This window comes from Bubalus kerabau, chromosome 3, assembly GCF_029407905.1.
Source record: "Bubalus kerabau isolate K-KA32 ecotype Philippines breed swamp buffalo chromosome 3, PCC_UOA_SB_1v2, whole genome shotgun sequence".
Classification (NCBI taxonomy): Eukaryota; Metazoa; Chordata; class Mammalia; order Artiodactyla; family Bovidae; genus Bubalus; species Bubalus kerabau.
In genome coordinates, this window is record NC_073626.1 from 17656940 (window position 1) to 17729028 (window position 72089).

At 39.4% G+C, this 72089-nt stretch overlaps 2 protein-coding genes, 1 non-coding gene and 1 pseudogene across 3 annotated transcripts in view; 2 read left to right on the plus strand and 2 right to left on the minus strand.

Annotated features, from left to right (window-relative positions):
• Positions 1 to 18785: 18785 nt before the first annotated feature.
• Positions 18786 to 18881, minus strand: LOC129648066 (uncharacterized; annotated as a pseudogene).
• Positions 18882 to 20887: 2006 nt separating this feature from the next.
• Positions 20888 to 26702, plus strand: LOC129647445 (placental prolactin-related protein 3-like). Its single transcript, XM_055574537.1, has 4 exons — positions 20888 to 21043; positions 23875 to 23982; positions 25725 to 25904; positions 26529 to 26702. The coding sequence occupies exons 1-4, from the start codon at positions 20888 to 20890 to the stop codon at positions 26700 to 26702; spliced, it is 618 nt and encodes a 205-aa protein (XP_055430512.1).
• Positions 26703 to 63055: 36353 nt separating this feature from the next.
• The window catches only part of LOC129647446 (placental prolactin-related protein 3-like), a 9343-nt gene continuing 309 nt past the window's right edge, over positions 63056 to 72089 (plus strand). The window contains exons 1-4 of the mRNA XM_055574538.1: positions 63056 to 63110; positions 67170 to 67351; positions 69536 to 69640; positions 71395 to 71574. Of these exons, the coding sequence (XP_055430513.1) occupies positions 63056 to 63110; positions 67170 to 67351; positions 69536 to 69640; positions 71395 to 71574 (522 nt within the window). The remainder of the gene's footprint in view (positions 63111 to 67169; positions 67352 to 69535; positions 69641 to 71394; positions 71575 to 72089) is intronic.
• LOC129648021 (U6 spliceosomal RNA) lies at positions 64789 to 64897 on the minus strand. Its single transcript, XR_008712627.1, has one exon. It is a non-coding gene; the product is annotated as a U6 spliceosomal RNA (small nuclear RNA).

The following is a 72089-nucleotide window of genomic DNA, read 5'->3' on the forward strand; positions in this document are numbered from 1 at the left end:
GCAAGTATCAAAGACATGCATGGGGTTACTAAGGTGAGTGAACAGATCCAAGGTACAGTATCCTTTTCCTCTTAGTATTCTCTTTGTACTCAACAGTAGCAATCATTCAGTCATGTGTTTACTCTTACCCCAGCGTGATGTTAAACCACACAGATCGACTGGACTTTTCTTGTCATTTCAGTGTCTAAAATGCAAGTAGTAGTCAATGTAGAGTGAAAAAATTACAAACTCCTTGAGGGCCTCCCTCCAGAATCTGCAGAGTCCCAACACTAAACTGTCTTAAAAGAATGGCCTAAACACTCTGGCTCAGAATGAAGTTCCAAATGTTTGCACAGCACAGAAGTACTTCTGAGAGCAATACAAAAATTCAGGGAGTAACCTAGTTCTCCAACCATCTATCTGTGCAAATATCATCATATACCTAAATTTACACAGAAGGCGCTCCTTCTTCCCCACCCCAGGTACTACAGCACCAACTCCTGCTCAGAGCAACAGGGAAAGAGAAGGCTTCCCTCCACAGGATGGATTTGATAACCTCAGGTGACTAGATCATCTCAGAATGGCTCATGTTTTTATTTAAACAGGGTCCTGCCTGCTGCTGCTGCTTGTCATGTCAACTCTACTCCTGTGCCAAGGCAACGCATGCCCGTCCTGCTTTCCTGACATGTTTGACATCCCCCTGACCTCCTTTACAGACCCGTTTCTCAAGGCCACCAGGCTGTCCTGCGACATTGTTGGCCTTTCCTGGATAATGTTCACTGAGTTTGTAAGTACTGTGGTGGTGATGGTTTAGTTGCTAAGTCGTGTCTGAGTTTTACAAACCCATGGACTGTAGCCCGCCAGGCTCCCAGATGGAACCTTCGTGTAAGTGACTGGGCTATACTGCCCTTTCAACAAGAAGGCTGCATCAGCCGGACTTCAAATAACACAGTCTCTAGGTCAAAGAAGCCGTCAGCTTATAAGATGTGGAAATCAAAGAAAGGATCAGTTTTGTGAAATCTCAAAGATTCCTAAGAAGTGCAATAACTTTTTCAATTTCCTTTCATTCATTTATTTTTGTCAATTTCCAAAGTAAATGATTTTGTATTTGTCAGCCAAGAATGCCATAAAAGAATAAAATAGACTCAGTGGAATAATCAACAGAAATTTCTTTCCTCACAATTCTGGGGTCTAGAAGTCTCAGATCAGGGTGCCAGCATGGTGAGGTCCTGGCAAGAACTCTTTCTTCCTAGGCTGGCTTCTCCGTGTGTCCTCACATAAGGTGGTGGGTGGGGAAGAGAGATAGAGGAAAAGACACAGAGACACTGAAAATTCTCTGGTGTGTCGCTTCATGAAGAAACTAAACCTATTGAATCAGTGTTCCACCCTAAGAGCTCATTTAACCTTAATGGGCTTTGCTGGTGGCTCAGATGGTAAAGAATCTGCCCACAATGTGAGAGACCGGGGTTCTATCCCTGGGTCTGCAAGATTCCCTGGAAAAGGGAATGGCAAGCCACTCCAGTATTCTTGCCTGAGAAATCCCATGGAGAGAGGAGTCTGGTGGGCTGCAGTCCATGGGGTCCCAAAGAGTCAAACCCTTTCCAAAACACAGTACTTTGGCAGTTAAGGCTTAACATTCAAATTTGAAGAAAACACTTTCAGTCCATAATACTACCTGACATAAAGCACTAAAGTGAAACAGGAGAGTGAAAAAGTTGTTTAAAGCTCAACATTCCAAAAACTAAGATCATGGCATCTGTTCTCATCACTTCATGGGGAATAGACGAGGAACAGTGGAAACAGTTTCAGACCTTATTTTTTGGGCTCCAAAATCACTGCAGATGGTGACTGCAGCCATGAAATTAAAAGACACTTACTCCTTGGAAGGAAAGTTACGACCAACATAGACAGCATATTAAAAAGCAGAGACATTACTTTGTCAACAAAGGTCCATCTAGTCAAGGCTACGGTTTTTCCTGTGGTCATGTATGGATGTGAGAGTTGGACTGTGGAGAAAGCTGAGTGCCGAAGAATTGATGCTTTTGAACTGTGGTGTTGGAGAAGACTCTTGAGAGTCCCTTTGACTGCAAGGAGATCAACCAATCCATTCTAAAGGAGATCAGCCCTGGGTGTTCTTTGGAAGGACCAATGCTAAAGCTGAAACTCCAATACTTTGGCCACTTCATGCGAAGAGTTGTCTCATTGGAAAAGACTCTTATGCTGGGAGGGATTGGGAGCAGTAGGAGAAGGGGATGACAGAGGATGAGATGGCTGGATGGCATCACCGACTCGATGGACGTGAGGTTGAGTGAACTCTGGGTTTGGTGATGGTTAGGGGGACCTGAAGTGCTGTGAATCATGGGGTCGCAAAGTGTCAGACACAACTGAGCGACTGAACTGAACTGAATTGGGGAAAGGGAAGCATGTTGATTTTCTGGTCCTTCAGTGTCTCTCTGGGCTTTCTTCTCCAGGCGCAGAGTAAATAGCCAATAAATGAGAACTGCTCTGCAGTGAACTGGGTGGATGGAACATGTTAAACAAAGCTGAATCCTGGTCACAAAAGCGAATACTGGTGGTTTTTTTCATGCTACAAGTTATTGTTTTATGATTTTCAGTGAATAGATTTAGAGCTACAGTAGAATGGGAGTTTAGAACTGGAAACAATTATTCTCTTTCTGAGGAAGGTATTTGAAAGTTGTATGTTAATTCTTTTAGGTCAATCAAGGAGCACACAGTAGAGCAGACAGCTAATAAAAAGCAGTGCTAAAGGTTTCTATTAAATTCACATTGTTGTTTTTGCTCACTAGTTTTTGTTTCATCCTCCATTTTTGACTACCCATTTTTTCCGTATCTTCCAAGTAATCTCTTGAAATCTTCATAACTTTCGCTAAAGATTAGTTTTCCTCTATCAATGCATTAGCTAGATTTCTCTACTCTTATTATTCTCAGTCCATTTCTTACTATTTCCTATAACTTTATGCCAAGTTTTTCTGCAGTACCATTTTGTTCCCATAAACAACATTGTATTCTGCACCTGGGATGAACACTAAGCTTTTTGGTGTGCGGATCAGAGATAAGTCAACATCATAACTCTCTAACACCTTATAAAGGAATATATTGGCTCTAACCCACAGTAAACAAGAGATTAAATGATTAATCTCTTGTTCATTGGAAGGACTGATGTTAAAGCTGAAATTTCAATACTTTGGCCCCCTGATGTGAAGAGCTGAGTCATTTGAAAAGACCCTGATGCTGGAAAAGATTGAGGGCAGGAGGAGAAGGGGATGACAGATGATGAGATGGTTAAAGACATCATCGACTCAATGGACATGGGTTTGGGTGGACTCCGAGAGTTGGTGATGGACAGGGAGGCTTGGCATGCTGCAGTTCATGGGGTTGCAAAGAGTAGGACATGACTGAGAGACTTAACTGAACTAAACTGAAATGGCCTAGAAGAATAAATAAAATGTCATATGGATATCATTATATATATTCATTTATAAAGAAAATTAATGAAAATATACAGAAGACTTGCAATTTGCTGAAACAGAAAGTGTACTCCCTCAGAGCTGAATATATATATTACTTAGAAAAAATACTTTCTCAGCTTATGATGACTTCTAAAGAAAGGGACTCCACAACTTTCATCTCCAGCCTACTGTGGACTCCTTTCCACTTTCCTCCACAACTTCCCTCCATGAAAACTCTTCCCTAGGTTATAAAACATACCTTGAGCTTCTGGTTCAGACCAGATAACATTGATGTTTTTGTGACCACTACTCTGTTTGTTCTGGAAAAATGAGACCACTAAAGGAGACATTTTATAGCTTGCAAAAAGAAGGTGAGCTAGTTTAGGGCCTGAAGAATGGAAGAGCAACACAGCAGCACCTAAGAGAAGACAAGCCAGGCTCAGCATTCCTGACCTCCAACCTAGCATCAGAAGGCAGCTTGAGTAGGGCTGTTCCTCCCAAGGAATAAATGTGAAGGAACACCAGGTGGTGGTTTAGTTGCTAAGCTGTGCCTGACTCTGTGTGATCCATGGAATATAGCCCACCAGGTTCCTCTGTCCATGGAATTCTGCAGGCAAGAATATGAATTCCCATGTCCTCTTCCAGGGGATCTTCCCAACTCAGGGACTGAATCTGAGTCTTCTCAAGGCAAGTGGATTCCTTACTGTCTGAGGCACCAGGAAAGCCCAAGAAACTCAATAATCACATGGATATTTGGAAAATAAAAGGATAAAAACAGATGTTAATATTAGATAAAGTAGACTTTAGAGAAAAGAAAATATATACGAACAAAGGAATACAAGGAGTTTACATAAGTGAAAAAGAGTCAATTCAGCAGGAATTCATAATAATCCTAAATATGTATACGCCAAGCAACATAATCTCAAAATACTTGAAGCAAAAATAGATACATCATCTGAATACTCCTATAAACTATGAGATTGAAACTGTGACATAAAACTTTTGAAAAAGAAATCATCAATCCAAGATAGTTTGACCAGAGAATTCTAATAAATATTTTAAATATTAAGATAAATTTGATATAATCTCTTCAAGAAAATGAAAGAGTAGGAAACCATTCCTAACTAGTGAGATGGGGCCAATATTGATCTATATCAAAATGAGACAAAGGCAGTACAAAAAGGAAATTTCAGACTAACCTCTCTCACAAATTTGGAATTAAAAGTTTTCTCTCTAACACATACAAATCAACAAAATGAATTCAACAACGTATAAATCATCTCTTGATAGTTTCTGGTCCCTTCCTAAGTCTGGTCACATTACCTATCTCTTCTAAGGGTTTAAGTGAATCAAGGACATAAGCAGTTAGGGGCCCAGTAATAATATTATGATACCAGAAATACAGTGACAAATACTCAAGTCTAGGTCAAATCAGAAACTGACTTCTCCCATTAAAGTTAATCCTACCCAGTCATCCTAAATATCTAGCAAAATTTACAACCAGAATCATAAGACAAAGAAAACATAGCTACTATATAGACATGGTGGGTGTGTTTGATATTCTTTATATGCCCCACAGGAATCCTGTTGATCATTTTCTATTATGTTTTGAACCTTTGGAGGCTGAGAAGACCAGACTTTATCCCTCTAGCTCTCCTTGCATCTGACTTCTACTTGAGTTGGCCAGCGGTGGACAAAAGAGATTGGTGAGTCAGTGGAGAAAGAGATTAGTGGATTGATTCTTTCCTCTGACTGTTTTCTTTCTGGAAAGTAGCCAAGTTTCTCCACTGAAGCCCAGAGATCTGGTCAGAGGCCATTGCTTTTAGCTGCAGCTATGTACAAGATCTTTAGAGACTGCAATATCCATTCTCTTCCTTTGCCCTGTTGGCTTATAAGTGTTTGTGAATCCATGTTCTTGCCTGTCTCAAAGAGTTTTCCTTTTCCTTTTAAGCTATCCTTATCTCTGATATGGCTTCCAAATCCTTAAAATTCATTGTGTGTTAGTCGCTCAGGCATGTCTGACTTTTTGTGATCCCCATGGACTGTAACCTACAAGGCTTCTCTGTCCATAGGATTTTTCAGACAAGAATGCTGGAGTGGGTAACCATTCCCTTCTGCATGGATCTTCCCTGCCCCAAGGGTCCAACCCAGGTCTCCCACATTGCAGGCAGATTTTCTACCATCTGAGCCACCAGGGAAGCCAGTTTTCTTTATTTTCCTTACCTGTGTAAATCATCTTGATTTCTGACAATGATAGGGGTGGCTATGGAGCTGCTAGATAAAGATGGTCCCTCAAAGCTCTAATGCTAAACTGCTTGCAACAGGAGGGGGACATCTTTTTTCCTGACTCCAAAATCATAAATACAAAACATGTCACAGGTCATGTAAAAATAAGTGCTGAGAAATCAACGATTTAAGAATGAATTTGGTCAAGGTGCACAAACTTTAAGCTGTAAGATGATGAATAAGGTCTGAGGATCTAATGTGTAACCTGGTGACTATGGTTTGTAAAGTGTTATTGACATTTGTGGGGCTTCCCAGGTGGTGTTAGTGGTAAAGACCCCTCCTGCCAGTGCAGGATGCATAAGGGACATGGGTTGAATCCCTGGGTCAGGAAGATCCCCTGGAGGAGGGCATGGCAACCCACTCTAGTATTCTTTCCTGGAGAATCCCCATGGACAGAGGAGCCTGGCAGTGTACATAGTCCAGGGGTCACAAAGAGTTGGACATGATTGAAGTCTGTTAGCACACATGTAAGAGAGTTAAATTTAAAAGTTCTCACCAAAAAGATCTTGAAAAGTAAATATGTGAGGTGATATTAATAGATATGTTAATTAAATCAATGAGGGAATCCATTCATCATGTATACCTATTTAAATTATAATGTATACTTTAAATATCTTGCCATTTTATCTGGAAATCATATTTTAAAAGACTGAAAAAAGAAAAAAAAAACAAGAATTTCAATACTTTATGTATCATATTATGGATATTTCAGCCATTACTCTTGGTATGTAAAATGGTGTTTTTTTTTTGATTCCAGATAATAACCAGTGAGATTCACTGGATATTCAGAAAAGGAAGAAACCTTGGAAATTATCTAGAAAATCCTCTCGTATTAAGGACATATAAGGGAATCCAAGAATGATTAGGCCACTTATCTAAACTTATAAAACTTGATGCAAAAGTAGCAATAGAAACCAGGTTTCCTAGATTTAGGTGAACCTTTACCGAATTACCCGGCAAATGGAAATATCTTCTATGCTCTGCAAAACTTGATTGTTATCTCTTTCACAGAGCTGATCATATACCACCTCATATTCATTGTCCAGTTAGCCTGTTTTACCAAGTATATTGAATTCCTTGAAGGTTCAATCCTGGCATGTCTGTTCTTCTCACTCTATATTCTCACATATGGCTAACTCTTTATCAATGCCATTTCTTCTCCCTGGAAACCTTCTCTCTTTTACCCCATGACTTCCCCAACATCTTTCAGATCTCAGTAAAGAACACTTCCCCAAAGCAGCCGTTCCTGATTCTGACACAGCTCAGTGCTCCTTGTTATGTGCACATATGGCATTCTGTGCTTTTCCCTCTCGACATGTGTCCCAATTGTGGTGCAACATGTAACTTTGAAATTTACCTCTTTCTGTTTTTCTATTAAAATTTAAGTCCTAATTCACAAAGTACCACATGTGTTCTTCCCTGCTGTCCATTCTTTGCATCCTGCAGGCCTTCCTTAGGTGTTCGTTCAATGAAACACTTTTATTCGTGCAGAGTAAAATTCCAATGAATTTTTGATTCCGCTCACAGCTTACAGTGAACTACAACCACTGAGGTCTTTTCTCCCCACCCAAGCCCTCATACCCTGATTATTTGGACGTAATTACAGAACTAGAACTGTGGGGGCTTCCCTTTTGGCTCACGGTGGAATATCTGCCTGCAGTGTGGGAGGTCTGGGTTTGATCCCTCTGTTGACAAGAGTCCCTGGAGAAGGGAAAGGCTACCCACTCCAGTTTTCTGGCCTGGAGCATTCCATGGACTGTATAGTCCATGGGGTCACAAAGATTTGGACATGACTAAGCGACTTTTACTTTCACAAAACTGGGTGCATTTGTTTTTAATCATCACCTTATTAGATAGAAACCACTTGATTTGCAGTCTGTTATTCCATATACACAAGCCCTCACAGTTCATGTCCTAAGATAATGTGATAATCCACTCACGGACCAAAAGGCTAAATAGAAAAGAACTGGAGACAGTGCTCTGAACCTGCCGCTTGAGTCTACTATTTACCATAGGATTCTCAACTTCACTAGAGGAGTTCAATTTCTTAGCTGTGCTCTCTGATGATGACAGATAAAAATACTTTAAGGAGAGCCTACAAATCAAATATTCTTACATTGTACACAAACACCTAATCTCTCTTGGAAGGTACAAAATAAATTCACCTCCTTAATGAATTGTTACCTACTTTTCCCAGATGAAAGTACCATCTTCCTCCTTATGGCTTCCTGATTTCATTCTCACAATTTTTGTCTCACTGACCACATTCTGACCTATATTATAGTTAATTATCTGAACAACTCCAAACCCCACTCCTTTAATTCATTTCCCCTGGAGCTATAAGGGTTACGTCAACTGCCCTGACATTACTATTTATTGCATATCAAACATGGCAGATCCTGTCCAGCCATTTGTTCTTTCTGAGGTAAATATTATAATTAAAAGAAAATACCCAGCCTCTGGTATTTTGGACAAACTGACAACTGGACAAAATCTTAACAGCTATTCCAGATAAAAGTTCGTTTTGTGTGGATTTTTTTCTTTTAGAGAGAACTTGCATTCTAGATAGCATTCAGGTAAATAGAAATGGGACTGATACATTAGCTGGAAAAACCCACTGTTGCAGGAAACAAAAGTAGACAAATCACACATCTTCTGTATATTTCAAGACCTATTTTATTAGGAGCTGGCAGCTCAGACAGTAAAGAGAGTCCCCGTGCATACAGGAGATCTGGGTTCCATCCGTGGTCAGGAAGATCCCTGGAAGAGGGCATGTCAAACCACTCCAGTATTCTTGCCTGGAGAATCCCCATGGACAGAGGAGCCTGGTGGGCTGCAGTCCAAGGGGTCGTGAGTCCAGGGGGTCGTAAAGTGTTGGACATGATTGAGCAACTACACACAGCAAACTTCTCAAGTTGACATCCTGACATTTAGAAATAGTTTCTCTCACTAGTGTGCTTAACTACAACTCCTGCTTTTCAGTAGAAGATCAAAGATTAAAGTAATATTCCATAACAGTCAAGTAATTATTTCTATCAAGGTATTTTCTGAAAGCTACGCTAGAGAAATACACTGTGGGATAGAGCAGGTAATGAGAAGTATGAGACCCAAACACAGAAGCTGCACAACCAGTCAATAATTTTCTTCTTGGGAAAAAGAGTAAAACCTAAGTTTGGAATCATGTTTTATACAGAGATTTGCATAATCTTTGGAAATGTAAACGATTTTCTACTCTAATTTTCCTTTTCCAGTTGAGAAAACCAAGCCCTAGAGAATTGAAGATAAGTTTTCCAAGTCAAAGAGCATGTAAGTTAGGATTCTGATGAGAGCCCAGATACAGGCCTCAGTGTCCAGTTGCTTCATCATTAGGCTGACGGGCTGGTGATTGGGATACCAGTAATGGTGCCGTCTTCAGGCTGAATTGCTTTTATTTGGGAAACCTCTATCTTTGCTCTTAACACCCTCAGCTGATCGCATAAAATCCACAGTCTATTGGTTTAAATATTAATTACCTCTAAGAAAATATGTTAGCATGTCAAGAAAATAGGTGAGCATGTCAAAGAACCACAATTTGAAAGAAATGTACAGTTCTATGGAATACGTCACCATGGGCCTCAGGAATTGAATATCTCTGCTACCAGTTCCACATTTATGACCTTGGAAGGGAAAACAAGAGTGACAGTTTTTTTCCCCCCATTTAATCACGTTCAGTGTTTTAGTGCACGCAGGCTGCCTTTACAGAATGCCAGAGGCTGGGTGGTTTATAAACCACGTTATTTATCACAGTTCTGGAGGCTAGAAGTCCAAGATCAGGGTGCCAGCATGGTTGAGTGAGTAAGGGCCTCTTCCAGGACATATCCCTAAATAGAAGGGATGAGCAAGTATTTCAGGCCTCTTTCACAAGGGCCCTAATCCCATTCATGTGGGCTCTGCCTGATGACCTAATCATTTTCCAATGGTCCCACTTCCTAATATCGTTACTTTGGGGTTTAGGTTTTCAACATATGAATTTTTGGAGAACACAAGCATTTAGACCATGGCACCCAATGAGGAGACTGACTTGTCTAAGGTAACCCAGTGCCTCATCCATACTGAATGCTCTGTGGTGCTGATAGGAAGCCAAGGACTAAGGAAGCTGAATCAGGACCAGTGGCCCCAGGTAGAGGGTCTGAGATGGCAAACTCCTTGATGGATTTCACAATGTAAGAGTGTTTCCAGGGTCTTCCTTGGTTATCAGTCATTGAGCAATCCCCCGCCCCTCCTATACATGTTCCAATTTCAAATATGAGTTAATTACTGAGTTCTTAGACAAAGCACCTGTTGATCAACATGGAAACATCACGACTATGCACATGAGGAAAAGGGCCTTTGACAGATACAAATTTCAGTGTGGAAAGTCCTCAAGACTTTATTCACTTCAGATAGCAATTACAAGTTTGGGGATCTCCCAAGATCATTCTTGGATTCCTAATCAGCTAGGACTCCAAGAGCTCACTGAAAGCTGTTATACATGTGGTTATGGTTTATTCCAGATGTTTGATTTATTTTTAATTCATTTTTTTATTTTTAGTGCAGTATAATTGATTTGCAATGCTATAAGTGTCAGTTTTTGTTGAACAGTGAATAAGTTATACATATACATATATACACTCTTATTTAGATTCTTTTCTCATGGAGCACAGATGGGTTCCAAATAGGAAAAGGAGTGCGTCAAGGTTGTACCTTGTCACCAGGCTTATTTAACTTATATGCAGAGTACATCATGAGAAACACTGGGCTGGATGAAGCACAAGCTGGAATCAAGATTGCCAGGAGAAATATCGATAACCACATATACGCAGATGACACCACCCTTATGGCAGAAAGTGAAGAAGAACTAAAGAGCCTCTTGATGAAAGTGAAAGAGGAGAGTGAAAAAGTTAAAGCTCAACATTCAGAAAACTAACATCAGAGGGATGGTATGGGGAGGGAGGAGGGAGGAGGGTTCAGGGTGGGGAACACATGTATACCTGTGGCGGATTCATTTTGATATTTGGCAAAACTAATACAATTATGTAAAATTTAAAAATAAAAAAAAAAAACAAAAAAAAACTAACTAACTAACATCATGGCATCCATTCCCATCTCTTCATGGCAAATAGATGGGGAAACTGGAAACGGTGGCTGACTTTATTTTGGGGGGCTCCAAAATCACTGCAGATGATGATTGCAGCCATGAAATTAAAAGACGCTTACTCCTTGGAAGGAAAGTTATGACCAATGTAGACAGCATATTAAAAAGTAGAGACATTGCTTTGTCAACGAAGGTGTGTCTAGCCAAGCCTAAGTTTTTTTCAGTAGTCATGTGTGGATGTGAGATTTGCACTATAAAGAAAGCTGAGTGCTGAAGAATTGATGTTTTTGAACTGTGGTGTTGGAGAAGACTCTTGAGAGTCCCTTGGACTGCAAGGAGATCCAACCAGTCCATCCTAAAGGAGATCAGTCCTGGGTGTTCTTTGGAAGGACTGATGCTAAAGCTGAAACTCCAATACTTTGGCCACCTCATGCGAAGAGTTGACTCATTGAAAAGACCCTCATGCTGGGAGGGATTGGGGGCAGGAGGAGAAGTGGACGACAGAGGATGAGATGGCTGGATGGCATCAACAACTCGATGGATGTTAGTTTGACTGAACCCCTGGAGTTGGTGATGGACAGGGAGGACCGGTGTGCTTCAATTCATGAGGTTGCAAAGTGTTGGACACAACAGAGCGACTGAACTGATCTGAACTGAACTGAACTGATGGGACCAGATGACATGATCTTAGCTTTTTTGATATTGAGTTTTAAGCCGACTTTTTCATTCTCCTCTTTCACCCTCATCGGAGGCTCTTCAGTTCCTCTTCGCTTTCTGCCATTAGAGTTGTAACACTCACATATCTGAGGTTGTTGATATTTCTCCCAGAAATCTTGATTCCAGCTTTTAGGACTCATCCAGTCCAGCAATTTACAAGACATGCTCTGCATATACATTAAATCAGCAGGGTGAAGGCCTTGAAGGACTTCTTCACTGATTTTGAACCAGTTTATTGCTCCTTGTCTGCTTCTAACTGCTGCTTTTTGAACTGCATACAGGTTTCTTATAAGACGGGTAAGGTTGGTTTGGTATGCCCATCTTCTTAAGAATTTTCCACTTTGTTGTTGTCCACACAGTCTGGTGAGGTCAATGAAGCAGATGTTGTTCTGGAATTGCCTTGCTTTCTCTGTGTTCCAGCAAATATTGCCAATTTGATCTCTGGTTCGTCTCCCTTTTCTAAACCCAGACTGAACATCTGAAATTCTAGGTTTACATAATGCTGAAGCCTAGCCTGGAGGATTTTGAGCATAACCTTACTAGCACTGGAGATGATTGCAACTGTTCAGTGTTTTGAACAGTCTTTAATACTGCCCTTCTTGGGGATTGGGACAAGGTTGACCTCTTCCTGTCCTTATGCCACTGCTGGCTTTTCCAAATTTTATGACATATTGAATGGAGCCCTTATTAGCATCCTCTTTTAGGATTTTAAATAGCTTTGCTGGAATTTCATCACCTCCAATAGCTTTATTGGCAGCAGTGCTTCTTAAGACCCACTTGACTTCACATTCTAGAATGTCTGGCTCTGAGTGAGAAACTACACCATTGTGGTTATCTGGGTCATTAAGATATTTTTTTGTGTAGTTCTTCTGTGTACTTTTCCCATCTCTTCTTGGTCTATTCTGCTGTATTAAATCACAAAATACCAAAGAGTCAAAGTGACCTTGAGAAAGAAGAACAAAGCTTGAGACCATGGTTGCTGATTTCAAATATATTAGAAAGCTATAGTAATCAAAACAGATTGATTTACTTCTGGCACGAAAACAACACATAGATCAACAGAGCAGAACAGAGAAGCCGGAAAGAAATTCACACCCATATATTGTCGGTTAGCTTATGAAAAAGGAGCCAAGAATATCCAGTGGGGAAAGGACAAGCTTTACAAAGTGGCACTGGGAAAACTGGATAGTCCTAGAAAAAAATGAAACTGTCCCCCTCTCTTTTACCATACACAAAAATCAGCTAAAAAGGGATTAAATGTTGAACGTAAGACTTTCAGGGATTAAACCCCTAGAACAATACATTGAGGTAATCTCCTTGCCATCAGTCTTTGCAATGAGGTTTTGGGTTTCACAGCAGAAGCAAAGGCAACAACTGCTAAAACAAACAAGTGGAACCACATCAGACTCCAAAGAAAGGAACATCAACAAAATCAATGGCAATTTACAGATTCACAGAAGATATTCCAAATCATATATTTGATAAGGGCTTAATATCCAAAAATACATGAGATATACAACTCAAGGGCAAAAAACCCCAAATAATCCAAATTTTTAATGGAGTGTAAGGAAAGTAAGAGTTTCAATAAATCTGAAGATTATACTGTAGATGAGAGACACAGCAAGGTTTTCCTTCTAGAACAATAAAAGCCTGTGCCTTCCTGGCATTACTTTCTTCATCTCCACTCACGTGTTTGACAATTACAGTTCAATGTGTACATTCTTCAGTCAATACTATCACCCCACAGTGAGCTATAATATGTACTAAGAACAGCCCCAATGGGGAACAAATATCCTAATATTTTGCATCCTTACTAATGAGGCATATCAAAAGGAAGGTAATTTCCAGAGTTTACCACTCCATTGTTTTCTATATATCATTTCAAAACTGAGCTACCTAGTAAGGAAAATGAGTTAAGAGACTTCAATAATATATAGATAGAAAATCAGTTTTAAATGGGAGCATTAATGGATTATAATTTGGGGGTAATTTATTACTACTGTTGTAACTATAGTCCTTTTGGTTCTCTACTGCATCCATTAATGATTTATTATAAATATTAAATGAAACATAGGGACTGCTGCTGCTGCTAAGTTGCTTCAGTTGTGTCTGACTCTGTGCAACCACATAGGCGGCAGCCCACCAGGCTATCCTGTCCATGGGATTCTCCAGGCAAGAACACTGCAGTGGGTTGCCATTTCCTTCTCCAATGCATGAAAGTGAAAAGTGAAAGTGAAGTTGCTCAGTGGTGTCAGACCCTCAGGGACATCATGGACTGCAGCCTACCAGGCTGCTGCGCCCTTGGGATTTTCCAGGCAAGAGTACTGGAGTGGGGTGCCATTGCCTTCTCCAGAGAATAAGGTAGGATCGGGTATATAGACATTTAAAATTCTCCATTGCTTAGTGCATCAGACACTCAAGGACCACCTTCACTGAAGTCCTCTTTTGCTCAACCTACAGGTACCAGCATGGAGAAAGAGACAGCACTACTCCACAGGCAATAGAACCCTACCTTTATGGCCTAATGGCTTTCCTTAAGAAGCATTCCATGCAGCAGATTTCTTCCATCCCATCCCATCAGGCTGACTCCCCATGGTCAACAGGAGTCCTCACCCTGGGATCATTCTGCAATCCCTATGGGCTCCAGCTCCCAGCTTCCATGGGCACCAGTGGACTTACAATCCTGTCCGAGGTATGAAAGGCTGCAGCATGGCTTGTCTATGTGGTTCTCACTCCGTTCTGACTGTCACAGTTTAGTGAGTTCACTTCCCAACAGCTTCAAATGACTCCCCCATCCCAGTGGATGGCCATTGACGTGGGGATCTCTCCCCTGTGTTTCAGCTCCCTCATCCCCAGGTGCAGGCCGGTCCCACTTGCTCTCCTCCTTCTTTCCCCTTCCTCCTTGTCCCTTCTTTCCTTTGTCCTACCAAGTTCTATATGGATCCAGATATTCCTTCTCAGTAGTCAGGGAGTCCTGCCAGTATTCACCTGGTCTTCTGTGAGAACTGCTGCATCTTTAGACGTTCTTGACGCATCGGTGGAGAGAGGTGTACCCCACTTCCACCTACCCCTCCGTCATCTTGTCCACCCCCATTTGTGCATGCATTAGAAACGAGTTTCCCTTTCTATTAAGTAACATTGCCATCACCACACATATTTAACTTTTGCATTTTGAGGAGAACACAGGTAAGTTCCACTCTCTTCAGTTCAGTCAGTCATTCAGTGGTGTCCCACTCTGTGTGACCCCAGGGACTGCAGCACGCCAGGCTTCCCTGTACATCCCGACTCCCAGAGCTTGTTCAATCTCATGATTAGATCATGAAGCTCAAACTTATATCTTCATCTTAATAATTTTTTATACATGAAAATACATAACCTTTAAAAATCTCTCCCAATTTTCCTACCCTCCAGTCTTTGGCAATCATTTTTCTACTCTGAGTTCCTTTTGTTTTTTGTTTTTTTGTTTTTTTTTTTTTTTGGAAAGTCCTTATAGTTGGGATCCTATGGTATTTGTCTTTCTCTGACTTAGTTTACTTAGGGTAATGCCCTCCAGTTTCATCCATGTTGCCACAAATGGAAGGATTTCTTTCTAATTCTAATGGCTAAATAGTATTTACCTGTATATATCACATCACCATTCACCTGTTGAAAGATTGTTGTTTCTATAACAAGGCTACTGTGAATAATGCTGCAATGAACATGGGAATACAGATCTCTCTTTGAGACAATTATTTCATTTCCTTTGACTATTTATCCAGAAGTGGGATAATGGATCACATAAATGTTCTCTTTTAAATTTCTCAAACAACCTCCACACTATGATTCCAATGGAGTTGCACTGGTATACATCCCTACCAACAGTGCGTAAGCACTCTTTTTTCTTCTCATCCTCAATAACATTTGCCATTTCTTACATTTTTGGTACTAGCCATTCAAACAGGTAAGAGGTGATATCTCTTGTGCTTTTGATCTGCATTTCCTTTGATTATGAGTGATGCTGAGCATCTTGTCATATACGTTTTGATCGTCTATATGTCTTATTTGTGGGAAAATGTCTGTTCTTTGAAGATGTAGCATACATTATGTTTACTATATTCCAATATATGAAACTCAGTTGTCTACTTATGTATCAACAGCAAACTATCAGAAAGTGGAATAAAGAAAACAATTCCATTTACTATTGCATCACAAAAAGATAAAACACTTAGAAATAAACTTAAGCAAGGTGTTGAAAGGTTTTATGCAAAACCATTAAGACATTGATAAGAGAAATTTTTAAAGAGTTAAAGATATGTAAAGTTAGGTCATCTATTCAATGTGTTTCTTGAGGTAGGATTTGTATTACTATAAACTTCCCTCTTAGAACTGCTTTTGTTGCATCCTCTAGGTTTTTGATCATCATGTTTTCATTGTTCTTTGTTTCTAGGAATGTGTTGATTTCCCTTATGTCTTCAGTAAACTGAAGAAATTCATTATTTAGAAATGTGTTGTTTAATCACCATGTGTTTGTGTTCTTTAAAGTTTTTTTTTTCCCTATAATTGATATCTTGTATCATAGTGCCCTTGCCTGGAAAATCCCCTGGATGTAGGAGCCTGGTAGGCTGCAGTCCATGGGGTTGCTAAGAGTCGGACAAAACTGAGGGACTTCACTTTCACTTTTCACTTTCCTGCATTGGAGAAGGAAATGGCAACCCACTCCAGTGTTCCTGCCTAGAGAATCCCAGGGACGGGGGATCGTGGTGGGCTGCTGCCTATGGGGTCACACAGACTCGGACACGACTGAAGTGACTTAGCAGCAGTAGCAGCAGTATCATAGTGTTGTGGTCAGAGAAAATTCTTGATATAATTTCAATTTCCTTAAATTTACTGAGGTTTGATTTGTGACCCAAGATGAGGAGAATGTTCTATGTGCACTTGAGAAGAAAGTGTACTCTTCTGCATTTGGATGGAGTGTGCTGAAGATATAAATTAGGTCTGTTTGCTCTAATATTTCCTTCTAGGTTTAGGTTTCCTTATTACTTTTCTGTTCTGATGATCTGTCCACTGGTATAGGTGTGGTGTTAACATGCCTACTATTATTGTGTTACGGTCAATTTCTCCTTTTTTGTCAGTTAGTGTTTACCTTATGTATTGAGGTGCTCTTATGTAGGGTACATAGTTAAAATTGTTATGTTTTTTTCTTGGACTGATCCCTTGATCATTTGGTAGTGTCCTTCTTTATCTCTTATAATAGTTTTTATTTTAAGGTCTATTTTTTCTGATACGAGTATTGCCAATCTAGCTTTCTTTTGATTTCCATTTGTATGGAATATCTTTTTCCATCCACTCACTTTCAGTCTGTATGTGTTTCTAGGACTGAAGTGGGTCTCTTGTAGACAGCATATATATGGGTCTTGTTTTTGTATCCATTCAGCCAGTCTGTGTCTTTTGGTAAGAATGGGAGAAGATAATAGCAAATAAAGCAACTGATAAAGGATTGCTTTCCAAAATACAAGCAGCTCAAATAACTCAGTCATCAAAAGCAAAGGCAAGAACTGCAAAAATAAACTAGTGAGACCACATCAAACTTAAAACCTTCTGCATAGTAAAAGAAGCCATCAGTAAAATGAAATAACAACCTATGGAATGAAAAAAAAATTTGTAAATCACATATTTGGTAAGGGCTTCGTATCCAAGTATATATAAAAGACTCATGCAACTCAGTATGAAAAGAAATCAAACAACCCAAATTATTAAATGAGCAAAGGAAGAGTAAGTGTTTTGAAAAACTGAAGCGTAGACTGTAGATGACAGACCCTGTAAGTTTTTCCCTCCAGAACAAAATCCTGTGTCTTCCTGGCATTGCTTTCTTTATCTCCAGCGCCTGTTTGGTGACTGCAGTTCACAGGATACATCCTTCATTCAATGGTTGTCACCCGACACTGAGCTATATGTGCTCAGAATAGCCTTATTAACTATAACAAACTAATAATTACATACTTAACCTTGAGGCATCTAAAATCCAAGGTGATTTTCATAATTTTCCAGTCCATTGTTTTCTACATTCTATTTCAAAATTGAAACACCTAGTAAGGAAAAATGAGTAGGGGACCTCAACAATACATGCATAGAAAGTCATTTAAAACTGGGAGCATTACTGGATTTTATTTGGGGGAATGTATTATTACTAATACTATTGCAATATTATTCCCTTTAATTCTCTGCTATACTAGTGGATATTTATTTAAAATAGTAATACCAACATAGAGTGCATAGTACTCAAGTTATAGTAGATTGAGAAAGACAAAGCTTATGGGGCAGGAAGTAAAAAAATAGAAAATTAGCAATGGTATCAAAACAAGGGGCAGTGTTGCCTAGAAAGAAAGCAGAGTTCTCTAATTGTTTGGAGACAACACGGACAAGCAAGATGTGATCCAACCAGCTTAAACTGTGTACCAGAAACCGCACCAGAAGGAAAATGAAGTTCATAAAAATATGCTGATGCTAAACGCCAAAATCCAGACAGTAAGAGAATAGGGTAGAGTTTATGTAGATACTGAAAACTACTTAGAAAGGTAGACATGGAAGCAAATACACTAATAAGCATCAGAAAGATCAAAGCACAAAAGGGTTGAAAAGTAAGTCGTAAAGGGACTTGGTAGTCTGATCAAAAGAATAAGAGAATCAAATTAGAAAACCATAATATAAAAACTTGTGCATGTGATAGACCCAGAGAATTCTCAGCAGAGAAAATTTCGGCCTTAGTGACCAGCGAACGGAGGCCTCCAGCATCAGGAACAAAAACCCTGGGCAGGACTCACAACTGTGCGCTTCTGGGAACAGCCTCAGTTTCAAAGTTTGGGCACTATACCACCTAAAAACGAAGGCAGACAAGGATTATAGCTTGCTATGACACTGAATCACAGACAATAGTGTTTGTTAGTTTACATTTCTCATTCAACTATAAAGTTAATGAATCACTAACCGATGATAATTGACACCATCATTTTCTAGTCAGACACTCTTTAGTCATACGATGGATATGTGAACCTGTTATATGATCCCCAATAACAGTTTTAATAATTGAATTTCTTGATGTTTAATTGAAGGGGAATTGCTTTTCAATACTGTACTGCTTTCAGCCAAACATCAGCATGAATCAGCCATAGGTATACCTATGCGCCCGCTCTTGAACCTCCTTCCCACATTCCTTCCTGTCCCACCCCTTGAAGCTGTTACAGAAAAATATGGAAGGCTTCAGAAATGTGTGCATCATCCTTGGACAGGGGCCATGCTAATCTCAAATTTATTAATATATGTGCTACCAAAGCAAACACACGAATAACAATTTAACAGAAAAAAAATCACATAGTCACCTACAAATAAATGATCAATTACATTAGGAATTAGGGTATTCTGCTATATTTACCATCTCTTATAAAATCGAATTTTATAACTTCCAAAGTTCCATGAAGGAATTAAGCATATATTTAGGCATAACACATGTATACATGCACAGAAATATATGCACACAAATTCGTCTATGTTATACAAGCTATTATTCTCCTTGCCTGTCACAATAAGCTCTTTAGTTGATAAAAGATATAGTTCCAAATTTTTCCAACTTATATGTCTTCCTTTTGAGAACCACTTCTTTTATTTTTATCACCTAATTTTAAATAACCATTTTATACTTAGGTACCATGCCCCTTTAAACTAGGAGCAGAAAAACCTAGTAAATGTTGATATCTTATCATTAATTATATCACCATTTTTCTGGCAAATTGGAAAAAGAATCATGTTCAGATCTCATTCAGGAGGATATAATCCCTATTTTAACAGTTCTCTTGTCCAAACTCAGTTCTTGTTCACTTCAGTCTTTAATATTGCTTATTTTGATGGATGAACAGGAAAAGTAATATTAAAATCACGCTTGCAAGAGTCTATGATTTTTATGCTTCTGTTGGTCAAAGATAGGGGCCATGAATAATATCTGAAATTTTACAACACATCATGGAAGCATGAAGGTCTAGTTCTACTGTCAAAGAGGAGATGTTTAGAGATGGTTCAAAAACTAAGCACCATGGGTTGTCAGGATGTACTCCTGACCAGACAGATAAATTTTGTCCCTAAAAAGTCAAAGTCAGGAAAGGGCAGGCCTTGTTCACAGAGCCAATGATGTTGTCTTGGGTGCTGACCAGGTAATATTCTTGTATTATCATTTGGAGATTTATTTGCTATTTTCTTGAAGAAACAAATGTAATGAGAGGATTAAAGATGCATAAAAAGAAGAGCTGTCAAGGTGCCTAGAAGAAAGGCTAGCCAGGAGAACCAAGCCCCCACACTGATAATTGCCAAAGACTATAACAGGGCATGTTTTATAGACAGAGCAGAACAAGTGGATAAAAACCAATGTTCTAGGGTCACTGCTATTTTGCAGTCAAAGACAAAATATTTTTCTCTTTAAGCAGAGTCATCACAGATCCTGCTGTGGTCCTGGTTACACACATGCAGACCAAGAGCCACAGACATGTGTGATGTGACATCAGGAAGTGAACAGATGTACTGGTGCCCAGTGACCTGCATCTGCCAATAATGGGACCTGGGGAAAATTACTTGCCCTCTCCAAGTCATTGCATCTGCATTAACATAACTTGATGATCAGAGTGAGATTAAGGCTATCTCATACAGTTACTGTGAAACACAAATTTTAAGATGTTCTAAAGCTTTTGTGAAAGTATCTAAGACATGCATGGGTTACTAAGGTGAGTGAGCAGATCCAAGGTACAGTATCCTTTTTCTCTTAGTATTCTCTTTTTAGTCAATAGTAGCGATCAGTCAGTCATGTGTTTACTCTTACCCCAGTGTGATGGTAAACCACACAGATCAACTGGACTTTTCTTGTCATTTCAGTGTCTAAAATGCAAGCATTAGTCAATGTAGAGTGAAAAAATTACAAACTCCTTGAAGGCCTCCCTGCCAGAGTTTGCAGAGTCCCAACATTAAACTGTCTTAAAAGAATGGCCTAAACACTCTGGCTCAGAATGAAGTTCCAAATGTTTGCAGAGCACAGAAGTACTTCTGAGAGCAATACAAAAATTCAGGGAGTAACCTACTTCTCCAACTATCCATCTGTGCAAATATCATTATCCATCTAAATTTACACAGAAGGCACTCCTTCTTCCCCACCCCAGGTACTATAGCACTAACTCCTGCTCAGAGCAACAGGGAAAGAGAAGGCTTCCCTCCACAGGATGGATTTGATAACCTCAGGTGACTAGATCATCTCAGAATGGCTCATGTTTTTATTTAAACAGGGTCCTGCCTGCTGCTGCTGCTGGTCATGTCAAATCTGCTCCTGTGCCAAGGCAACTCATGCCCGTCCTGCTGTCCTGACGTGTCTGACATCCCCCTGGATTTACTTAGAGAACTGTTTCTCAATGACACCTTGCTGTCCCAAAGCATCCTTAAGCATTCCAGAATAGTGTTGGATGAGTTTGTAAGTACTGTGGTATTTGTGGTTTAGTTGCTAGTCCTGTCTAACTCTTGTGACCCCATGGACTCAAACCCGCCAGGATCCCAGATGGAACCTTCGCGTAAGTGACTGGGCTATACTGTCCTTTCAACAAGAAGGTTGCATCAGCCGAACTTCAAATAACACAGTGTCTAAGTCAAAGAAGCCATCAGCTCATAAGATGTGGAATATGAATAAAGGATCCTTTTTGTGAAATCTCAAAGATTCCTAAGAAGTGCAATAACTTTTTCAATTTCCTTTCATTCATTTTCTTTTTAAATGATTTTGTATTTTTCAGCCAGGAATGCCATAAAAGAATACAATAGACTCAGTGGAATAAACAACAGAAATTTCTTTCCTCACAGTTCTTGGGGCTAGAAGTCCCAGATCAGGGTGCCAGCAAGGTGAGGTTCTGGTAAGAACTCTTTCTTCCCAGGCTGGCTTCTTGGTGCATCCTCGGACAGGATGGGGGGTGGGGAAGAGAGATAGAGCAAAAGACAAAGAGACACAGGTAATTCTCTGGTGTTTCACTTCATGAAGACACTAAACCTATTGGATCAGTGTTCCACCCTAAGAGCTCAGTTAACGTTAATGGGCTTCTCTGGTGGCTCAGATGGTAAAGAATCTGCTCTCAATGTGAGAGAGACACCTGGGTTCTATCCCTGGGTCTGGAAAATTCCCTGGAGAAGGGAACGGCAAGCCACCCCAGTATTCTTGCCTGAGCAATCCCATGGACAGAGGAGTCTGGTGGGCTACAGTCTATGGGATCCCAAAAAGTCGGAACCCTTTTCAAAACACAGTACTTTGGCCGTTAGGGCTCAAACACATGAATTTGAAGAACACACATTCAGTCCATAATACTACCTGACATAAAGCATTTTTAGGTGGGACTGGGGAAAATGAAGCATGTTGATTTTCTGGTGCTTCAGTGTCTCTCTGGGCTTTCTTCTCCAGGCTCAGAGTAAATAGCTGACAAATGAAAACTGCTCTGCAGTGAACTTGGTGGATGGAACATGTTAAACAAAGCTGAATGTTGGTCACAAAAACGAATACTGGCAGTTTTTTTAATGCTATAAATTATTGTTTTAAGATTTGCAGTGTATAGGTTTTGAACTACAATAGAAGGGGAGTTTACAATTGGAAACAATTATTCTGTTTCTGAGGAAGGTCTTTGAAAGTTGTATGTTAACTCTTTTAGGTCAATCAAGGAGCACACATTAGAGCAGACAGCTAATAAAAGGCAGTGCTAAAGGTTTCTATTAAATTCATGTAGTTCTTTTTACTCACTAGTTTTGCTTTATCCTCCATTTTTGACTGTCCATTTTTTCCCCAACTCTTCCAAGTAATCTCTTGAAATGTTCATAAGCTTCGCTAAAGATTAGTTTTTCTCTATCAATGTGTTAGCTACATTTTTCTACTCTTATTATTCTCAGTCCATTGCTTAGTATTTCGTACAACTTTATGCCATGTTTTTCTGTCGTACCATTTTCTCACCATAAACAACATTGTATTCCGCACCTGGGATGAACACTAAGCTTTTTGGTGTGCGGATTCAGAGACATGTCAAAGTCATAACCATATAACTCCTTATAAGGGAATATATTGGCTCTAACCCACAGTAACAAGAGATTAAATGGTTAAATAGAGGTGCATGCATGCATTCTAAGTCACTTCAGTTGTGTCCAACTCTTTGCAACCCTACTAACTGTAGCCCAACAGGCTCCTCAGTCCAATGGGTTTGCCAGGCAAGAATACTGAGGTAGGCTGCTGTACCCTCTTGCAAGGGATGCTCCTCACCTAGGGATCAAACCTGAGTCTTTTTTTTTTTTTTTTTTTTTGCAATTTCAAGCACTGGATCTCTGAATCGTTCAATTATGTGCCTTTCTTTCTTTTTTTTTAATTTAATTTTATTTTTAAACTTTACAATATTGTATTAGTTTTGCCAAATATCGAAATGAATCCACCACAGGTATACATGTGTTCCCCATCCTGAACCCTCCTCCCTCCTCCCTCCCCATACCATACCTCTGGGTCGTCCCAGTGCACCAGCCCCAAGCATCCAGTATCGTGCATCGAACCTGGACTGGCGACTCGTTTCATACATGATATTATACATGTTTCAATGTCATTCTCCCAAATCTTCCCACCCTCTCCCTCTCCCACAGAGTCCATAAGACTGTTCTATACATCAGTGTCTCTTTTGCTGTCTTTTACACAGGGTTATTGTTACCATCTTTCTAAATTCCATATATATGTGTTAGTATACTGTATTGGTGTTTTTCTTTCTGGCTTACTTCACTCTGTATAATAGGCTCCAGTTTCATCCACCTCATTAGAACTGATTCACATGTATTCTTTTTAATGGCTGAGTAATAATCATTGTGTATATGTACCACAGCTTTCTTATCCATTCATCTGCTGATGGACATCTAGGTTGCTTCCATGTCCTGGCTATTATAAACAGTGCTGCGATGAACATCCTTATATCTCTTGCCCTGGCAGGAATGTTGTTTACTACTACCTTCACCTGGTAAGCATCAAGTATTGGTACAAAAGTACTATATTTGGTTCAAATACTAAAAAATAAAAAATAATAATAATAAAATAGAGAAGGGAAAAGGTTGAACTTAGAAAATATAGATGTAAAATCATTTTATAGAGACAACGTATAGAAAAAGTAGGAAAAGAATGACTTTCAAGTTTTGTGATGCACCCCGTTAAGAAAATTACAGGACTGTCAAACATGTTAATGTTCTCGTAGTGGGTTCGTCTATTTAATACCCCAAAATTCTAACTAATTGCCTAATCACTTTCAGGATGAAAAGTATGCCCAGGGCAAACTGTTCTATCTCACTGCCACCAAGAGCTGCCATACCAATTCCCTCCATACTACCGAAGACATGGACAAAGCCGAAAAGATGGACGTGAGTCTTTCACCTGTGTTTTTCACAAGATCATATGAGACGGTTATAGGTTACCAGGCTTCAGATTATAGGAGGTAATGGTAAATGTACATGCAGAAAAAAGTGGAGGAACTGTAAGCAATTGAAGAGAAATTATATTATGCAGTTGATGAAGCATGAGCGAAATCAAGGGATGACTAAAAATCTGTAGTAGCAAGATAAATAACAGATCTATAAATTGTCTATGCAGACAATTTTAGTTCAACCAATGGATTAGACACAGGATTGCTGCTATTCTACTGTACAAAAATAGGAAATGAATGGGAACTTCCATGAGTAAAATATAAGATTGCAAAATTCATGAATATGTAAGAAACACACCCCAGTTTTGAGTACTCCCGGTTACTAGTGAGTGCTACTTGGGAATCCTATACTGCACCACCCGAGCTCTCACATCTGCCTTTCAAGGCTCTCCTGATTCTGCTTCTACTTCTCTGACACCTTCATTTGTCATTCTCAATGACTCCTCCATCACCTTTTATTCTTAATTTGTAAGTCTCCCCCACAATGGCCTATAAAATATTGCCTTGCTTCTCATGGCCACAATTGCCTCTGTTCTGAGGACAGCACAGTTTAAATATCAAGCCTTAATCATATGGCAGCTCCAAATTTTTACCGTTATGATCTCGCCTTTCTGATTTCCTGCATTATCCTTCTTCCTAACATTATTTAAAATATTTTCACATGCATCCCCCCTTAAAATACTATCTTCTCTCTCTACAACTTTCTTAATGATACCAGCATTCTTTTCCTCTGTTAAGCTTATTAATAAAGGGGATGGTCAAGTAAAGGAAAAAGTCAAAGAGAAAAAAGAGAGATTTTTCAATAATCTTAAAATTAAAGTTTATTGAGAGTTACCACATGGCCATACATTTTATTGAGCACTTTAGGTGCATTACTATATTTAATCCTATTCAGTTCTCTGTTCTTTACCAGTAAAACAGTTCATGGCTGTAAAGAAATCAAGCATATTAACTAGAGATTTTCAGCCCCCAGGATTTTCATGCTGAATTCTGGTAATAGTAGTGAAGTAGGGGGAAAAACCCTCCACTGTGAATCCCACTGATGCTGTTACTAAAGACAACGCTATGCCATTTTCTGCCCAGACACATGTCAACAAAACAGACTCTTCTGATATCAGCAGGGGGCTGGTGTTGGGATCAGCTGAGGAGAGAAGCCTGTTTAGGAATGTCATGTCTTCTTCCTTGTCTCTTTGTTGTAATATTGTAAAACAATTACTGATCAAAAATCAATATGGAGGACCCATCTGATTCATTAATACGAATGAATCACTGGGTGTCAATGATGTGGGCACAGGTGGAATCCCTCTTTCCTGGGTCAGGCACTGCAGCACATACTGACTTACCATAAATACTTAGATTTCTCTCGCGAAAATACACAACATAAAAGAACTCACTGAGTGGTGGTAGAATTTCAGGGGACAAAAGAAAATCTTCATGTTATAAATTAGAACGCATCAGAAGAATTAGTTTCTAGCATAACCTAGATTTTTAATAATTCAGCAAAGTGTGAACTAATAGCTTACATTTTATACTTTTCCAACTTTCACTACCCTCTAAAATCTCTGCATACACATAGGAATAACCAAAAGTTTTTTAGGTCAACTGCTCTGAGCAAAGATCACATGTTACCAAAACCACTGAATTATTATTTTAATGCGACTGTTTCTTCTGGTTGCTTAGAATGAAGACCTTAGTAAGTGGATACTCATGTTACTGTACTCCTGGCATAGACCTCTGAATCATCTAGTCACTGACCTGCGGTGTATGATCGAAGTCTCAGATACTATCCTATCAAATGCCAAAAAGAACGTGAAAAAAGTAGAAGAACTTCAAGCATTCATAGAGAGGCAATTCTGCCAGGTAAGCATCCTGCAGAGGGCTTTCTTGCTTTGTTCATGAATGAAAGAGGTCACCTCTGTAATGCATAAGGTGTTTTGAAATATCTCATTTTGTAAGAAAAAGTTCATGACTAGTATATTCTAGACTGCTACTATATAAAGCAGGAGCCTAGTCATTCATAGTGATAGATTCTACTGTAAAGGAATCAGAATTTCACTTCAATTTTTGATATGTGCAGTCTGCCCTGCATTGCACACAATTCCATCAAAAGCTTGCCTCTTCCTGGGCACGAGTGGTTGAAATATTTTCGAGAGTATGAGAACTAGAGAGCAGAATTTCCAAGATCAGCATTTTCTTCAAAGTAATCCAGGAGATATGCTATTGAAGTTCCACTTGTCTTCTTTCTCTGTTCTCATCAAATCAAAGGATGAGAGTAAGAAGGAAGAAAAGAGAAAGTTAAAACTAAACTTGAGTTATGTTTCTATTTTTTAGATTCCTAGTAGTTTTCTCATAGGCTGGCTCCAAAATCCATATCTAGAGAGTTTTATATTCATATGTCTTCCCCAAATCTTAATTTGATAATTAGAAGGAACAAAGCAAATCCTCATAAAGCACATAAGAACTCATTATCTTTTGGGTATTCAGATTATTATTCCAGTAATGTGGAAGATGTTGGAGAATAATATTTACTGGTCAGGACTCCCATCCCTGTTGTCCAGCGATGAAGATGTGCGTCATTCTGCATTTTATAGCCTGTTCCACTGCCTGCACAGGGATACACTTGAAATTGACATTTACACCAAGATCCTGGCACGCTGAATGATCAACAACTAGCACTAACTCCACATCCATACCATCCAGGTCTGAGATGATCATAATTATCTTTCCCAAGCAAGCTTATTTGAAATTTACAGCATTTTAATGCATGTTTTGTGAAATGGGTCTCTTCTTAAAAAAATAAACACAGACTCTGTAGAGATGTCAAACTCTATGAGGGTAATTTGTCAACATTTCTTATTTTCATTTAATAGAAAATCAAAAGAAAATCTACCCCTACAATTGAGAGAATGAAGCTTCTATTAAAATTAGGCACAAATAACAGAAGCTGGCATTACAAAGAAGATCATTAAGGGATTACATAAGAATCACAGCCAGTTATGCTAGGTCATGTTATTAGAATCAAAGAATTAGACAATTGTTCATGGTTCTGGTCATGCTACCAAGAAGACTGAATTCTCAGGATTCTTTATGAAAGCCAGCCACGAACTGTTAGCCAACTATCACAGTGTTACACGAGAAAATATAAGTGCTTTGCACCTTTGTATAAATAGCATGAGCTTTACTGAACTGTCTAAAGATTGTTAGGATGCTGTATTAGTTCTTCTGGGTTGCTATAACAAAATATCAGAGCTTAAAAACAGTGGAAATGGATTTCCACAGCGGGGTCGTGCAGGGTCCATTCTGGTCACACACTTCTTACTGTATCCTCACATGGGGGAGGGCTTGGGAGCTCTGTGTGTTTCATATATAAAAGCACTCATCTCATTGAAGAGGCTCCATCCTTACAACTCCATCACCTCACAAAGGCCCAACCTAGGATTACCATAACCATGGGAATCAGGATTTCATCATATGAAATTTCTGGGGGACACAAAGGCTGAGACCGTAGCAGATACAAAGGTGAACTGGCTCTTCCTCCTCCAGTGGCTGTCGTCACCCACACTCCACTGATCCTCATTTCCTGCATCACCTTGCAGCCATTCCATACATTCTATCACTCTGGGTTTCACAAGTCCAGGTCAGTCAAGTGTCAGCTCCATCTCATATTCAGCCTATTCAATGTTTCCCTCTCCCCTACTGAGGCCCAGGGGACCTACCAGGAAATGCAGATGTGTCCATTTCTGCAAGGTCCCTTCTCTCTCCCTCTCTGGATCTTCATTCCTTGGGCCATATTCAAACAATGTAGATGGTAATTAGATGGAAAAGTTCTGACATCACTGACTTACAAGGTGCTGTTGAAGCCTTCTCTTGGTTCAGACAGACTGATCTGAAATTCCCCCTGACTGACAAGTGTTTCCCTTGTGAGGTATCCTTGTGATTTTCCAGGACATTCACAAGTTGGGGATCCCCAACTTCATAGTTTCCTTTTTAATCAGGGGAAATGTTCTGGAACCACAGCTCCCCACCTGCAGTAGTCACCACAGCCTCTCTGTTTCCCTCACTCTGCAAGCACCATCTGGAGAAAATTAAGCAGCCCACAGTCAGCTGCCTACTAACTGACCCACAGGAACCCCATGTATCATAAACAATCCGAACATCTGAATGGCAGAAATACTGGTGTGCATCTGTCCCCCGCCTGAGGCCTCTGGACGATTGTCCAACTGGTCACATAGACACTGAGTAGATCAGAAAGCTGGATTCAAAAACACATTTATCTGATAACTGAGATACCATTCTCTCTTCCTTTTAGAGTAACTATCCTTGTCATTAATTATTTGGCCTTACAAACATGCCCTGCTGCTGCTGCTGCTAAGTCGCTTCAGTCATGTCCGACTCTGTGCAACCCCATAGATGGCAGCCTACCAGGCTCCCCAGTCCCTGGGATTCTCCAGGCAAGAGTACTGAAGTGGGTTGCCATTTCCTTCTCCAAAAACAGGCCTTAGTAGGTCCCTAAATTATAAAAATTCTCCAAATAGACTGAGTCTCTACTGAGACTGGAGCAATGTGACTGGATTAGGGATGCTCAGCTTGTTCAACAGCCTCCAAACAACCTGGAATGAAGGCTGATCTCTTGACTGGCTCTCCTAGGAAGCCAGTGATGTTGCTGGGCTGGTGTTGCAGCATCTTTCGGGCTTTAGCAGTAATTCCTGGTAAAGAAAATGGGAAATCAAAAGGTAGAAGGGAAAGGGGCATGAAAAAAAGAGAAAGACAGAAGGAAGGAAAAGCAGCAAAGGGAAAGTGAGTCTAGTACTTGGGTAGTGAAGGATGAAATGCTGTTAGAACACTTTATTTTTAAGGACCCAAATATATATGCTTTTTTTAATATCCTAAGAGCAAATATCTCATATTCCCTTTTATTTCCATTTTCTCTCCTCTCCTCTTTTTTCTGAAATTGTCCTTTATATAATCAATCTGATTTTGGTGTTGACCATCTGGTGATGTCCATGTGTAGTCTTTTCTTGTGTTGTTGGAAGAGGGTGTTTGCTATGACCATGGCATTTTCTTGACAAAACTCGATTAGTCTTTGCTCTGCTTCATTCTGTATTCCAAGGCCAAATTTGCCTGTTACTCCAGGTGTTTCTTGAGTTCCTACTTTTGCATTCCAGTCCCCTATAATGAAAAGGACATCTTTTTTGGGTGTTAGTTCTAAAAGGTCTTGTAGGTCTTCATAGAACTGTTAACTTCAGCTTCTTCAGCATTACTGGTTGGGGCATAGACTTGGATTACTGTGATATTGAATGGTTTGCCTGTCGTTTCTGAGACTGCATCCAAGTACTGCATTTCGGACTCTTTTGTTGACCATGATGGCCACTCCATTTCTCCTGAGGGATTCCTGCCCGCAGTAGTAGATATAATGGTCATCTGAGTTAAATTCACCCATTCCAGTCCATTTCAGTTCGCTGATTCCTAGAATGTCGACATTCACTCTTGCCATTTCTTGTTTGACCACTTCCAATTTGCCTTGATTCATGGACCTAACATTCCAGGTTCCTATGCAATATTGCTCTTTACAGCATCGGACCTTGCTTCTATCACCAGTCACATCCACAACTGGGTATTGTTTTTGCTTTGGCTCCATCCCTTCATTCTTTCTGGAGTTATTTCTCCACTGATCTCCAGTAGCATATTGGGCCCCTACTGACCTGGGGAGTTCCTCTTTCAGTATCCTATCATTTTGCCTTTTCATACTGTTCATAGGGTTCTCAAGGCAAGAATACTGAAGTGGTTTGCCATTCCCTTCTCCAGTGGACCACATTCTGTGAGACCTCTCCACCATGACCTGCCTGTCTTGGGGGGCCCCACGGGCATGGCTTAGTTTCATTGAGTTAGACAAGGCTGTGGTCCTAGTGTGACTAGATTGACTAGTTTTCTGTGAGTATGGTTTCAGTGTGTCTGCCCTCTGATGCCCTCTTGCAACACATACTGTCTTACTTGGGTTTCTCTTACCTTGGGCGTGGGGTATCTCTTCAAGGCTGCTCCAGCAAAGTGCAGTCACTGCTCCTTACCTTGGATGAGGGGTATCTCCTCACTGTTGCCCCTTCTGACCTTGAACATGGAATAGATCCTCTAGGCCCTCCTGCACCCGCACACCCACTGCTCCTCACCGCAGCCACAAGAGAAGACTCTACACATGGACATCACCAGATGGTCAACACTGAAATCAGATTGATTATATCCTTTGCAGCCAAAGATGGAGAAGCTCTATACAGTCAGCAAAAACAATACCAGGAGCTGACTGTGGCTCAGATCATGAACTCCTTATTGCCAAATTCAGACTGAAATTGAAGAAAGTAGGGAAAACCACTAGGCCATTCAGGTAGGACCTAATCTAATCCCTTATGATTATACAGTGGAAGTGAGAAATAGATTTTAGGGACTAGATCTGATAGATAGAGGGCCTGATGAACTATGGACTGAGTTTGTGACATTGTACAGGAGACAGGGATCAAGACCATCCCCATGGAAAAGAAATGCAAAAAAGCAAAATGGCTGTCTGGGGAGGCTTTACAAATAGCTGTGAAAAGAGAAGTGAAAGCAAAGGAGAAAAGGAAAGACATAAGCATCTGAATGCAGAGTTCCAAAGAATAGCAAGAAGAGATAAGAAAGCCTTCTTCAGTGATCAATTCAAAGAAATCAAGGAAAACAACAGAATTGGAAAGACTAGAGGTCTCTTCAAGAAAATTAGAAATACCAAGGGAACATTTCATGCAAACATGGACTTGATAAAGGACAGAAATGGTATAGACGTAACAGAAGTAGAAGATATTAAGAAGAGGTGGCAAGAATACACAGAAGAACTGTATAAAAAAGATCTTCATGACCCAGATAATCATGATGGTGTGATCACTCACCTAGGGCCAGATATCCTGGAATGTGAAGTCAAGTGGGCCTTAGAAAGCATCACTACAAACAAAGCTAGTGGAGGTGATGGAATTCCAGTTGAGCTATTTCAAATCCTGAAAGATGATGCTGTGAAAGTGCTGCACTCAATATGCCAGCAAATTTGGAAAACTCAGCAGTGGCCACAGGACTGGAAAAGGTCAGTTTTCATTCCAATCCCAAAGAAAGGCAATGCCAAATAATGCTCAAACTACCACAGAATTGCACTCATCTCACATACTAGTAAAGTAATGCTCAAAATTCTCCAAGCCAGACTTCAGCAATACATGAACCAGGAACTTCCAGATGTTCAAGTTGTTTTTAGAAAAGGCAGAGGAACCAGAGACCAAATTGCCAACATCCACTGGATCAGGGAAAAAGCAAGAGAGTTCCAGAAAAACATCTATTTCTGCTTTATTGACTATGCCGAAGCCCTTGACTGTGTGGATCACAATAAACTGTGGAAAATCCTGAAAGAGATGGGAATACCAGTCCACCTCACCTGCCTCTTGAGAAATCTGTATACAGGTCAGGAAGCAACAGTTAGAACTGGACATGGAACAACAGACTGGTTACAAATAGGAAAAGGAGTACGTCAAGGCTGTATATTGTCACTCTGCTTATTTAACTTATATGCAGAGTACATCATGAGAAATGCTGGGCTGGAAGAAGCACAAGCTGGAATCAAGATTGCCAGGAGAAATATCAATAACCTCAGATATGCAGATGACACCACCCTTATGGCAGAAAGTGAAGAGGAACTAAAAAACCTCTTGATGAAGGTGAAAGAGGAGAGCGAAAAAGTTGGCTTAAAACCCAACATTCAGAAAATGAAGATCATGGCATCTTGTCCCATCACTTCATGGGAAATAGATGGGGAAACAGGGGAAACAGTGTCAGACTTTATTTTGGGGGGCTCCAAAATCACTGCAGATGGTGATTGCAGCCATGAAATTAAAAGACATTTACTCCTTGGAAGAAAATTTATGACCAACCTAGATAGCATATTCAAAAACAGAGACAATACTTTGCCAACAAAGGTCAATCTAGTCAAGGCTATGGTTTTTCCAGTGGTCATGTATGGATGTGAGAGTTGGATTGTGAAGAAGGCTGAGTGTGGAAGAATTGATGCTTTTGAACTGTGGTGTTGGAGAAAGCTCTTGAGAGCCCCTTGGACTGCAAGGAGATCCAACCAGTCCATTCTAAAGGAGATCAGCCCTCGGATTTCTTTGGAAGGAATGATGCTAAAGCTGAAACTCCAATACTTTGGCCACCTCTTGCGAAGAGTTGACTCATTGGAAAAGACTCTGATGCTGGGAGGAATTGGGGGCAGGAGGAGAAGGGGATGACAGAAGATGAGATGGCTGGATGGCATCACTGACTCAATGGACATGAGTCTGAGTGAACTCCAGGAGTTGGCAATGGACCAGGAGGCATGGCATGCTGCGATTCATGGGGTCACAAAGAGTCGGACACGACTGAGCAACTGAACTGAACTGAACTGAACTGACTGAAATGAACTGTCCTTTATGTTAGGCCTTTTCTTTTGTTGTTACTAAAGGCCATAGTTCTAGAGATGAACAAAGCTTGGCAATCCTCAGGGCACAATCCAGTCAAATCATCTTCTTTTAGGCAAAGACACCTTTCAACCACATACTGGAACACTGTCCAGAAAAACCAACCTCTTCCCTCATAGCCAGGGTTATTCTTGTCTGAGTCCTGCCCCTGCCTCTACCTGGGATGACCCAAACCTTTCAGAACATGACAGAATACTCGCCCCCAAAGCAATCTATCAATCCCTCCTTTGGCTCCTTCATGCATGTAAAGTATCACTTTTCTTGTTTTTTCACTTTCTGCTTTCAAAAGTTAAAAGACCATCAAACACCCTGTAACCAATTTGTAAGTCATTTACTTCCAAAAACATCTAATTCTATTTTGTTACTTGCTTAACTTTCTTTCCTTCAGTGTCTAGATATTTCCAGTAGAGAAAATGGTATTAATTAGAGGGAAAATTTGGCAATAAGGGGAACAATGTAATTGGAGGAAACATACACTCACCAATAGACCACACACATCTTCATGTATTTGTCTCTTATAAAATGTATTTCAAACATAAATTTAGGACTTTACATCAAGAACAGAGGTGGTGCCATTGAGAGCACTCTCCTTGCTTGACTGTGACATATAAAGTGAATACTGTAGATTTCAGACAATATTGAACAGAGCCATAGATGTACTATAGAGTCAGTCAGGAATAGCCAAAGCAGGGATATTTGGACAGGATTTGAGTCACTCCCTTGCTATCCAGAAAGCGTTGATTTCCCCCTCTTTTACAGATTTCCAAGTAAGATTACATTTGAAGAAATGGCCCTGCTATATCAAGAATAGTAGCAGTGCTTACCAAATGGAAACCAACAAATGAAAAATCTTCGAAGTTCACTGACCTTTATAGATTAGTAAATCACATGTCATGGATACATGGATACTTAAACTGAGGTTTTAAAAAATCTCTATTTTCCAGAAGCAGGCCCTCAATTTGTGGAGAAGGGGAGGTTGATATAAACACACAAACTGCTATATTACATGATAGATCGAAGAAGAATAAATGTGACATCAACACGGTGCTACAGTATATTAAAGTAAAGCTAGAACCATCTAAGTGTGTCATAGGAGTGACGCTAATGGGATGGCTTTATGATGGAGTTTTGAAAAGCTGATGGGATATTGATGTGCAAAAATAGGAAAACAGTATATCTGTCAATTCATTTAGGATCATCTTATGAAGTAAGGATCTCCGACATCCTAGATCAAAGCAACTGAGATATTAATACACATAGCATTATAAGGTATCAGTGAATAATCAAGTCTGACAAAAACACAAGAAATGTTCATTTTTTACCATTCATGTTGTAACTCTCATGATTATGCTCCCATGATATACTGCATATATTATTGTAGGGTTAGAATGGAGAATTACTTGTATGCATTTTTATGCATTAGATATTGCATTTTTTGCAATATCATATATTGCAAAATGGAGAGTTTGTCTTTATTCTACAATGCAACAGGAAATCAAGAAAATTCAGTCCAAGAGAGCAGTATGTCCAGAATTAGAAAAGAGAAACTGTAATGTGGGTTGAGGAGTTGCGGCTGGTAGAGAAAAAGAAAGAGACGAGAAAGACATGGGAATATTATGACACTAAAAATCAAAGAGGGCTCTGCCAAATGAAAAGACACAAAGCATGTGAGAGATACAGGAAATGAAATAGACCTTGACCACAAGCAAGGAATGAAGCAGACATAAGAGCCAAAAAAGGCATCCAGCAATATGGGACTAGTTGAGTCAATAAATGACTGAAAAGTCAGAGAGAAGGGAGGAGATAAATTAAGGTTTTATCCAAAAGCGCCTGAGCTCTATTTTCCTGTATTTCATATCTTAGTACCAGAAATTACCAAAAAATGTTAAGGTTCTGCAGCAAATGATAGAAATAAATACTCTATGGAGACTCTGCTAGACCCTATGGAATACCAGAACCAAAGCAGGACTAACCAGTGATAACAAGCAGTAAGTCACTAGTCACACTCAGCACTTAAATAAGACATACATTGTAAAGCATAGAGGATAAATGGAAATCAAATGGAAACAACCCATACCTTTACAGAGCCAGTTTAACAAAACCTAAAACCTAAACCAAATAGAGGTAATGATCTCCTTAATCATGTGTCCACTTTCTCCCAGAGTTTCTCATTCCTTTTGCCTGAATTCTCCCTAGTTTACTAACACTTCGTTGCCTTACTCTTAGCAGACGGTCAGCTAATCACTAATCAAGTAAATAATTGAACAGTGTTCACTCCTGAGATATATTTGTATTGATGGACTCTACAAACTGAAAAGCTTCCTAATCCCCTGAAAGTAAAACGCTGATACTGGAAGGACTCCTTCCCAGCCTCTTTCCAAAATGCCCAGTGGGCAACAATTGTGAGTCTAGCTACTTAGACACCTTCTGCTGTAATTATAACCTGTTTGGATAGTGAAAACAGGAGACAGATGAAGCACTGAATGATGGTTAGAAAGAAATGCATGGACAAGTGGAAAAGACACCATAAGCCTTAAACACTGATCTATGCCTGCACACCATACCATGTGTGATGGGAGCCAGGTGGGCCTAATCAGGGATGGATTTTTCAAGAAAGCTCTATATGAGTTGGCACTGAGACGTTTGATTCAACTCAACTATTTCAACATGATTTTTTGATTCTAAACTAGAGCCACTTGTCTCATTTAACTGCACTAATTCAAAAAGGGAATATACTTTTGCTTATTTGAACACTGCCAAGAGATCATAAAAGTTTTCATCACAAGGAGAAAATTGTAACTATTTCTAATGAGGGATGTTCACCAGACTTATTGTGGTGATCATTTTGCAATATATGTCAAATAATTATGTTGTACACCTGAAACCAAAATAACATTATAAGTCAATATGATCTATGTATAATGATGCCTGAAACTAAAATAGCATATTTGTCAATGTGACTTATGTATACTGATCATATAATCATTATGTTAAATACATAACACATATCATACCTTCAATTAACTTCAGTCACTCAGTCATATACAACTCTTTGAGACCCCACGGACTGCAGCACATTAGGCTCCCATTTCCTCCACCACAACCTGGAGCTTGCTCAAACTCATGCCCATCGACTCAGTGATGCCATCCAACCATCTCATCCTCTGCCATCTCCTTCTCCTCCTGCCATCAATCTTTCCTAGCACCAGGGTCTTTTCCAATGAGTTAATTCTTTGTATCAGGTGGCCAAAGTATTGGATCTTCTGCTTCAGTATCAGTCCTTTCAATGAATATTCAGGGCTGGTTTCCTTTAGTATTGACTGGTTTGATCTCCTTGCAGTCCAGGGGACTCTCAAGAGTCTTCTCCAACACTGCAGTTCAAAAGCATCAATTTCTCAGTTCTCAGTTTCCTTATGGTCCAGCTCTCACATCCATACTGACTACTGGGAAAACCATAGCTTTGACTAGATGGAATTTTATTTATATATATAAACATATATGTATACACACCTATGTAAGGAAAAGGTTTTGAAAAGGAATATAATTATATTTCAGATAAAGAAAACAAATAAACTAGTATAATTGTTTTTTCAAATGTGCATTTTGGCTATCATGTTTAGTCTAAAGACTTTTCTTCAAATATAGTTTATGTTTATGCTGATAAAAGAAACATCAATGTGTCTTTATCTTGTAACATTAACTGTAGAACAGTTTATTTACAATAGCTAATCAAAAATCACAAAATTTTGAAACCTATAGTCCTGCGCAGTACTCTGCTATTGGTCATTTAACCAAATGATCATTGACTTAATTCTTCCTTGACTCAGAAACTCTTATAGGTGCTTGAAGTGAAACTGAAAGTAAAGTCGCTCAGTCTTTTCTAACTCTTTGAGAACCCGTGGACTGTAGCCCACCAGGCTCCTCTGTCTATGGGAATCTCCAGGCAAGAATACTGGAGTGGGTTGCCATTTCCTTCTCCAGGGGATCTTCCCGACCCAGGGATCGAACCCAGGTCTCCTGCATTGCAGGCAGACGCTTTAACCTCTGAGCCACCAGGGAAGCCCTCATAGGTGCTTAGTTTACATCAATAAACAAAGCAGGCAGACACTTATCCTTATGGAACTGATATTCTAGCTGGGGGAAGACAGATAATCTGCAATAAACATGAATCCAAGTATATTATATGGTATGTTAACAGGTGATCTGTACTATTGGAAAAGAACTAGTAAAGCAGAGGATGGGGTTTAGGGAATAAAAGTGAAAAGGGGAGGTGATTTAAAGAAAAACAACTTAGACCACACTGAGGGGAGCAAACATGCTCTTTTGCATTCAAGATTCAACCCAGTCAAGGTCTCTTGGTCTTCTACCCAACTTCAAAATTGTTTCCATCTCTGAGGCTCTATGCAAACTCACGCAAACATTGATGTTGTGAACATTCTGCCTCTCTTCAGTTGAACTGGTTTCATAAAAAATTGTTGGTAAACTCCCCCAAATTAAGTAACATTTTATGCAGCAAATTTTGATAATTTTCTGATTCCTGAAGAACTAATCTCCACATTTTCCATTTTCATCACACTGTCAGTGACCTAATTATATTATGTAAAAATATTATATATGCATTGCTATTCTATATATTATGACATTTAAATATATACACAAAATATAAACTAAATGACACTGAGATAAAAATAGAAATGGAAATGGTAACATTTTCTTCCCCAGGGGATGAGGACACTCATTTTTATGGCCACTGGACTAATGGATTCTGAATGTACACACGTAATTATACCAGTTATTTAACAATCATAAAAAAGTAACTTCTTTTACATATAGCTTCATTCAAAGTTCTCAGAATAACACAAGGGGCCAAGAATACAATTATATGTGAATAACTCTCTTCATATGCATATGTAAAATTTGTGAGCTCAATTAAGTAATCATCTTTAGTTCTTTTGTTATTCCATCAATTCATCTACTGGTAAATAATCCAAACTCTACAATAGATATCTCATTTTCAGGGTTTAAATCTCAAGTCATAATAAAAGCGGAGCAATGGCCTAGAATGAATAAAATGTCCTATGGATATCATCATATATATGCATTTGTAAAGAAAATTAATGAAAAAAATACAGAAGACTTACAGTTTGCTGAAACAGAAAGTGTACTCACTCAGAGCTGAATATACACTCACCTAGAAAAAATACTTTCTCAGCTTCTGATGACTTCTAAAGAAAGGGACTCCACGACTTTCTACTCCAGCCTACTGTGGACTCCTTTCCACTTTCCTCCTCAACTTCCCTCCATGAAACCTCTTCCCTAGGTTATAAAACACACCTTGGGCTTCTGGTTCAGACAAGATGACCTTGATCTCTTTGTGCCCACTCCTCTGTCTGTTCTGGAAATACAAAGAGACCACTAAAGGAGACCTTGTATATTTGGCCAGAAGAAGGTGAACTAGATTAGGGCCTGAAGAATGGAAGAGCAACACAGCAGCACCTAAGAGAAGACAAGCCAGGCCCAGCATTCCTGACCTCCAACCTAGCATCAGAAGGCAGCCTGAGTAGGGCTGTTCTTCCCAAGGAATACATGTGAAGGAACACCAGGTGATGGTTTAGTTGCTAAGCTGTGCCTGACTCTTTGTGACCCCATGGAATAGAGGCCACCAGATTTCTCTGTCCATGGAATTCTCCAGGCAAGAATACGGATTCGCATGTCTTCCTCCAGGGGATCTTCCCAACCCAGGGATTGAATCCAGGTCTTCACAAGGCAAGTGGATTCCTTACTGTCTGAGCCACCAGGAAAGCCCAAGAAACTCAATAATGGCATGGATATTTGGAAAATAAAAGGATAAAAGCATATGTTAATATTAGATAAAGTAGACTTTAGAGCAAAGAAAATTTCCAAAGACAAAGGAATACGGGGATATTACATATAGAAAAAAGAGTTTAATCCCTGGGTCAGGAGATCCCCTGGAGGAGGCCATGGTAACCTACCTTAACATTCTTCCCTGGAGAATCCCCACGGACAGAGGAGACAGGCAGGCTATATAGTCCATGAGGTCACAAAGTGTTGGACATGTCTGAAGTCACTTAGTACACATGTTAAGAGAGGAAAACTTAAAGTCCTCACCAAAAAGATCTAGAAAGGTAAACATGTGAGGTGATATTAATAGATATGTTAATTAAATCAATGAGGGGATCCATTAATAATGTATACCTATTTAAATTGTCATGTATTCCTTAAATATCTTGCCATTTTGACTGGAAAATATATTTTTAAAAAAACTTAAAAAAGAAAAATAGCAAGAATTTCAATGCTTTTTATGTAATTTTGTAGGTATTTCGGACATTACACTTGGTAAGTAAAAGGTTTTTGTTTTTGTTTTTGTTTTTGATTCCAGATAATAACCAGTGGGATTCACTGGATATTCAGAAAGAGAAGAAACCTTGGAAATTATCTAGAAAATCTTCCCATATTAAGGATATATAAGTAAATCCAAGAATGATTATGTCACTTATCTAAACTTATAAAACTCGAAGCAAAGTAGCAAAAGAAATCAGGTTTCCTAGGTTTAAGTGAATCTTTACCAAATTACCCGTCAAATGGAAATATCTCCTATGCCCTTCAAAACCTGATTCTTATGTCTTTCATAGAACTGATCATGTTCCACCTTGTATTCATTGTCCAGTTAGCATAAGTTTTACCAAGTAAATTAAATTCCTTGAAGGTTCAATCCTGGCATGTCTGTTCTTCTCACTCTATATTCTCATATATGGCTAACTCTTTATAAAGGCCATTTCTTCTCCCTGGAAGACCCTCTCTCTCTCTTACCTGATTACCTCCTCAACATCTTTCAGATCTCAGCAAAAACCACTTCCACAAAACAGCCTTTTGTGACTCTAAAACAGGTCAGGTCTCCTTGTTATGTGGACATAGGGCATTCTGTGCTTTTCCCTCTCGACACATGTCCCAATTGTGGTGCAACATTTAACTTTGTGTTTTGTTTTTTTTCGTTTCATACATGATATTTTACATGTTTCAATGCCATTCTCCCAACTGAAATTTACCTCTTTCTGTTTTTCTATTAAAATTTAAGTCTAATTCACAAAGTCCACATGTGTGTTCTTCACTGCTGTCCATTCTTTGCATCCAGCAGGCTTTCGTTGTGTTTGTTTAATGAAACATTTTTATTCATGCAGAGTAAAATTCCAATGAATTATTGATGTTGCTCTCACAGCATACAGTGAACTAAAACCATTGAGGTCTTTTCTCCCCACCCAAACCCTCATAACCTGATTATTTGGACATAATTATAGAACTAGAACTGTGGGGGCTTCCCTTGTGACTCAGCTGGTAAAAAATCCACCTGCAATGTGGGAGGCCTGGGTTTGATCCCTGGGTTGGGAAGATTCCCTGGAGAAGGGAAATGCTACCCACTCCAGTATTCTGGCCTGGAGAATTCCATGGACTGTATAGTCCATGGGGTCACAAAGAGTCGGACACGACTGAGCCGCTTTTACTTTCACAGAAATGTGGATGCAATTGCTTTTAATCGTTACCCTATTAGATGGAAAGCACTGGATGTTCAGTCTTTTATTCCACATACACTAGCCCTCACAGTTTCATGTCCTAAGATAATGTGATAATCGAGTCACTGACTAAAAGCCTGAATAGGACAGAACTAGAGACAGTGCTCTGAACCTGCCACTTGAGTCTATTTCTTACCATAGGATTCTCAGCTTCACTAGAGGAGTTCAGTTTCTTAGCTGTACTCTATGATCATGACAGATAAAAATACTTTAAGGAGAATCTACAAATCAAATATTCCTACATTGTACACAAACACCTACTCTCTCTTCGAAGGCACAAAAGAAATTCACCTCCTTGATGAATTGTTACCTACGTTTCCCAGATGAAAGTACCATCTGCCTCCTTATGGCTTCCTAATTTCATTCTCACCATTTTTATCTCACTGACCACATTGTGTCTTATAGTTAATTATCTGAACAACACCAATTCCCACTGCTTTAATTCAGTTCCCTTGGGTTTACAAAGGTTGCACCAACTACCCTGAACTTACTATTCACCACTTACCTTTTATCAACCATGGCAGAAACTGGTATTTTTCACAGACCAGCTTATTTGTTCCTTTTGAGGTAAATATTACCATTAAAAGCAAATACTCAGGCTCTTGTATTTTAAATAAACTGGCAACTGGACAAAATTTTAACTGCTATTCCAGATAAAACTTCCTTTTGTATTATTTTCTTTTTCCTTTCAGAAAGAACTTCCATTCTAGACAGCTTTCAGGTGAATAGAAATGGACTGATAGGTTAACTGGAAAAAAGCCACTGTTGCAGGAAACAAAAGTAGACAAATCCTGCATCTTCTGTATACGTCAAGACTCATTTTATTGGGAGCTGTTAGCTCAGACAGTAAAAAGTCCCTCTGCAGTACGGGAGACCTGAATTCCATCTCTGGTTAGGAAGATCACTTGAACAGGGCATGTCAAACCACTCTAGTATTCTTGCCTAGAGAATCCCCATGGACAGAGTAGCCTGGTGGGTTGCAGTCCATGGGGTTGTCAGATCATGGAGTCGTAAAGCGTTAGACTCAACTGAGCAACTACGCATAGGAAAATTCCTCAAGGTGGCATACTGACATTTAGAAACAGTTTCTCTCACACTTGTGCTTAACTACAACTCCTGCTTTTCAAAGAAAGACAAAAGATAAAAGTAGTATTCCATTATAATCAAGTAATTATTTCTATCAAGGAATTTTTCTTAAAGCTAAGCTAGAGAAATACACTGTGAGATAGAGCAGATAATGCGAAGTAGAAGAGATCCAAACATGGAAGCCGCACAACCAATAGATAATTTTCTTTTCAGGAAAAAGAGTAAAACCTCACTTTGGGATCATATTTTATACAGAGATTTGCATAATCTTGGAAATGGATTCTCTACTCTAATTTCCTTGTTTAGTTGAGAAAACCAAGGCTTAGAGAAATCAAGATAAGTTTACTAAGTCCAAGAGCAGTTATGTTAGGATTCTGATGAGAGCCCAGTGACACGCCTTAGGGTTCAGTTGCTTCCTCTTTGGGCTGACATGCTGGAGATTGGGGTACCAGTAATGGTGCCGTCTTCAGGCTGAATTGCTTTTAGTTTGGGAAACCCCTATCTTTGCTCTTAACACCCTCAACTGATCCCATAAAATCCAAAATCTATTTGTTTAAATGTTATTTACATCTAAGAAAATATCTTCCCATGTGAGCATGTCAAAGAACTACAATTTGAAAGAAATGTACAATTCTATGGAGTATGTTACCACGTGCCACTGGAATTTAATATCTTTGCTACCTGTTCCACACTCATGACCTAGGAAGGGAAAACAAGATTGACAATTTTTTTTTTCCCACTTAATCATGTCCAGAGTTTTAGTGCATGCAGGCTGCAATTACAAAATGCCAGAGGTTGAGTGGTTTATAAGCCACGTTATTTATCACAGTTCTGGAGGCTAGAAGTCCAAGATCAGGATGCCAGCATGGTTGCCTGAGTGAGGGCCTCTTGCTGGACATATCCCTAAATAGAAGGGATGAGCAAGTATTTCAGGCCTCTTTCACAAGAGCCCTAATCCCATTCATATGGGCTCTGCCCTCATGTGGGTCACAAACTCATGACCTAATTATTTTCAAATGGTCCCACCATCTAAAATTGTCACTTTAGGGATTAGGTTTTCAACATATGAATTTTGGGAGAACACAAGCATTAGACCATGGCACCCAACGAGGAGACTGACTTGTCTAAGGCAACCCAAAGCCTCATCCATACTGAATGCTCTGGTGCTGATATGAAGCCAAGGACTAAGGAATTAGAGATTTCTCCTGGTATATACCAAGGGGATTGCAGAGTTTTGAAAGATACAGATAAAAAACTGTTTTATTTGGGGGAAAATTTTTCTTTTCTGTAAAAAATATCAGCATTTTGTATGCTGTATTTGAATATATAAAACTCAGTTACCTATCCATACACCAAAATACATTACAGAAATACAAATAATCCCATTACAATTGCATCAATAAAATAGAATATTTAGAAATAATGTTAAGCAAGGTGTTGAAAGATCTATGTATGAAAACATTCAAGACAGTCATGAAAGAAATATTTAAAAGACACAAGGGAAACATATTTCATATTTATTGACTGGAAGAATTAATATTGTTAATACATCCATACTATCCACAGCTATCTACATATTCACTGCAGTCTCTTTCAAAATTCTAAGGCATTTTTCACAAAACAGAAAGAAAAAAATTCTACAACTTGTATAAAACTGTTGTTGTTGTTCAGTTGCCAGGTCATGTCTGACTCTTTGTGACTTCACAGCCTGCAACATACCAGACTTCCCTCTTCCTTACATGTCCTAGAATTTGCCCAAGTTCGTGCCCATTGAATTGGTGATGCCATCCAATCATCTCATCCTCTTTCACCCTCTTTTTCTTCTGTCTTCAATCTTTCCAAGCATCAGGGTTTTTTCCAATGAGTCAGCTATTCACATTAGGTGGCCAAAGTATTGGAGATTCAGGTTCAGCATCAGTCCTTCCCAAGAGTTATATGGGGTTGATTTCCTTTAAGGTTGACTGGTTTTCAACTCCTTGGTGCCCAAGGGACTCTCAAGAGTCTTCCACAGAATCACAGTTGGAAAACATCAGTTCTTCAGCATTCTGTTTTCTTTATTGTCTGCCCAGCTCTTACATGTGTACATGACTACTGGAAAGAGACTAGCCTTGACTATACAGACCTCTGTCGGCAAAGTGATGTTTTTGCTTTTAACACACTGTCTAGGTTTGTCATAGCTTTCCTGCCAAGAAGCAATCGTCTTCTAATTTCATGGCTGCAGTCACCATCCACAGTGATTTTATTTTATTTATATTTTTAATTTAATTTTATTTTTTAACTTTATAATATTGTATTGGTTTTGCCATATATCGAAATGAATCCGCCACAGGTATACATGTGTTCCCCATTCTGAACCCTCCTCCCTCCTCCCTCCCCATACCATACCTCTGGGTCATCCCATTGCACCAGCCCCAAGCATCCAGTATCGTGCATCAAACCTGGACTGGCGACTCGTTTCATATATGATATTATACATGTTTCAATGCCATTCTCCCAAATCATCCCACCCTCTCCCTCTCCCACAGAGTCCAAAAGACTGTTCTATACATCAGTGTCTCTTTTGCTGTCTCTTATACAGGGTTATTGTTACCATATTTCTAAATTCCATATGTATGCGTTAGTATACTGTATTGGTGTTTTTCTTTCTGGCTTACTTCACTCTGTATAGTAGGCTCCAGTTTCATCCACCTCATTAGAACTGATTCAAATGTATTCTTTTTGATGGCTGAGTAATACTCCATTGTGTATATGTACCACTGCTTTCTTATCCATTCGTTTGCAGATGGACATCTAGGTTGCTTCCATGTCCTGGCTATTATAAACAGTGCTGCGATGAACATTGGGGTACACGTGTCTCTTTCAATTCTGGTTTCCTCAGTGTGTATGCCCAGCAGTGGGATTGCTGGATCATTTTTTTAAGGAATCTCCACACTGTTCTCCATAGTGGCTGTACTAGTTTGCATTCCCACCAACAGTGGAAGAGGGTTCCCTTTACTCCAAACCCTCTCCAGCAATATTTGCTTGTAGACTCTTGGATCACAGCCTTTCTGACTGGAATGAAATGATACCTCATAGTGGTTTTGATTTGCATTTCTCTGATAATGAGTGATGTTGAGCATCTTTTCATGTGTTTGTTAGCCATCTGTATGTCTTCTTTGGAGAAATGTCTATTTAGTTCTTTGGCCCATTTTTTGATTGGGTCATTTATTTTTCTGGGATTGAGCTGTAGGAGTTGCTTGTATATTTTTGAGATTAGTTGTTTGTCAGTTGCTTCATTTGTTATTATTTTCTCCCATTCTGAAGGCTGTCTTTTCACCTTGCTTATAGTTTCCTTTGTTGTGCAGAAGCTTTTAAGTTAAATAGGTCCCATTTGTTTATTTTTGCTTTTATTTCCAATATTCTGGGAGGTGGATCATAGAGGATCCTGCTGTGATGTATGTCAGAGAGTGTTTTGCCTATGTTCTCCTCTAGGAGTTTTTATAGTTTCTGGTCTTAAGTTTAGATCTTTAATCCATTTTGAGTTTATTTTTGTGTATGGTGTTAGAAGGTGTTCTAGTTTCATTCTTTTACAAGTGGTTGACCAGTTTTCCCAGCACCACTTGTTAAAAAGAGAGTCTTTAATCCATTGTATATTCTTGCCTCCTTTGTCAAAGATAAGGTATCCATATGTGCATGGATTTATCTCTGGGCTTTCTATTTTGTTCCATTGATCAATATTTCTGTCTTTGTGCCAGTACCATACTGTCTTGATGACTGTGGCTTTGTAGCAGACTCTGAAGTCAGGCAGCTTGATTCCTCCAGTTTCATTCTTCTTTCTCAAGATAGCTTTGGCTATTCGAGGTTTTTTGTATTTCCACACAAATTGTGAAATTATTTGTTCTAGCTCTGTGAAGAATACCGTTGGTAGCTTGATAGGGATTGCATTGAATCTATAAATTGCTTTGGGTAGTATACTCATTTTCACTATATTGATTCTTCCAATCCATGAACATGGTATATTTCTCCATCTATTAGTGTCCTCTTTGATTTCTTTCACCAGTGTTTTATAGTTTTCTATATATAGGGCTTTAGTTTCTTTAGGTAGATATATTCCTAAGTATTTTATTGTTTTCATTGCAATGGTGAATGGAATTGTTTCCTTAATTTCTCTTTCTGTTTTCTCATTATTAATGTATAGGAGTGCAGGGGATTTCTATGTGTCGATTTTATATCCTACAACTTTACTATAATCATTGATTAGTTCTAGTAATTTTCTGGTGGAGTCTTTAGGGTTTTCTATGTAGAGGATCATGTCATCTGCAAACAGTGAGAGTTTTACTTCTTCTTTTCCAATTTGGATTCCTTTTATTTCTTTTTCTGCTCTGATTGCTGTGGCCAAAACTTCCAAAACTATGTTGAATAGAAATGGTGAAAGTGGGCACCTTTGTCTTGTTCCTGACTTTAGAGGAAATGCTTTCAATTTTTCACCATTGAGGATAATGTTTGCTGTGGGTTTGTCATATATAGCTTTTATTATGTTGAGGTATGTTCCTTCTATTTCTGCTTTCTGGGGAGTTTTTATCATAAATGGATGTTGAATTTTGTCAAAGGCTTTCTCTGCATCTATTGAGATAATCATATGGTTTTTATTTTTCAATTGGTTAATGTGGTGTATTACATTGATTGATTTGCGGATAGTGAAGAATCCTTGCATCCCTGGGATAAAGCCCACTTGGTCATGGTGTATGATCTTTTTAATGTGTTGTTAGATTCTGATTGCTAGAATTTTGTTAAGGATTTTTGCATCTATGTTCATCAGTGATATTGGCCTGAAGTTTTCTTTTTTGTGGGATCTTTGTCAGATTTTGGTATTAGGGTGATGGTGGCCTCATAGAATGAGTTTGGAAGTTTACCTTCCTCTGCAATTTCTGGAAGAGTTTAAGCAGGATAGGTGTTAGCTCTTCTCTAAATTTTTGGTAGAATTCAGCTGTGAAGCCATCTGGACCTGGGCTTTTGTTTGCTGGAAGATTTTGATTACAGTTTCAATTTCCATGCTTGTGATGGGTCTGTTAAGATTTTCTATTTCTTCCTGGTCCAGTTTTGGAAAATTGTACTTTTCTAAGAATTTGTCCATTTCTTCCCCGTTGTCCATTTTATTGGCATATAATTGCTGATAGTAGTCTCTTATGATCCTTTGTATTTCTGTGTTGTCTGTTGTGATCTCTCCATTTTCATTTCTAATTTTATTGATTTGATTTTTCTCCCTTTGTTTCTTGATGAGTCTGGCTAATGGTTTGTCAATTTTATTTATCCTTTCAAAGAACCAGCTTTTGGCTTTGTTGATTTTTGCTATGGTCTCTTTTGTTTCTTTTGCATTTATTTCTGCCCTAATTTTTAAGATTTCTTTCCTTCTACTGACCCTGGGGTTCTTCATTTCTTCATTTTCTAGTTGCTTTAGGTGTACAGTTAGATTATTTATTTGACTTTTCTTGTTTCTTGAGATATGCCTGTAATTGCTATGAATGTTCCCCTTAGGACTGCTTAGAACCCAGGAAGCGGAAGTCTGTCACTGCTTCCACCTTTTCCCCTTCTATTTGCCATGTAAGTGATGGGACCAGATGCCATGATTTTAGCATTTTTGGTATTGAGTTTTAAGCCAGCTTTTTCCCTCTCCTCTTTCAAACTCATCGGAGGCTCTTTAGTTCCCCTTCGTTTCCTGCCATTATTGCAGTATCATTCACATATCTTAGGTTGTTGATATTTCTCCCAGAAATCTTGATTCTAGCCTTTAGGATTCATCCAGTCCAACATTTCACATGACATGCTCTGCATATAAGTTAAATCAGCAGGGTGACAATGTTCAGCCTTGACGGACTCCTTCACCAATTTTTAACCAGTTTATTGTTCCTTTTCTGCTTCTAACTGTTGCTGTTTGAACTGCATACAGGTTTCTCGGAAGACAAGTAAGGTTCATCTGGTATTCCCATCTCCTTAAGAATTTTCCACTTTGTTTTGGTCCACACAGTCTGGTGAGGTCAATGAAGCAGATGTTTTTCTGGAATTCACTTGCTTTCTCTATGTTCCAGCAAATGTTGCCAATTTGATCTCTGGTTCCTATGCCTTTTCTAAACCCAGCTTGAACATCTGGAAGTTCTAGGTTCACATAATGCTGAAGCCTAGCCTGGAGGATTTTGAGCATAACCTTATTAGCACTGGAGATGATTGAAATTGTTCAGTGGCTTGAACATTCTTTAACACTGTCCTTCTTGGGAACTGGGATGAGGATTGACCTTTTCCAGTCCTCTGGTCACTGCTGGCTTTTCCAAATTTTCTGACATACTGAGTGGAACACTTTAATACCATCATCTTTCAGGTTTTAAATAGCTTTGTTGGAATTCTATCACCTCCACTAGCTTTGTTGGCAGCAGTGCTTTTTAAGACCCACTGGAGTTCACATTCCAGAATTTCTGGCTCTGAGTGAGAAACTACACCATTGTGATTATCTGGGTCATTAAGATATTTTTTTGTATAGTTCTTCTGTGTGTTTTTTGCATCTCTTCTTGGTCTATTCTGCTGTATTAAATCACAAAACACCAACGATAAAAATGATCTTGAGAAAGAAGAACAAAGTTCGAGACTAGGGTTGCTGATTTCAAATTGTATTAGAAAGCAATAGTAATCAAAACAGAATGATTTGCTTCTGGCGCAAAAATAGACACATAGATCAACAGAGCAGAACAGCGAAGCTGAAAAGAAACGCACACCCATATATTGTCAGTTAGCTTATGAAAAAGAAGCCAAGAATATCCAGTGGGGAAAGGACAAGCTTTACAAAATGGCACTGGGAAAACTTGATAGTTATGAAAAAACAAAACTGTGCCCCTGTCTTTTACTATACACAAAAATCAACTAAAAATGGATTAAATATTTGAACATAAGACTTTAAACAATTAAACTCCTAGAAGAATACACTGAGATAATCTTCTTGCCATTGGTCTTTGCAATTGTTTTTTGGGTTTCACACCAAAAGCAAAGGCAACAACTGCAAAAACAAACTAGTGGGACCACATCAAACTACAAACAAAGGAACATCAGCAAAATCAAATGACAACTTACAGATTGACAGAAAATATTTCCAAATCATATATTTGAAAAAGGCTTAATATCCAAAACTACATGAGACATACAACTCAAGGGCAAGAAAACCAAATAATCCAAAAATTTAATGGAGCATAATAAAAGTAAGAGTTTCAATAAATCTGAAGATTAGACTGTAGATGAGATACACAGCAAGGTTTTCCTTCTAGGACACCAAAAGCCTGTGCCTTCCTGGCATTACTGTCTTCATCTCCACTCACTTGTTTGACAATTACAGTTCAAGGTATACATTCTTCAGTCAATAGCAATCACCCCATAAAGTATGTTGAACATGCAAAGAAAAAAATAAACAGCCCTATCCCTAAAATATTGTGTAATCTAAAGATAAAATTATACTGTACCTAGGAGAATGGCATATATGCTAAAATGGGTACTCAACAAATACTATAACAACAATAGTAAAGAATACTATGAATACGACTAATTTTCTGGGGCTAAAGGTATGTAAAGCGATAATCCACATTATCTCTGTTCCTCATTTTATATTCTTCCTTAAAATGCTATTCCTTTAATAAAGTGTAACTAATTTGCATTCCAAAAGTGTGAGGTGGATAAAAGTTTGTCACCCTTAATCTAAGTGTACAAGATTATCACAGGTACAGGCAATTAATAAGCAGATTGCCCTACACCCCGAGTCCTTGGGGACCCAAAGCTAGCAGTAAAGGGATAGTAGAGATTTCAGCCCAGTTACAAATAGAATTAGGCAGAGAAAACTTATACACACTGTTCTCATTTTCTCCATTTTCTTTTGAAATTGAGAACATGCTTCAGCCACTCTGAAGTGATATTCTTGACGCATAACTTTTTTTTTTTTGCTTTGCAATGTGAATGTGCACTTTTCAAATATCAAGCCTTTGTTTTTTCTTTTTTTTATTTATTATTTTTTAATTTTATTTTTTTAAACTTTACATAATTGTATTAGTTTTGCCAAATATCAAAATGAATCCGCCACAGGTATACATGTGTTCCCCATCCTGAACCCTCCTCCCTCCTCCCTCCCCATACCATCCCTCTGAGTTGCTCCACCAGAACACTCTATAGAGAATGGAAACCATTTCTATATAAAGCTTTACTTTGCTGAGAGGAAGAATACTTTAGCTTGGAAGAGATTGGAAATATCCCATCTGAAAGATCTTTTCAAGCCCTCCTCAGCATAAACACTTTACTGAGAGGGGTCAAAGGTCACCAAGTGCTAGAACAAAACCCAAGTTATACAGTGCTTCCATAAGGAAGCTAAATTAAGTGGAAACTCAGAGGTCATCAACTGGAATCCTTAATGCAACAAGAGTCAAACAGTAAAAATGTGCTTAAAAAGTAACAAGTACATTCTTCTAAATCCTACTGATTTTTACAAGTTGTCCAATAAGTTTAAAAGACTAGCTTCTTAGGTATCAATGTAGAAACTAAATTGAACTATTCAAGAAGAAGGAGGGAGTGGTAGAAGTAGTGGTGTGGTCAGCCCAAACTTTGAACTCTCAAAGCAACCAGCCTGCAAACTACGAAGCGCCAGATGGTTTTATAAACCTGTAGGTCCATAAATCTTTCCTTAAAATTTCCAATTTAAAAGAAAAAGGGTTGCTTTCTTTGTGGCGTTGGGGTAAATTTTTGCCATTGGGTATCTGACCCCCTCAAACCCTAATAGCTTTTTAAGTTTTCTTGCTCTGCATGCAGGAGACAAGCAGAACAGAGGCCAAGAGAACAAGCTCAGAGCACAGCGTCGTCTGGCAGCTGTCTTGCTGGGGAGAGAAGGCTGAGCTTCTATTTCTCAACCTTGACTGTCTCACTGTAGTCATCACAACTTAATGAAGTTCTAAGATTTTAAACATTCATGGACTGAGTTCACAGATTCTTCCTTCAATTGGAAAAGTAATATATATTTCTGATTTTCAATTACAACTCCAAATCTCCAGTTTTTAAATCATATTCAGCATTGGCCAGAAAGAGAGAATGATGGGGAAAGACTTCCCTGATTTTGTTATTTAGTCACTAATTTGTGTCTGATTCTTTTGCAATCCTGTGGACCATAACCAACCAGACTCCTCTGCCCATGGGATTTCCCTGGCATGAATACTGGAGTGGGTTGCCATTTCCTTGTCCAGGGGATCTTCACCACTCGGGAACTCGAACCCGGGTCCCCTGCATCAGCAGGTGGGGTCTTTACTGCTGAACCAGCGGTGTGACTGTAATTTGTAATGGAGTCAACTTTATCCCTACAGCTTTTAATGTGTGTGTTTGAACTACCCATTTCCCACATCCTACCCGGTAGAACATGCAGGAAGAGTACAGAAAATTAAAGGGAAAGAGAGGCAGACCAAAGAGCCATTGGTAGGCACAATGCAAATTGGCTCATTTCACTTGTCAAGGTCTGTGTACACACCTGTGTGCGGAGCATCTGTGTGCCAACTTTGTCAGGATGGGATTCAATCAGGCAAGAGTCTGGAAAAAATATGAGGCTTTGATTTTGCTACAAAAATTAGTGAATCAGAAAAGGGCAACTGTTCTTGGCAGACCCATCGATCTTACATAGTTTGGCCACTGAAATACGTACACATCCCAGTATTTCATGTTCTTACATGTTCTTTCATGTTCTTACATTTCCTGATCTACTCAACCCTTTATTACACATCACCTTAACTTCCTTCCTTGCTTCCCAGATTTCTTTCTTCCTTAAGTGCGTGAAACCCTTGTCTCCTTGTTTATCACAATGAGACTAAGACCAACATGGATATAAAAATTGCTTTGTAAATTATGAAGCTTTGAAACAATGTCAATCGTGAATATTTATTCATATGCCAAAGTATACAAAAGATAGAGTGCAAAGGAAGACATGAGAAATGCTAAATGCTTAAGATGGCTTACCTTTAGAAAATTAGGTTCAAGATCATTTAATAATCACATCAAAGTGTATTAGGAATTATTAGACTAGAGAGGTTTCAAATTCCATGGAAAATGGAAAAGAAAACATGGAATGACTTCAAGCTTCAAGGTATATATAATAGGAAATTTCAGCAATCTGGGTTGTTGAGTCCTGGGGTGGATCATTAAAGGAGACTGTGGCCTGACTTCCCAGGAATTGTATAAGGAGCAGAATGGTCATCATCTGATGTGGTTCCCACTCTGGAACCAAGCAAAAGGACTGAGAGAAATCCAGTCACCCCAATCCTATTTTCCAGTTCCAAAATTTGATCAAAGCATTAATTTTTTAAAACTCTTATGCAAAGTCCCTATAACTTTAATACAAACACTCACATTTAAAAATGTAAAATTTCCTACAGAATGGAAAAGTAGTTGAAAATTCCAGCTATTATGGTAACAAATAATAAAAGTATCTTTCCAAATGCAATGCATGGACATTTTAACAGCAGCCATTTCAGATGAGACTTCTGTCTATAAGACACCCCCAGAGGTTCAAAAATCAGAGGTGGTGATAGCAAAACAAGAGCAAGTTTCTCAGTTTTTGTGTGTAGCCCCACAAAGGCTTTATGATCTGAAGTGTCCAGAAGAAAAACCATATTCAGCCCCATGAAAAATGTCAAACCTTTCACTGAATGGTTATCATAACACTGTCAGAGACCTTCCACACCAAAGTTAATGACATCCTGGTTAGAAGATCCTTCAGCTACTCTTTATGTATATCTGTATGAATATGATGTCTATGTATTTATATTTTTTTGAATATTTTTATTTTAAGAAAATGAAGGAGGAACATTAGAATTATTTTCTGATTTGAAGATTTAGTGTGGGATTTTCACTGTTTTCATTCACATTTTACTTTGAAAAGAAAAGAATTAGGGCAACAAGATCAGTCTAAATTTTTTATCTTCAATCACTGGAAAATGGGAAACTGAGTTTCCTTTCATGCCAGTCTTTTATTATGTGGGGAGTGTGTGTGTGTGTGTGAGATGGGCTTATGTATGCAAGCATAAGACAGCCACTGCTGCTCAAGCAGCCTGAAAACTTTCGTACACCACCAATCTAGTCCTGACAAGAGGAGTCCTGACAAGTCCAGCTTGGAAAACAAAACCTCTCTCTCAGTGCTACCCTCAGCTTTTTGGATCTCCTTAGAAACACGAATGATAAGGGGCAGGCTTTTATTTCACACAAGCAGTTTCAACTGATAAGGTTCTTGCCACCTCTGGGGACTAAGCACCTAGTTATAACATTTGTATGGAAGCTGACTTGTTAAATTTGCCCTCAAAGATAAATAACCTACCAAAGCACTAGAAAGAGGAGAAGCAGGGTCCAGTTAAAGGTGATGCCAGAGGCTGAGGGGCAATTCATCCACTGATAACTACTTAATTATTAATGCTTTTGCTTAAGTGATATTTAAACATTGAAAAAGTCTCCATTTTGCCTTTCTTAGTAGATACTGCAGTTCTTTTTTTTTTCTTTTTCCTATGTAGACACCAACATATATAAATGAAATGTCATGAATAGTGACTAATAAGCAGAGTATTTTTTCAGACAGAATTGGCAAAGAAAATTGTCAGATATTTAAAGTATCAGTTCAGTTCAGTCACTCAGTCGTGTCCGACTCTGTGACCCCATGAATCGCAGCATGCCAGGCCTCCCTGTCCATCATCAACTTTTGGAGTTCACTCAAACTCATGTCCATTGAGTCAGTGGTGCCATCCAGTCATCTCATCCTCTGTCGTCCCCTTCTCCTCCTGCCCCCAGTCTCTCCCAGCATCAGGGTCTTTTCCAATGAGTCAACTCTTCGCATGAAGTGGCCAGGTATTGAAGTTTCAGCTTTAGCATCAGTCCTTCAATGAACACCCAGGACTGATCTCCTTTAAAATGGACTGGTTGGATCTCCTTCCAGTCCAAGGGACTCTAAAGAGTCTTTTCCAACACCACAGTTCAAAAGCATCATTTCTTCGGTGCTCAACGTTCTTCACAGTCCAACTTTCACATCCATATATGACCACTGGGAAAAAAACATAGCCTTGACTAGATGGAACTTTGTTGGCAAAGTGATGTCTCCACTTTTCAATATGCTATCTAGGTTGGTCATAACTTTCCTTCCAAAGACAGGATAATTTGATATATGTATATATTATTTTTTAAATTTATTTTAATTGGAGTATAATTGCTTTACAATGTGTTGGTTTCTGCTGTACAATGGCGTGAATCAGCCATAAGTACATATATTCCCTCCCTCTTGAGTCCCCCACCTGCACCCCATCCCACTTCTCCAGGTTCTCACAGAGCACTGGGTAAGCTTCCTGTGTCACACAGCCACTTCCCACTAGCTATCTATTAATATTTTACATGTGGTAATGTACTATGTGTCAACGCTACTCTCTCAATTCAACTTGCCCTCTCCTTCCCCTGTTGTGTCCATAAACATGTTCTCTGTCTATGTTTTTCTTTCTGCCCTGAAAATAGGTTAGCCAATGCCATTTTTCTAGATTCCATATATACACATTAATATACAATATTTGGTTTTCCCTTTTTGACTTACTTCACTCTACATATCAGACTGTAGGTTCATCCACACCAGCTCAAGTGACCCAAATTCACTTCTTTTAAAGGTTAATTAAAATTCCCTTGTAGAGATGTACCACACCTTCTTTATCCATTCCTCTCTCAATGCATGTACAGATTGCTTCCATGTCCTGGCTATTTTAGACACTGTTGCAATGAATTTTGGGGTACATGTGTCTTTGAATTATGGTTTTCTCAGGGTATATGCCCAATAGTTGAATTTCTAGGACATACAGTAATTTTGTTAGAACTTCCCTGATGTCTCAGCAGGTAAAGAATCTGCCTGCAATGGAGGCAACACAGGGAATGGTTCAATCCCTAGATCAGGAAGCTCCTCTGGAGGAGGAAATGGCAACCCAGTCCAGTATACTTGCTATTTCCACCTACCCCTCTGACATAGTGCTGATCTTCATTTACATATATATTAGAAAAGATTTTTCCTTTCTATTAAGTAACATATGAAAGCTGAGCGCCGAAAAACTGATGCTTTTGAACTGTGGTGTTGGAGAAGACTCTTGAGAGTCCCTTGGACTGCAAGGAGATCCAACCAGTCCATTCTGAAGGAGATCAGCCCTGGGATTTCTTTGGAAGGAATGATGCTAAAGCTGAAACTCCAGTACTTTGGCCACCTCATGTGAAAAGTTGACTCATTGGAAAAGACTCTCATGCTGGGAGGGATTGGGGGCAGGAAGAGAAGGGGAAGACAGAGGATGAGATGGCCAGATGGCATCACCGACTTGATGGACTTGAGTCTGGGTGAACTCCAGGAGTTGGTGATGGACAGGGAGGCGTGGCATGCTGCAATTCACTGGGTCGCAAAGAGTCGGACGTCACTGAGTAACTGAACTGAACTTAACATAGGTAACATCTGACATGTTTACCTTTTATTTTTTGAAGAGAATACAGGTAAGTTTCACTCTCTTAGACAGCATCAATTATACAACACAATTTTAACAGTTATTATCATCATGCTATACATTAGATCGTCAGACCTTATAATTTAAATCTGTTAAAATGTATCAGATCAGAGCAGAGCAGATCAGTCGCTCAGTCGTGTCTGACTCTTTGCGACCCCATGAATTGCAGCACGCCAGGCCTCCCTGTCCATTACCAACTCCAGGAGTTCACTGAGACTCACGTCCATCGAGTCAGTGATGCCATCCAGCCATCTCATCCTCTGTCGTCCCCTTCTCCTCCTGCCCCCAATCCTTCCCAGCACAGAGTCTTTTCCAATGAGTCAACTCTTTGCATGAGGTGGCCAAAGTACTGGAGTTTCAGCTTTAGCATCATTCCTTCCAAAGAAATCCCAGGGCTGATCTCCTTCAGAATGGACTGGTTGGATCTCCTTGCAGTCCAAGTGACTCTAAAGAGTCTTCTCCAACACCACAGTTCAAAAGCATCAATTCTTCAGCGCTCAGCCCTCTTCACAATCCAACTCTCACATCCATACATGACCACAGGAAAAACCATAGCCTTGACTAGACAGACCTTTGTTGGCAAAGTAATGTCTCTGCTTTTGAATATGGTATCTAGGTTGGTCATAACTTTCCTTCCAAGGAGTAAGCGTCTTTTCATTTCATGGCTGCAGTCACCATCTGCAGTGATTTTGGAGCCCAGAAAAATAAAGTCTGACACTGTTTCCACTGTTTCCCCATCTATTTCCCATGAAGTGGTGGGACCGGATGCCATGATCTTAGTTTTCTGAATGTTGAGCTTTAAGCCAACTTTTTCACTCTCCACTTTCACTTTCATCAAGAGGCTTTTGAGTTCCTCTTCACTTTCTGCCATAAGGGTGGTGTAATCTGCATATCTGAGGTTATTGATATTTTTTCCCGGCAATCTTGATTGCAGCTTGTGTTTCTTCCAGTCCAGCTTTTCTCATGATGTACTCCGCTGCTGCTGTTGCTGCTAAGTCACTTCAGTCGTGTCCGACTCTGTGCGACCCCATAGACGGCAGCCCACCAGGCTCCCCCATTCCTGGGATTCTCCAGGCAAGAACACTGGAGTGGGTTGCCATTTCCTTCTCCAATGCATGAAAGTGAAAACTGAAAGGGAAGTCGCTCAGTCGTGTCCGACTCTAGCGACCCCATGGACTGCAGCCAACCAGGCTCCTCCATCCATGGGATTCTCCAGGCAAAAGTACTGAAGTGGGGTACCATTGCCCTGCATATAAGTTAAACAGGGTGACAATATACAGACTTGACAAACTCCTTTTCCTATTTGGAACCAGTCTGTTGTTCCATGTCCAGTTCTAACTGTTGCTTCCTGACCTGCATATAGGTTTCTCAAGAGGCAGGTCAGGTGGTCTGGTATTCCCATCTCTTTCAGAATTTTCCACAGTTTATTGTGATCCACACAGTCAAAGGCTTTGGCATGGTCAATAAAGCAGAAATAGATGTTTTACTGGAACTCTCTTGCTTTTTCTATGATCCAGCAGATGTTGGCAATTTGGTCTCTGGTTCCTCTGCCTTTTCTAAAACCAGCTTGAACATCAGGAAGTTCACGGTTCACATACTGCTGAAGCCTGGCTTGGAGAATTTTGAGCATTACTTTACTAGCGTGCGAGATGAGTGCAATTGTGCGGTAGTTTGAGCATTCTTTGGCATTGCCTTTCTTTGGGATTGGAATGAAAACTGACCTTTTCCAGTCCTGTGGCCACTGCTGAGTTTTCCAAATTTGCTGGCATATTGAGTGCAGCACTTTCACAGCATCATCTTTCAGGATTTGAAATAGCTCAACTGGAATTCCATCACCTGCACTAGCTTTGTTCGTAGTGATGCTTTCTAAGGCCTACTTGACTTCACATTCCAGGATGTCTGGCTCTAGGTGAGTGATCACACCATCATGATTATCTGGGTCATGAAGATCTTTTTTGTACAGTTATTCTGTGTATTCTTGCCACCTCTTCTTAATATCTTTTGCTTCTGTTAGGTCCATACCATTTCTGTCCTTTATCGAGCCCATCTTTGCATGAAATGTTCCTTTGGTATCTCTGATTTTCTTGAAGTGATCCCTGGTCTTTCCCATTCTGTTGTTTTCCTCTATTTCTTTGCATTGATTGCTGAAGAAGGCTTTCTTATCTCTTCTTGCTATTCTTTGGAACTCTGCATTCAGATGCTTATATCTTTCCTTTTCTCCTTTGCTTTTCACTTCTCTTCTTTTCACAGCTATTTGTAAGGCCTCCCCAGACAGCCATTTTGCTTTTTTGCATTTCTTTTCTATGGGAATGGTCTTGATCCCTGTATCCTGTACAGTGTCACGAACCTCATTCCATAGTTCATCAGGCACTCTATCTATCAGATCTAGTCCCTTAAATCTATTTCTCACTTCCACTGTATAATCATAAGGGATTTGATTTAGGTCATACCTGTATGGTCTAGTGGTTTCCCCTACTTTCTTCAGTTTAAGTCTGAATTTGGCAACAAGGAGTTCATGGTCTGAGCCACAGTCAGCTCCTGGTCTTGTTTTTGCTGACTGTATAGAGCTTCTCCATCTTTGGCTGCAAAGAATATAATCAATCTGATTTTGGTGTTGACCATCCAGTGATGTCCATGTATAGAGTCTTCTCTTGTGTTGTTGGAAGAGGTTGTTTGTTATGACCAGTGCATTTTCTTGGCAAAACTCTATCAGTCTTTGCCCTGCTTCATTCCGTATTCCAAGGCCAAATTTGCCTGTTACTCCAGGTGTTTCTTGGCTTCCTACTTTTGCATTCCAGTCCCCTATAATGAAAAGGACATCTTTTTTGGGTGTTAGTTCTAAAAGGTCTTGTAGGTCTTCATAGAACTGTTCAACTTCAGCTTCTTCAGCATTACTGGTTGGGGCATAGACTTGGATTACTGTGATATTGAATGGTTTGCCTTGGAAATGAACAGAGATCATTCTGTCGTTTTTGAGATTGGAACCAAGTACTGCATTTCAGACTCTTTTGTTGACCATGATGGCCACTCCATTTCTTCTGAGGGATTCCTGCCCGCAGTAGTAGATATAATGGTTGTCTGAGTTAAATTCATCCATTCCAGTCCATTTTAGTTCGCTGATTCCTAGAATGTCGACATTCACTCTTGCCATCTCTTGTTTGACCACTTCCAATTTGTCTTGATTCATGGACCTGACATTCCAGGTTCCTATGCAATATTGCTCTTTACAGCATCGGACCTTGCTTCTATCCCCAGTCACATCCACAGCTGGGTATTGTTTTTGCTTTGGCTCCATCCCTTCATTCTTTCTGGAGTTATTTCTCCACTGATCTCCAGTAGCATATTGGGCACCTACTGACCTGGGGAGTTTCTCTTTCAGTATCCTATCATTTTGCCTTTTCATAGTGTTCATGGGATTCTCAAGGCAAGAATACTGAAGTGGTTTGCCATTCCCTTCTCCAGTGGACCACATTCTGTCAAATCTCTCCATCATGACCCACCCCTCTTGGGTTGCACCACAGGCATGGCTTAGTTTCATTGAGTTAGACAAGGCTGTGGTCCTAGTGTGATTAGATTGATTAGTTTTCTGTGAGTATGATTTCAGTGTGTTGCCCTCTGATGCCCTCTTGCAACACCTACCATCTTACTTGGGTTTCTCTTACCTTGGGCGTGGGATATCTCTTCACGGCTGCTCCAGCAAAGGGCAACCATTGCTCCTTACCTTGGAGGAGGGGTATCTCCTCACTGCCACCCTTCCTGACCTTCAATGTAGGATAGCTCCTCTAGGCCCACCTGCGCCCACGCAGCCAAGGCTCCAGGTAACTCCTCTCGTCGCCACCCCTAATGTATAACCTTTTAAAAACCCATCCCTATTTCCCCCACCATCCAAGCTTTGGCAATCACTTTCCTACTCTGTTTCTGAGTTCCAGTTTTTTCTTTTTTTTTTTTTTTAGATTCCTTACAATTGAGATCATACAGTATCTGTCTTTCTCTAACTTATTTTACTTAGCATATAGCCTTCCAAATTCATCCATGCTGCCACAAATGGAAGAATGTCTTTCTTTTTTAATGGATAAATAAAATTCACACACACACACACACACACACACACATATATATATATATATTACATTGCATTGTTTTAATCTCTTCACCTCCTGACAGATACTTATATTGTTCCTATAATAGGTTTCTAGGCTACTGTGAATATTGATGCAATGAACATGAGAGTACAGATTTCTCTTTGAGATGATTATTTCAGTTCCTTTGAATATATAGTCAGAAATGAATATATATCCAGAAGTGGGATTAATGGGCACATAACAGTTCTTTGTGAAATTTCTTGAGAAACTTCCTGAAGGTATTCCATGGGAGTTGCACCAATATAGATTCCTACAAATAATCCATTAGACCTCCATTTCCTACACATCCTCAAGCACACTTATTTCTTACTTCTTGGTAAAAGCCATTTAAACAGGAATGAGGTGGTGTATATTGTATTTTTGATTTGCACTTCCCTGATAGTGATGTTGAGCATCTTGTCATATACTTCCCGGGCATTCTGTATGTCTTATTTGGGGCGGAAAATTGCCTATTCTGTAAAACATAGCATGCATTTTGTATGCTGTATTTGAATATATAAAACTCAGTTACCTATCCATACACCAAAGCAAATTACAGAAATATAAATAATCCCATTTACAATTGCATCCAAAAAAAAAATACTTAGAAATAAGTTTAAGCTGGGTGTTGAAAGATTTATGTATGAAAACATTCAAGACACTCATGAAAGAAATATTTAAAAGACACAAGGGAAACATATTCCATATGTATTGACTGGAAGAATTAATATTGTTAATACATCCATACTACCCACAGCTATATACATATTCTCTGCAGTCTCTTTCAAAATTCCAACAAAACAGAAAGAAAAAAATTATACAACTTGTATAAAACTGTTGTTGTTGTTCAGTTGCCAGGTCATATCTGACTCTTTGTGACTTCACAGCCTGCAACACACCAGACTTCCCTCTTCCTTACATGTCCTAGAATTTGCCCAAGTTCGTGCCCATTGAATTGGTGATGCCTGCCAACCATCTCATCCTCTTTCACCCTCTTTTTCTTCTGTCTTCAATCTTTCCAAGCATCTGGGTCTTTTCCAATGAGTCAGCTATTCACATTAGGTGGCCAAAGTATTGGAGATTCAGGTTCAGCATCAGTCCTTCCCAAGAGTTATATGGGGTTGATTTCCTTTAAGGTTGACTGGTTTTCAACTCCTTGGTGCCCAAGGGACTCTCAAGAGTCTTCCACAGAACCACAGTTGGAAAACATCAGTTCTTCAGCGTTCTGTTTTCTTTATTGTCTGCCCAGCTCTTACATGTGTACATGACTACTGGAAAGAGCCTAGCCTTGACTATACAGACCTCTGTCGGCAAAGTGATGTTTTTGCTTTTAACACACTGTGTAGGTTTATCACAGCTTTCCTGTCAAGAAGCAACTGTCTTCTAATTTCGTGGCTGCAGTCACCATCCACAGTGACTTTAGAGCCCAGGAAGAGGAAATCTGTCACTGCTTCCACCTTTCCCCCTCCTATTTGCCATGTAAGTGATGGGACCAGATGCCATGATCTTAGCTTTTTTGATGTTGAGTTTTAAGCCAGCTTTTTCACTCTTCTCTTTCACCCTCATCAAGAGGCTATTTAGTTCCTCTTTGCTTTCTGCCATTAGAGTGGTATTATTCACATGTCTGAGGTTTTTGGTATTATTACCAGGAATCTTTATTCTAGGCTTTAGGACTCATCCAGTCCAACATTTTGCATGACATGCTCTGCATATATGTTAAATCAGCAGGGTGACAATATTCTGCCTTGATGGACTCCTTCACCAATTTTTAACCAGTTTATTGTTCCTTGTCTGCTTATAACTGTTTCTTTTTGAACTGCATACAGGTTTCTCAGAAGAGGGGTAAGGTTGGTTTGGTATGCCCATCTCCTTAACAATTTTCCACTTTGTTGTGATCCACACAGTTTGGTAAGGTCAATGAAGCAAACGTTTTTCTGGAATTCCCTTGATTTCTCTATGTTCCAGCATATGTTGCCAATTTGATCTCTGGTTCCTCTGCCTTTTCTAAACCCAGCTTGAACATCTGGAAGTTCTAGGTTCACATAATGCTGAAGCCTAGCCTGGAGGATTTTTGGCATAACCTTACTAGTGCTGGAGATGAGTGCACCTGTTCAGTGGCTTGAACATTCTTTAATACTGCCCTTCTTGGGAAATGGGACAAGGATTGACCTATTCCTATCTTCTGGCCCCTTCTGGCTTTTCCAAATTTTCTGACATTGAGTGGAGCACTTTAGTAGCTTCATGTTTTAGGATTTTAAATAGCTTTGCTGGAATTCTATCACCTCCAATAGCTTTATGGGCAGCAGTACTTCTTAAGACCCACTTGAATTCAGATTCTAGAATGTCTGGCTCTGAGTGAGAAACTACACAATTGTGATTATCTGGGTCATTAAGATTTTTTTTGTATAGTTCTTCTGTGTACTGTTCCCATCTTTTTTGGTCTATTCTGTTGTATTAAATCACAAAACACCAAAGATAGAAGTGATCTTGAGAAAAAAGAACAAAGTTTGAGACTAGGTTGCTGATTTCAAATTGTATTAGAAAGCTATAGTAATCAAAACAGAATTACTTGCTTCTGGCACGAAAATAGACACATAGTTCAACAGAGCAGAACAGCAAAGCCGGAAAGAAATGCACACCCATATATTGTCAGTTAGGTTATGAAAAAAGAGCTTTTTTCCAGTGGGCAAAGGACAAGCTCTTCAAAAATGGCACTAGAAAAACTGGATAGTCCTATGAAAAAATGAAACTGTGACCCTGTCTTTTACCATACACAAAAATCTACTAAAAAGGGATTAAAAGTTGAACATAAGACTTTAAGCGATTAAACCCCTAGAAGAATACATTGAGGTAATCTTCTTGCCATTGGTCTTTGCAACGAGATTTTGGGTTTCACACCAAAATCAAAGGCAACTATTGCAAAAACATACAAGTGGGATGACATCAAACTCCAAACAAAGGAACATCAACAAAATCAAATGGCAACTTACAGATTGACAGAAGATATTTCCAAATCATATATTTGATAAGGGCTTAATATCCAAAAATACATGAGACATACAACTCAAGGGCAAAAAAAACCCCAAATAATCCAAATTTTTAATGGAGTGTAAGAAAAATAAGAGTTTCAATAAATCTGAAAATTAGACTGTAGATGAGAGACACTGAAAGGTTTTCCCTTTAGAACAACAAAAGCTTGTTCCTTCCTGGCATTAATTTCTTCATCTCCACTCACTTGTTTGACAATTAAGTTCAATGTGTACATTCTTCAGTCAATAGCAATCACCCCACAGTGAGCTATAGTATGTACTAAGAACAGCCCCATTGGGGAAAAAAAAAACCTAATATTTGCATACTTACTAATGAGACATATCAAAAGGAAGGTAATTTCCAGAGTTTACCACTCCATTGTTTTCTATATTTCATTTCAAATTTGAGCCACCTAGTAAGGAAAATGAGTTAAGAGATCTCAATCATATATATATAGAGAATCAGTTTTAAAAGGGGGCATTAATGGATTATAATTTGGGGGTGATTTATTACTAGTGTTGTTAATTGTAGTCCTTTGATTCTCAACTGCGTCAGGTTAATAATTTATTATAAATATTAATACCAACACAGGGACACATACTACTAAAGTTATAGTGAATAGAGAAAGACATATTAGGCAAGAAGTGAAAGTATGGGAAGTCAGCAATGGTAGCAAAGTGAAAGGCAGTATTGCCTTGAGGGGAACGAAGGTTCTCAAAGTTTCTTGAAACACCAAGAACAAACCAGATGTGAGGAGTTAGCTTAATTTGTAAACCAGAAGCTCTACCAGAAGAAATGTAAGTTCATAAAAACATTACGATGCTAAAATTCAAAATTTAGCTAGAGAATAAGGTAGGGTCAGGTATATAGACATTCAAAATTCTCCATTGCTTAGTGCATCAGGCACTCAAGGACCACCCTCACTGAAGTCTTTCTCTATTGCTCAACCTGCAGGTACCAGCATGGAGTAAGACAGCACTACTCCACAGGCAGTAGAACCCTACCTTTATGGCCTAATGGCTTTCCTTAAGAAGCATTCCATGCAGCAGATTTCCTCCATCCCAACCCATCAGGCTGACTCCCCACGGTCAATAGGAGTCCTCACCCTGGGATCATTCCACAATCCCCATGGCTCCAGCTCCCAGCTTCCGTGGACATCAGTGGACTTACAACCCTGTCCAAGGTATGAAAGGCTGCAGCATGGCTTGTCTATGTGGTTCTCACTCCGTTCAGACTGTCACAGATTAGTGAGTTCACTCCCCAACAGCTTCAAATGCCTCCCCCTTCCCAGTGGATGGCCATGGATGTAGGGATCTTTTCCCTGTGCTTCAGCTCCCTCTCCCCCAGGTGCAGGCTGGTCTGACTAGTTCTGCTCCTTCTCCCTCCCCTGCCTTGTTCCTTTTTTCCTTGTCCTACTGAGTTCTGTATGGATCCGGATATTCCTTCTCAGTAGTCAGAGAGTCCTGCCAGTATTCACCTGTTCTTCTGAGAGAACTGTTGCGTCTTTAGATGTTCTTGATGCATTGGTGGAGAGAAGTGTACCCCACTTCCACCTACCCCTCCATCATGTTGTCCACCCCCATTTGTACATGTGTTAGAAATGAGTTTCCCTTTCTATTAAGTAACATTGCCATCATCACACATGTTTATCTTTTGCTTTTTGAGAAGAACACAGGTAAGTTCCACTGTCTTCAGTTCAGTCAGTCATTCAGTGGTGTCCAACTCTTTATGACCCACGGTTTGAGGCAGCACAGGCTTCCCTGTTCATAGCCAACTCCCAGAGCTTTTCCAATCTCACGATTAGATCATGAAGCTCAAAGTTAGATCCTCAGGACTTATTAATTTTTTATACATTAAAATATGTAACCTTTAAAATCCAACATAGAGGCACATAGTATTCAAGTTACAGTAGATTGAGAAAGACAAATCTTATGAGGCAGGAAGTGAAATCATAGAAAATTAGCAATGGTATCAAAACAAGGGGCAGTATTGCCTAGAAAGAAAGCAGAGTTCTCTAATATTTGGAGACAACACGAACAAGCCAGATGTGAGCCAACCAGCTTAAGCTGTATACCAGAAACTGCACCAGAAGGAAAATGAAGTTCATAAAATTATGCTGATGCTAAACCACAACATCCCGACATAAGAGAATAGGGTAGGGTTTATGTAGATGCTGAAAACTACTCAGAGAGGTAGACATGGAAGCAAATACATGAATGAGCTTCTGAAAAATCAAAGCACAAAAGGGTCTGAAAAATAAATTGTAAAGGGACTTGGTAGTCTGATCAAAAGAATAAGAGAATCAAATTAGAAAACCAAAATATAAAGACTTGTATACATGATAGAACCAGAGAATGCTCAGGAGAGAAAATTTCGGCCTTAGTGACCAGCGAACAGAAGCCTCCAGCATCTGGAACCAAAACCCTGGGCAGGACTCATGACTGTGTGCTTCTGGGAACAGCCTCAGTTTCAAAGTTTGGGCACTATACCACCTAAAAGCAAAGGCAGACAAGGATTATAGCTTGCTATGGCACTGAATCACAGACAGTAGTGTTTGTGAGTTTACTTTTCTCATTCAACTATAAAGTTAATGAATCACTAACAATTGATAATTGACACCATCAGTTTCCAATCAGACCCTCTTTAGTCATACAATGGATATGTGAACCTGTTATATGATCCCCAATAACAGTTTTAATAATTGAATTTCTTGATGTTTAACTGAAGGGTAATTGCTTTACAATACTGTACTGCTTTCTGCCAAACATCAACATGAATCTGCCATAGGTATACCTATGTCCCCTCTTTCTTTAACCCCCTTGCCACCTTCCTTCCAATCCCAACCCTCGAAGTTGTTACAGAAAAATATGGAAGGCTTCACAAATTTGTGCATCATCCTTGGGCCGGGGCCATGCTGATCTTCTCAGTATTATTCCAATTATTTAATATATGTGCTACCAAAGCAAGCACACGAATAACATTTTAACAGAAAAAAAAATCATATAGTTAGTCATCTACCAATAAATGATCCATTGCATTAAGAATTACAATGTTCTGCTGTATTTACTCGGAGAAGGCAATGGCACCCCACTCCAGTACTCTTGCTTGGAAAATCCCACAGACGGAGGAGCCTAGTAGGCTGCAGTCCATGGGGTCGCAAAGAGTCAGACACGACTGAACGACTTCACTTTCACTTTTCACTTTCATGCATTGGAGAAGGAAATGGCAACCCACTCCACTGTTCTTGCCTGGAGAATCCCAGGGACGGGGGAGCCTGGTGAGCTGCCATCTATGGGGTCACACAGAATTGGACACAACTGAAGCGACTTAGCAGCAGCAGCTATATTTACTGCCTCTTATAAAATAGAATTTTATAAGGTCCAAAGTTTCATGAAGGAATTAGGCATATATTTAGTCATAACACATGTATATTTACACAGAAATATATGCACACAATATTGTCTATGTTATACAAGCTATTATTCTCTTTGCCTGTCACAATAAGTCTCTTTAGTTGATGAGAGATATAGTCCCAAATCTCTCCAACTTACATGTCTTCCTTTTGAGAACCACTTCTTTTATTTTCATCACCTAATTTTAAATGAGCATTTTATTCTTATATATCTTCCCCCTTTAAACTAACAAAGAGCAGAGAAAACCTAGTAAATGCTGATAACTTATCCTTAATTACATTACCACTCTTCTGGTAAATTGGAAAAAGAATCATTTTCCAATCTCATTCAGGAGGATAAAATCTCTACTTTATCAGTTCTCTTGCCCAAATTCAATTCTTGCTATCTTCAGTCTTAAATTCTACTTACAAAGGACGCACAGGAAAAGTAATATTAAAATCATGCTTGCAAGAGCCTATGATTTTATGCTTCTGTTGGCCAAAGGTAGGGCCAGGAATAATTTCTCAAATATTACAATACATCGTGGAAGCATGAAGGTCTAATTCTCCTATCAAAGAGGAGATGTTTGAAGAGTTCAAAACCTAAGCCCCATGGGTTGTCAGGATGTACTCCTGACCAGACAGATAAATTTTGTCCCTAAAAAGTCAAAGTCAGGCAAGGGCAGGCCTTATTCGCAGAGCCAATGGCGTTATCTTGGGTGCTGACCAGATAATATTCTTGTATTAAATTTGGAGATTTCTTTGCTGTTTTCTTGAAGAAACAAGCGTAACAAGAAGATTAAAGATGAATAAAAGTAGAAGAGCTGTCAGGGTACCTAGAAGAAAGGCTAGCCAGCAGAACCAGGCCCCCACACTGATAATTGTCAAAGACTGTAACAGTGAGTGTTTTATAGACAGAGCAGAACAAGTGGATAAAACCAATGTTCCAGGGTCACTGCTGTTTTGCAGTCAAAGACAAAGTATTTTTCTCTTTAAGCAGAGTCATCACAGCTCCTGATGTGGTCCTGGTTACACACATGCAGACCGAGGGCCACAGGCATGTGTGATGTGACATCAGGAGGCGGACAGATGAGTGTACTGGTGCCCAGTCACCTGCATCTGCTAATAATGGGACCTGGGGAAAATCACTTGCCCTCTCCAAGTCATCACATCTTCATTAACAGAACTTGATGATCATAGTGAAGATTAAGGCTATTTCACAGGGTTCCTGTGAAACACAAATTTTAAGATGTTTTAAAGCTTTTGGGAAAGTATCAAAGACATGCATGGGGTTTTAAGGTGAGTGAGGAGATCCAAAATACAGTATCCTTTTTCTCTTAGTATCCTCTTTTTAGTCAATAGCAGCGATCAGTCAGTCATGTGTTTACTCTTACCCCAGCATGATGGTAAACCACACAGATCAACTGGACTTTTCTTGTCATTTCAGTGTCTAAAATGCAAGCAGTAGTCAATGTAGAGTCTAAAAATTATGAACTTCTAGATGGCCTCACTGCTCAGAGTTGCAGAGTCCCAACATTAAACTGTCTTAAAAGAATGGCCTAAACACTCTGGCTCAGAATGAAGTTCCAAATGTTTACAGAGCACAAAAGTACTTCTGGGAGCAATACAAAATTATAGGGAGTAACCTACTTCTCCAACTATCTATCTGTGCAAATATCATCATCCATGTGAATTTACACTGAAGGTGCTCCTTCCTCCTCATCCCGGCTACTACAGCACCACTCCTGCTCAGAGCAACAGGGAAAGAGAAGGCTTCCCACCGCAGGATGGATTTGATGACCTCAGGTGACTAAGATCATCTCAGAACGGCTCATGTTTTTGTTTAAACAGGGTCCTGCCTGCTGCTGCTGCTGGTCATGTCAAATCTGCTCCTGTGCCAAGGCAACTCATGCCCGTCCTGCTGTCCTGACGTGTTTGACATCCCCCTGGAATCCCTTAGAAACCTGTTTCTCAATGCCACCATGTTGTCCCATGACATTGCTATCCATTCCAGCATAATGTTCACTGAGTTTGTAAGTACTGTGGTGGTGGTGGTTTAGTTGCTAAGTCGTGTCTGAGTTTTGCAACCCCATGGACTCTAGCCCGCCAGGCTCCCAGATGGAACCTTCGCGTAAGTGACTGAGCTATACTGTCCTTTCAACGAGAAGGCTGCATCAGCCGAACTTCATATAACACAGTCTCTAGGTCAAAGAAGCCATCAGCTCATAAGATGTGGAAATTGAAGAAAGGGTCATTTTTGTGAAATCTCAAAGATTCCTAAGAAGTGCAATAACTTTTTCAATTTTCTTTCATTCATTTTGTTTTGTAAATTTCTAAAATAATAGATTTTGTATTTGTCAGCCAAGAATGCCATAAAAGAATACAATAGACTCAGTGAAATAAACCACAGAAATTTCTTTCCTCACAGTTCTTGGGGCTAGAAGTCCCAGATCAGGGTGCCAGCAAGGTGAGGTTCTGGTAAGAACTCTTTCCTCCCAGGCTGGATTCTCCATGCAAGCTCACACAGAATAGGGTTGGGAAGAGAGAGGAAAAGACACAGAGACACAGAGAAAATTCTCTGATGTTTCACTTCATGAAGACACTAAACCTATCGGATCAGTGTTCCACCCTAAGAGCTCAGTTAACGTTAATGGGCTTCTCTGGTGGCTCAGATGGTAAAGAATCTGCCCTCAATGTGAGAGACCTGGGTTCTATCCCTGGGTCTGGAAGATTCCCTGGAGAAGGGAATGGCAAGCCACTCCAGTATTCTTGCCTGAGCAATCCCATGGACAGAGGAGTCCGGTGGGCTACAGTCTATGGGATCCCAAAAAGTTGGAACCCTTTTCAAAACACAGTACTTTGGCAGTTAGGGCTCTAACATATGAATTTGAAGAACACACATTCAGTCCACAATACTATCTGACATAAAGCACTTTTAGGTGGGACTGGGGAAAAAGAAGCATGTTGATTTTCTGGTGCTTCAGTGTCTCTCTGGGCTTTCTTCTCCAGGCTCAGAGTAAATAGCCAACAAATGAGAAATACTCTGCAGTGAACTGGGTGGATGGAACATGTTAAACAAAGCTGAAATCCGGTCACAAAAACAAATAATGGTAGTTTTTTTTAATGCTACAAATTATTGTTTTAAGTTTTGCAGTGAATAGTTTTAGAATTACAATAGAAGGAGTGTTTACAATTGTAAACAATTATTCTCTTTTTGATGAAGGTATATCAAAGTTTTGTCTTAATTCTTTTAGGTCAATAAAGAAGCACACAGTAGAGCAGACAGCTAATAAAAACCGGTGCTGAAGATTTCTATTAAATTCATGTAGTTCTTTTTACTCACTAGTTTTGCTTCATCCTCCATTTTTGACTGTCCATTTTTTTCCCAACTCTTCCAAGTAATCTCTTGAAATGTTCATAACTTTCGCTAAAGATTAGTTTTTCTCTATCAATGTGTTAGCTAGATTTTTCTACTCTTATTATTCTCAGTCCATGCTTAGTATTTCCTATAACTTTATGCCATGTTTTTCTGCCGTACCATTTTCTCACCATAAACAACATTGTATTCTGCACCTGGGAAGAACACTAAGCTTTTTGGTGTGTGGATTCAGAGATAAGTCAAAGTCATAAGTGTATAACTCTTTGTAAGGGAATATATCGGCTCTACCCCACAGTAAACAAGAGATTAAATGGTTAAATATAGGTGCATGCATGCATTCTAAGTCACTTCAGTTGTGTCCAACTCTTTGCAACCCTACTGACTGTAGCCTAACAGGCTCCTCTGTCCATAGGATTGGCCAGGCAAGAATACTGGAGTAGGCTGCTGTACCCTCTTTCAAGGGATGCTCCTCACCTAGGGATCAAACCTGAGTCTTGTTTTATCTCCTGCATTGGCAGGAATGTTCTTTACCACTACCATCACCTGGGAAGCACCAAGTATTGGTACAAAAGTGCTATATTTGGGTCAAATAATAAAAAAAAAGAAAAGAGAATAATAAAATAGACAAGGGGAAAAGGTTGGATTTAGAAAAGTTAGATGTAAAATCATTTTTATAGAGACAATGTATAGTAAATAGGAAAAGAATGACTTTCAAATTTTGTAATGCTCCACGTTATAAAAATTACACGAATGTCTAACATGCTAATGCTAATGTTCCTGTAATGGGTTCATCTACTGAATGCCCAACAACCATAACTAATTGCCTGATCACTTTCAGGATGAAAAATATGCCCAGGGCAAACAGTACGATATCAATGCCAAGAGCTGCCATACCGATTCCCTCCCTACTCCTGAAGAAAGAGAACAAGCCCTAATGATAAACGTGAGTCTTTCACCTGGGTTTTTCACCGGGTCAAATGAGACAGTAAGTATGTTACCAGACTTCAGATTATTAGAGGTTATGTTAACTGTACATGCAGAAAAAAGTGGAGGAACGGTAAGACATTGAAAAGAAATTATATTATGCAGTTGATGAAGCATGAGTGAAATCAAGGGATGACTAAATATCTGTAGTAGCAACATAAATAACAGATCTATAAAATGTCCATGCAGACAACTTTAGTTCAACCAATGCATTAGACACAGGATTGCAGCTATTATTCTGTATGAAAACAGGAAATGAATGGGAACTTCCATGTGTAAAATATAAGATTGCAAAATTCATGAATATATAAGAAACACACCCCAGTTTTGAGTACTCCCTGTTACTAGTGAGTCCTACGTGGGAGTCCTATACTGTACCACCCAGGCCACCGCATCTGCCTTTCAAGACTCTCCTGATTCTGCTTCTACTTCTCTGACACCTCCTTCATTTGTCATTCTCAATGACTCCTCTGTCACCTTTTATTCTTAATTTGTAAGTCTCCCCCACAATGGCCTATAAACATTGCTTTGCTTCTCATGGCCGCAACAATTGCCTCTGTTCTGAGGACAGCACAGTTTACATATCAAGCCTCCGTCATTTATGGCAGCTCCAAATTTTCAGTTATAATCTCTCCTTTCTGATTTCCTGCATTATCCTTCGTCCTAACATTATTTAAAATATTTTCACATGCATCCCCCTTAAAATACTATCTTCTCTCTCTACAACTTTCTTAAAGATACCAGCATTATTTTCCCCTGTTAAGCTCATTAATAATGAGGGTGATCAAGTAAAGGAAAAGGTCAAAGAGTAAGAAGAGGAGGGGTTTTTCAATAAGCTTGTTGTTTAAAGTTTATTGAGAGTTACTACATGGCCTTACATTTTATTCAGCACTTTATGTGCATTACTATATTTAACCCTATTCAGTTCTCTGTTCTTTACCAGTAAAACAGTTCATGGCTGTAAAGAAATCAAGCATATTAACTAGAGATTTTCAGACCCCGGGATTTTCATGCTGAATTCTGGTAATAGTAGTGAAGTAGGGGGAAAAACCCTCCATCGTGGATCCCACTGATGCTGTTACTAAAGACAACGCTGTGCCATTTTCTGCCCGGACACATGTCAACAAAACAGACTCTTCTGATATCAGCAGGGGGCTGGTATTGAGATCAGCCGAGGAGAGAAGCCTGTTTAGGAATGTCATGTTTTCTTCCTTGTCTCTTTGTTGTAATATCATAAAACAATTACCGATCAAAAATCAATACGAAGGACTCATCTGATTCATTAATACGAACGAATCACTGGGTGACACTGATGTGGGCACAGGTGGAATCCCTCTTTCCTGGGTCAGGCCCTGCAGCACATACTGACTTGTGTAAATGCTTAGATTCTCTCAGGCAAATATACAAACACAAAAGAACTCACTGAGTGGTGGTAGAATTTCAGAGGAAAAAGAAAATTCTTCATGTTATAAATTAGAACGCATCAGAAGAATTAGTTCCTAGCATAACCTAGATGTTTAATAATTCAGCAAAGTGTGAACTAATAGCTTACATTTTATAATTTTGCAAATTTTACTACCTTCAAATATCTCTGCATGCACATAGGAATAACCAAAAGTTTTTTTAGGTCAGCTGCTCTGAGCAAAGATCACATGTTACCAAAACCACTGCATTATCATTATTTTAATGAGACTGTTTCTTCTGGTTGCTTAGAATGAAGACCTGAGTAAGTGGATAATCATGTTACTGTACTCCTGGAATAGACCTCTGAATCATCTAGTTACAGAGCTGCGGAATATGAAAGAAGTCTCAGATACTATCCTATCAGGTGCCAGACAAAATTTGAAAAAAGTACAAGAACTTCAAGAATTCATAGAGAGGCAATTCAGCCAGGTGAGCATCCTGCAGAGGGCTTTCTTGCTTTGTTCAAGAATGAAAGAGGTGACTTCTGTAATGTGTAAGATGTTTTGAAATATCTCATTTTGTAAGAAAAAAATTTATGACTTCTATATTCTAGACTGCTACTATATAAAGCAGGAGACTAGTCATTTATAGTGATAGATTCTACTGTAAAGGAATCAGAATTTCACTGCAATTTTTGACATGTGCAGCCTTCCCTGCATTGCACACAATTCCACCGAAATCTTGCCTCTTCCTGGGAACTGGTGGTTGAAATATTTTCAAGAGTAAGAGAACTAGAGTACAGAATTTCCAAGATCAGCATTTTCTTCAAAGTAACCCAGGACATCTGCTATTGAAATTCCACTTGTCTTCTTTCTCTGTTCTCATCAAATCAAAGGATGAGAGTCAGAAGGAAGAAAAGAGAAAGTTAAAACTAAACTTGAGTTATGTTTCTACTTTTTAGATTCCTAATAGTTTTATCATAGGCTGGCTCCAAAATCCATATC

What these genes read in the sequence shown, in the direction of transcription:
- LOC129647445 (XM_055574537.1), top strand. Translation starts at nt 20,888, where the DNA reads ATGTCAAATCTGCTCCTGTGCCAAGGCAACTCATGCCCGTCCTGCTGT. An exon ending in GAATAGTGTTGGATGAGTTT is followed by an intron (nt 21,044 to 23,874) that starts GTAAGTACTGTG and finishes AATCACTTTCAG; the next exon opens with GATGAAAAGTATGCCCAGGG. An exon ending in TAGAGAGGCAATTCTGCCAG is followed by an intron (nt 25,905 to 26,528) that starts GTAAGCATCCTG and finishes TTGGGTATTCAG; the next exon opens with ATTATTATTCCAGTAATGTG.